At 32.2% G+C, this 60,948-nt stretch overlaps 2 protein-coding genes and 1 long non-coding RNA gene across 3 annotated transcripts; 1 reads left to right on the top strand and 2 right to left on the bottom strand.

Annotated features, from left to right (window-relative positions):
* Positions 1–29,146: 29,146 nt before the first annotated feature.
* LOC18447458 (disease resistance protein RPM1) lies at positions 29,147–31,450 on the bottom strand. The gene has a single exon (XM_006857555.4). It carries the CDS (start codon positions 31,309–31,311, stop codon positions 29,224–29,226), a length of 2,088 nt encoding a protein of 695 aa, XP_006857617.4. The 5' UTR covers positions 31,312–31,450; the 3' UTR covers positions 29,147–29,223.
* Positions 31,451–41,416: 9,966 nt separating this feature from the next.
* On the top strand, positions 41,417–46,327 carry LOC18447457 (putative disease resistance protein At1g50180). Its single transcript, XM_088850573.1, is given in 5 exon segments — positions 41,417–44,262; positions 44,690–44,910; positions 44,913–45,141; positions 45,391–45,522; positions 45,872–46,327. Coding segments are annotated over 5 exon segments (1,323 nt in total). The 5' UTR covers positions 41,417–43,753; the 3' UTR covers positions 46,104–46,327.
* Positions 46,328–49,727: 3,400 nt separating this feature from the next.
* On the bottom strand, positions 49,728–50,857 carry LOC105421679 (uncharacterized). The gene is made up of 2 exons (XR_016042314.1): positions 50,408–50,857; positions 49,728–50,296 (listed from the first exon to the last, which is right to left on the bottom strand). It is a non-coding gene; the product is annotated as an uncharacterized LOC105421679 (long non-coding RNA).
* Positions 50,858–60,948: the final 10,091 nt, after the last annotated feature.

The following is a 60,948-nucleotide window of genomic DNA, read 5'->3' on the forward strand; positions in this document are numbered from 1 at the left end:
AAAATCAAAAAGATTTTTTTGTTTCATATAAAGAAACAAATGAATGAAGAGTGTGGTGGAATTAGCTACTATCTTGGATCAAAATTTCTAAAAGGAGGGCACATTTAATACTGATAAATTTAACTAGAATTGGGGTTCCTATACACCAACCTATTTATGTGTTGTCCTCTTTTTTAAAACCCCAAGTTTTGTCTAATATACTTTTTAAATGTCAATGCTAAAACCTATGGTGAACTCTATTTTTTTGCTAGAATTTTTTTTCTTTTTGTTATTACATACTTTATACCCTTCATAAAAAATTTTTGATAAGGTTTGGCATTTTATTTTCATTTTTTAGAAGTTGTGATTAGATGGGCGTTAGGATTTATTTATGGAAAAGAATGTTCGGATCATGTAGACACGTGAAGGATGTACCAGCACCCTTCCAATATTTGAAATTGAATCTTTCCATTTCGATGGTCACAATTCATTTTTTTTTAAAATTTTTTTGTTCTACAAATTAAATTAAGTGAAATTAAGGCATACATTCATTAAAAATAAAAGATAATTCTAATAAAAAAATTGACCAAATACCCCTTAAACATTCAAGGATATTTTGATTAATTTTTTTATCTTTATTGGGTGTGCCCATGTTAGATTCATAAACATAGCAATCTTTATAGGCATATTATTTTATTAAAAAATAAAAATAAAAAATAAAAAATAAAATCAATTTGGGGCCATTAAAACAGCTTAAACTCAATCTGAATCGTTGAAGCGTGCTCTTGCACACTTCAAACGTCACATGATTTGGATGTTGTACCATCCCTTTACTGTTCCCCCTCATTCCCTTAAAAACATTTTGTATTGTTTGATCCGTAGATAGCTGAAACATTTAAAATACCAGTTCGTTTTTAAGTCGAGCATTCTCCTCCTTCAGTTCTGCAACAGAAATATCCAGCTGACAGGTATAGGCCTAGAAATAAAAGCAAAACAAAAGAAGCTTTATCAGTAGAGTGGTGGCATAGCAAGTAAGAATGTGAGTATTAATGTTCAATAATTCGGACAAGTAGGTTTAACTAGTGACGCACTGGTTATGAGTCTAAGTAGCCTCCATTTTTTTTTTTTTTTGAAAGAAAAACAAAAGGAATGCGAAAATCATTCATAGAATTTAGGATCCTGAAATCATTGTAAAGACTACATTTTTATTATATTATATTGCATATGATTTTTGGGGGGAACTGTTCCAAGCTTTGATTATGTGAGGGATTTGGACTAGTCACCCACCATCAGTTCTGAGTTGAATAGAGAAAACTGGAAGGTCCATCCCGATTCTCAAAACACTGATAAGTAGCAAGTGCATCTAGCATTTCAGGCTATGAAAATGATAGTACTCCGGTAATAAGATGAAAGGGCAGAGTGAGTGTCAACACACCTGGAATATAGAGAGGAAAACGTTATACAGAGGGGTACCTGCTTTCTTGCTCTCGAACGAGCAGCTGATTCACGATTCTTTATCTTTCTCTGTCGCTTCCTCTCTTCCAACTCCTCAAGGGCCTCCATTACATTCCTGCGCCTCCGAGGAACTTGGCCACCATTGCGGACCACATTCCCCAGCACACCATTCCCATTAACATTGTTGAAGTAGATCACATTAGAAATGTCCACTCCACCACCATGGCTATGGCTACCACCAATACCAGCCCCATAAGACCCTTGTTCGAAAGGCAACATGAGATTGTTTGAGGGGTTTGATTGCTGCCAAATTGACAGTGATGCGGCGGTTTGGACCCCGTTAGTAGTGGGTGAAGATCCATTAGTCTGGGTGTACTCCATTTGGGAACTTGATGAGAGCATTGTGTAAAGATTGTACTCGCACTGCATTGAGTGCCACAGAACAAATGGAATGAGAACATTCTAGTCACATAGTGATAGACAGAGAGTTAAGTGAGACCTATTGTGAATAATTATATCACACAAGGATTAGCTCGTAACATATTTATATATTTTTATACAAATTTATACAACAATTGGGATTGCTGCACAAACCCTGTAGCGAAAAAATAAATGAATAAGATTGTATTTTTACTTGAAAGATTTTAAAAATACTTAGCTACAACATGACTTAAGTCACCAGATTTGACAAACTAACTATGAATAATGTAGGAATCGGGCTTGAGCTTTAGTGGTTAGCAGTTGACTTTAACAACCGTATTTATCAAGTTTGATTCTTACCTCTAAATAACCAACATGTATGCTGTGTGTCACCCCTTCGCAACATTAAAGGCAACTAAGGCTTGACATTGCGCAAATATAACCTCACAGACACTCGGTTCTTTGACACGAATTATTGAAATATGAAAATAAATTTTATGAGTAAAAAAAATCAAGTGTACTAAAGAAACAATCTTAGTCAAATAGCATCATCTTCAAGATAGCTGGTGCTCTTAAATTGCTCCAAAACTGAAACTGAGTTTTGGTAACTCTTAACTTCGTGATCCACCTAAAACCAATATAAAGTTTATATAGTATCAAAGTTTAGATTTTTATTACGACTTTGTTATTAAAAAATAATTCATTATAATTTAAAATTCATTAATTTGAATTTTAATAATAATTTGTAAAAACATTTATACTATTTAACATTGTACCCATATCTTTTGCTTTAATTTCAAAAAGCCCATCAAAGTACACTTGATTATGAGTTTTAGTTGAAGATGAGTAAAATGTTAAATAGTTGATAATCTATTTGTATTTTGATAAATTTCACGATTTTTAATTGTTTAGATAAAATAGATAGTATTCTAAATCCCTGATTTATAATTATAAAAATTAATAAGTAACTAATTTTAATTTGGTAATTAAAAATTCCAAAAAAATTAGAAAAAGATTGATATTCTTAAATTTTATTTGAAAAATAGAAACCAAGCAAACTCATGAAATTTCAAAATTTATCTTATTCCTACATATGCATGCAAACCTTATTATAAGTACTTCAATGAGGACAATTAGATAATAGAAATTTGAAATCCAAAAAAAAAATTTCCAGTATTTTTTTTTTATTAAAAAAATGGACAAGCAAATTAAAAATATTATGAATTATCTTATTCCTACGAGTAATGATCTTATGAGACCCTCCTACACCCATGTGTATAGAATCCTAAAGGATCACCATTAAATTTGACACAGATCTTTAGAAAAGTCTAGTCCTACACCCATGTGATAACTTTTCTATAAATCTATGTCAAATTTAATGGTGATCTTTTGAGGTCCTACACACATGGGTGTGGGAGGGTCTCATATGATCATTATTCTATTCCTACATATACAAGGAACTGATGTTGGATATGTTGATATCTAAAATCACTCACATAAGGAAATCTCATACTATGTGGGATTGAGATTGGTATTGATAAATTTCCTAAAAAAAATAAACATTAAAAAAGATTAGGATTCTTGGATAAGAGCCCTATTTTGTGTGGACTCACAACCTTATATATGGGATAAAAGTACATAGAATTGGTGTGCCCTATTTAAGTCACCATATGGGAAAGGTGACTTAAAAAATAAAACTTAGCAATAAAAATTTTGAAATCACTGATTTAAAATGGTAGAAGTTATTATTAGGTTACATTAAATTGTAATTGAAAAAAAATTAGAAGGTCTAAAATTTTGAAAATTATATTTGGCAACAGAAATTTACACAAAAATACAAATTTTATGGATCTAATAAGGTTCTTGTATGTGCAAAAAAAATATTGTTTGTTTGGAATCATTGAGGAGATTTAATAATAAATATTTTTATTTTAAATTTCTAAAAAACACAATTGTTTTGAAAACATTTACATGTGTAAATTATGTTCCATACGTTGGGGAAATATTCCATGCGGTTTTATTTTCACATGCAGACCCACTATTCGTTATTCACTATTCACTATTTACAATAAAATATATTCATATATTAAACAATATATTCAGTATATAACTTATATTTCAATAATATTTAATATATAATGTATAAATATCGTTTTCTATAAATAATATATATTTATATTTATATTAGTAATTTATATTTACATTATATAGAATATATCTATTACGCATTATAATATATTTGTATAATATATATTTTATTTATGTAACAGATATTTTTAATATAATATATTTTTTATTTGATATAAAAATCATATTTAAATAATATTTATTGTATAATAGTTTAATAATATTTAAATACTATTTAAATAATTATAACTAAATATTTTTAGTTATGATAATTAAATTTGCATAGATAGATCTAACTAATAAACAAGTTACCAAATATATGTCATTCATTATAAACGTGGTGAAAAGAAAGTTTGGCAAAAAAATTTCCTACAAATTGTTTACATATGTAAATATATTTTTTTGCGAAATATTTACACATCAACCGTTTACATATGTAAATATATTTTTTTGCGAAATATTTACACATCAACCAAACGTGCCCTAATTTGTGCGTTAAAAAGCAAAAAATTATAAATGTGCAGTGTTATCAACTACTTCAAACTACTACATTCCATGTATTTTAAAGTTTGGATGCAACCTTCATTTGAATTGTAAAACATTTGAACTTTGTTAGGCCTGTACAACTTATCAGCTATGGACTAGTATTAAATTTCATAAGATATGTTATAATGTCATCATCGTGCAATAAGGTCCATTGAGTCCACTAAATTTAATTCAAGCTGTATATTTTGAGTGGCACAGGGCTTTAGAAATCTAACTTTTAAGGAAACATGGGATTTTTAAATATACTAGTCCATAGCCTGTGAGATGCATCATCTCTGATCAAATTTTGAATGATTGTTCTGACATCCTAATTTAAGTTGATACAACAAAATATTAAAAATAGTGAAAATTCATAGTTTAAACATAAAAAAGTTGTCTCATTTGAGAAATTTTTTTCATACCATAGATGCAATGAAACATTGTTTATCAGAACTATAGTATGACTATAAATTAATTTTTAAATCTCTAATTTTAAAATTTTAACTTTTTTTAAACAATGTAATTAGTAACCAAATATATCTCAATCTTATGTATGCATAAAAGCTTTATCTATGAGGAGCTAGGGCTTTATATGGAGAGACTCCTAATTTAAAATGATTAATAATATTTAAAAAATCCAAACTGACAATTAAAATACAAATTTTTCATTTAGGAATTTATTTTCATCCTATACATGCCAAGAAACTATATTTATTCGGAAGCAATTGTGAATGGATAAGTTAATTCTCGATTCCCGACTAGATTTATTAACATTTTAAATAATAAAATTTAGCAAAAAAGATGTATGCACCTTTTCTAAAATCATTATCTCAAATAACCCCTTGGTCCCATAAAAACGTTTGGAAAACCCCAAGTTAAGCAAAAAATGACATTTAACCCATTCCTTGTTGTTTTATTATCCAAATTATAGAATTTATCTTCTTTTGTTTTTTAATAATCTCATTGTCAAAATTGAGTTTGTGAGGTCTCTTTGAACTTATTTGTAAGGCTCATAAGATGTGTGTGAGTGTGTGTAAGAGAGAGAAAGAGGGAGAAAGGGGCATATTCAAGGAGGGTTGGTAGAGAGAGTGGGTTGAAGAGGTCCATTGGTAAGGAAGTAAGAGAATGGTAGGAGCTTTTCCATGATTTTGATAACACGGTGATTAGGAAAAGAAAAAAAGAAGGGTAAATTACATAATTTGGTCAACGAAAAAGATAAGGAAGGGTTAAACATTCTCTCTTTTGTTTAACTTGGGAGCTCTATAGAATACTTATAGAACCAAGGATTATAATTTTAAAGAAGGGGGTTTGTGTCTTTTTTCTAAAATTTATTATAACATTTCATAAATTTAAGAGAATACCATACTATTAAATGTTATATATAAATAATAACCAAAACGGAAAATAATATAAATTTCCATACTCTTATTTGTGTATTGAAACCATATTTATTAGGATCCTTACACATGTAAATCTCATAATTAGAATTCTATAGAAGAAATTCTCCTAAATACTTATTTAATCAAGTAAATATTTTAATGATTGAGATTCATCATCAAATAGAAAAAGGTGATTTATTTTGGGAAACTATCTCATTTTCCAAGAAGTAGCAATGTGAGTGAAAATTAGTTATCAAGTCCCTTAGATTTAAATAATTAAATTTCAAAATAATATTATTATATAAATTTTTGAAAAAGTTAAGACAATATTATATATTTTCCGTTTACAAATAAAAAATAGAAAAACTCATGATTTTAGAGGAATGTGTATATACATAAAATTATTTTCTATCATAATTCTATAATAACATATTCCTATTTTGTTGGGGAAATATACAATTCAAATCTCCATTCTTTTGCCAATTCTTAGACGGCAACATCTAAACTACTACTCCTTTTTATCCATTGTTGTGATTTCAACTAAAGAAATGAAATGATATGATTGCATGATGATTACACACAAATACACCCTAAGAAATTTAGTACGTGTAGACAAAACTTCGGTCCTGACATACAAAGAACTCCAAAGGTATCACTTCATACATACAATAAAAATAAATTTCTAACTTTTTTCTACCTCCTGAATTGTTCTATGTTCAAGTAAAAACAAGTTTTATGCTATTTTCATAATTTAATTCTGAGTTTATATTGCTTAAATAAATATGAAATAAATATTTTAAATAAATTTTCTTTACACAGTAAGATCTTAATAATTTAAAGTTTTCATGCATACACTGTCACAGATCATATGGAATATCTAACTCTACCTTCTTCTTTTTTTATAATTTGAAATTTTAATAATTTAATTTCATAATATTTCATAAATCCTTTAACCTCATGCAATAGTTTTCGAAAAATAGGGCTTCCTCAAATATATAAATTCTAAATTTGAGTACTCCTTCATTTAAGAATTAAATTTTTTACTTTTTCAAAAGGGAAAAGTTTATATAGAGCCTAGGCTCTAAACAATCAAATTAGAACCTACCTCAAAACTTTCACTAGAAGAGGTTGTTTTGATGCCCAACTATAATCAAATTGATCATCTCGGCATCAAGATGTCCCTGAGAAAAAACTGGAATTCAAGTTTTGAAAATAATGCATCTTATAACACATTTTGGAAGGTCAATTGTTAAGACTATTAAGTTTTCATATATCTGCTCGATCTACACTATTTTGGAAGCTTTAAATGTTATAACTAAAGATGAAAAGTATAATATAAGGCTGTCACAAAACGTTTCAATATTGAAACCATATGTCTCGACACTATTTGAAGTTGGGCTCTGATATGATTTTTTAGAGCCTCGGCTCTATACAATCCACACCCTTTTCAAATAACTTTTCTTTTAATTTAAAATAGAAGGTTAGGAAGAATCTCTCTTTATACATTCATAATAAATATGGCTTTCGTGCATATATAGGATTATAATAAGCCTCTTTAATTGATATTTTTATTTTCACATAAAAATTCTAAAATATATCTCATTAGATTTTATTTTTCTTAGGTTTGAATTTTATTTCAAAAAATAACAATTGAAAAATAAGGGATGTGAATGACAATTTACCAGCATCTACTATTCTATTGAATGATTTTTTTGTGCATTAATAGGATAAAAATAACTCCTCAATTTAAATTCTTTTAAATTTAAACAATGTAAATAAATTTTCAAATTATAAAACTTATCGTTTCTTGATTATAACTTTTCCTTCGTTTCAAATAAATTGTCAATTTGAAATGATTGAAAAACAATAAATAATTTGATTCGATCATATGCCTCACAAAGGATGTGGACTAATTTAATGCATAAATCTTTTTACCTATTGTTTTGCCTACTCAAAAACTTGATTGAGGTGGACAAAACTTTTGATCAGCGTGACCAATGATATGAAACTTGACTTAAATTTAGTTAATTGGTTCACTAAAAAGAAAAAACAACCTAATTGGCCTTTATAGTGTTTAGAAAACAAAAACTGCCAGCATGACCTTACTTATTCTTGCTCCAGGTTGAATCTTGAAAAATCCAATCTTTATAGTGATGGAATGCATTTTTTTAATGTTATGAAATAAATTAACTAAAATCAAGAAATCAAATAGTGAATTCTTTCCTTCCAAAGAAAATCTCCTCCATTCTAGAATACTTGTCTACCAACACACAAAGAAACATTGATACAGCTAAGATTGAAACAATAGATGATTTTATAGGAAATAAAGATACACAAAAGAGATTGACTGGTATTAGCAACAACAACAAGGTAGTTCTACTTCTTACCCCAATAAAAGAGAAACATAAATAGAGAGAGTATTACCAAGAGTTGCCTCAATCTACAGATCCACCAACTCAACCCAAACCCCAGCAAAAGAGAGACACAGAAAAGGAGAGTGTACAATACCTACTTAAACAGAGCTCTAGTATACTATTTATAATACTAGATAATTACTTAAATTAATAGACTAGCCCACCTAACCCCGGCTCAGGCGGGGTCTAGCTAATAACGGTGTAATTGCTAGTAGCAGCGGAGATGCTGCCATTAAGTGGCCCAAACCGTCATCGCCTATTATAGCGAAGGATTTCATGGCGTGCATAAATTCTGCAATGCTTTGCAAGGTTAGCCGAATCTATTGATTACATATTAAAAATAATTAATTTGATATTATCCATTAAAACATTGTCACCCGTTGGTTTTCATTATATGGTGTGTCTTTGAATGCTATGCAAATATCATTCGAGAAAGGGTAATCACCATTCACCTAAACATGAAAATCTCTAAATTGAGTATAAAAAACCAAACATATTTTCACTCTATGGCATACTATAGATGTTGTGCATAATCAAAATAAGGAAGGAAAGGAGCAGTTTAAATTGGCTTAGTATTATCATAAATTTTTACGATATAAACTCTTGAGTTTCCTCGTATAAAGTGCATTTCTAAAGAATGTCATAGCAGTGAACCAGACCTAATGCTTAATGGTAAGTCACATGGTTTGCTGTAAGAGAGGTCTTGAATCCCAGCCTTCTTGAGGAAATGATGCCAATTTAAAAAAAAAACATAAACTTTGTACAGGATAAATGAAGCTATGATAGTCATCCTTAAAACACATTTTAAAGCTATAAAAGTCATTTCTAAAATACATTGTGCCAAACATTAAAGGAATAGGCTTTGTACTATGAAATACTATCTTTCATGAAAAGATAAGCTAGTCAAATAATCTAGTGTTTCCCAAAGTAGTAGAATTAACTATCTTTAGTCACATAGAGACATCCTTACAAAATTATTTTACTCGTATAATTTTTAAATCATAGTAATCCCTTAATAAGTTAATTATATGTGCATTCATTCACTATTATAAAGAGAAAGTATAATGTATCTTCTAGATTATACTTTCGTATTTTATAAAGTATTTCTAATATACAAATAATAAAAAATTGAATTTTGATATTTACGTGCAATGTACTCCAAAAACAGAGTTGATATTTTAATATGGCTTCTCTTTTTTCTCTATCTTTATCGATATATGATATTGATCTTTTGAAGATAAATGGATTAAACACTATAAATAATGAATATATTGAGTATCTCTTAAATTCTTGAATTTCATTGAATTCCTAAAATTGTTAAGAAATATGCTTAACTTTCTCTTTTCATATACTTTTTCATCTAAAATCTTAGAAATATTTTTTTCTATTCTGTCATAAACTAAGATTAATTATGAGAATTTTATCATAAATTAAAAATCAACATAATAATTTATTTATAAACTAATCAGTTTCATTAATTATAGCTACAATAATCATATAACATATTGAAATTTAGACTAAATATTATTCGTCTATTACAAATATATAATGCCAATTTAACGGATTTGCATATAGTTGACAGAATTATTCTAACTAATATAATAGTATTTCACAATATGAATTAAATTTAGGAAACATATTTTGTGCATCAAGACTTGTACATGTTGTTTTACAGACCTTGACACATATGTCGAAGGAATTTGTTTTCGTCACCCATGTTTCCAAGTTCAAGATAAATCTACAGTATTCAAAATTAATTGGATGTTACGAAGTGTTATGCAAAAGCACCATATTTAGTGCATCTTGGCCTATATAAAAACCTAGTCCATAATATTATTGTAAATAATTGTTCTCACTGTATAATAATGTGTTCTTAATTATTATAATATTAAGAAACCAACGTAAATATTGTTTACAATATTGATAATATAGTTGAAATATTCTAAAATGGGTACTATAACAATTAAATAATTTGAAGTTATATACGTTTAGTAATTATATTGAAATTATATATTCATAATGTAACTACCACTATTATTTTTTTCATATATAATTACAGTAACAAAATTCATATAAAATTAGTTATTATTAAATATAGTTATAAATGACTCAATTATAATTGGACTAATATCATCTATACAGTGACCTATTTTATTGCTTCTCATTTTGAGAAATAGATGTCTATCATTCAAACATATAACATGAAGAAAGATACATTCTTCATATTTTCTCTTTGGCTATGTTGATTCTCATACTATTTATGTCAAGTCACAATATGTATATATATATATATATATATTTATTTATTTATTATTAAATATAGTTATAAATGACTCAATTATAATTGAACTAATATCATCTATACATTGATCTATTTTATTGCATCTCATTTTGAGAAATAGATGTCTACCATTTAAACATATAACATAAAGAAAGATACATTCTTCATATTTTCTCTTTGGCTATGTTATTTCTCATACTATTTATGTCAAGTCACAATATGTATATAAGTCAATATATATTGCCTTTTAGTTACATTATCATTTTTTAATAATTATTATTAGTTCAATATTATCAATTAATAACTAAAATTTTAATTATTTATTATTGAATTTATTCTGATTATTTAATGAAAATTTTGTAAATTTATACAAAAATAATGAATTTTTGAAAATAATATTACTTTATATTATTTATATGTTGCTACTCATAAAAAATAATTGTAATCAATATTATATTATTTATATAAATTATTTTCATCATACTAAATGTTATAAATATATAACAATATTAAGTAATTATGTTTTGTTAGCAGTAAAATTAGAATTTTATCTTTTAGGCATGTATTCATATTTTTGGTAGAGATAATTGGTCATTATTATAAATGTGGTGACCATGTGGTAGTATTAATTATTAAATATATATAAATATTATTCAGCATACTATTGTAATATTGTAATCAATATTATATTATTTATATAAATTATTTTCAGCATACTAAATGTTATAAATATATAACAGCATTACGTAATTATATTTTATTTATAGTAAAACTATAATTGTCTTTTAGGCATATATTCATAGTTTTGGTAGAGATAATTGTTCATTAGTATAAATGTGGTGACCATGTGCTTTAACATATAATTTATACTAGGGATTATGTATTAAGAGACCATTTATCTTTTGTACATGGAAGTTACAACTATTCTCATTCATTAGATGTCAAATTGGACGGCTTGGGGTGACTCACGAAGTAGGATATTTTTCTCTTTTTTTTGAACTTTGTCTCTATTCAATGATACTCTTACAACCACCCATTTTAAAATTTAAGGGGTAAGAATGATTGTGTCATCCATATACAAAAGATAAATGGTCTCTCTGTAGACAATCCCTTTATAATAATGCATAATAATTATAATTTTATAATTACTAATAATAAAATTCAAAATACTTTATTATCATTATTTGGGTAATTCAAATACTTTATTATTAATATATAATAATAATATAAGGAAAAAGTTTACATAGAGCCAAAGCTCTAAACCAATGATTTAAAAAACGGATCGGTGACCCAGATCGGGCTTCCAAAAAACCGATCCGGATCGACGAATCGGCGATCCGGATCGAGAATCGGGTGAATCGGTCATAATAAAGCTTAAAAAAAATCCGAAAAATTATTAAAATTCATTATAAATATTTTTTTTTAGGAATTCAATAAGAAATGAGGGTACTCCATTAAGAATTTTCATGTTTTTGAATGAATATGCGAATATTGATATGTTCTTTCCCTGCATGAACCGCCATTCAGCATTTAATTTACATCACACAAAAGGATAAACATATAATTATCATGGAATAAGTATATCAACATACATGGACTACAATAAAGCATAAAATTAGTAACATATGATCTAAAAATAAAATGATAGACGACGTTATTGTTCTTCTTGGTCACGCTGGTGCCATTGATTGAATTCGTTTAACAATTCATTAATTCGATCTAAAAAAGAATCATCGATATTAGCAGGCGTCTGACTATTCCCAAATCCCTGAGTGTTAGTGTTTTGTTGTGTTCCCAATCTAAAACCCCCAAAGATTGTCCATCCGTCATGCTCACCTACACTGTCGTGCTCATCCCTACACTGTTGCTGTTGGGACTCGATATGTGAATAATATGGCTGGGATAGGGTGGCCTCAGAATCATTATCTCTCTCATTTTCTTTTTGAATAATATGGATTAAAAAAAAAAAGAAACAAATTTTCAAAAAAATCGATCATGGATTAAAAACAAAATCACAAATTTTCAAAAAATACTATCATGGATTACAAGAAAAAATTCAATCATGGATTAAAAAAAAAAAATCACAAATTTTCAAAAAATTCTATCATGGATTACAAAAAAAAATTCGATCATGGATTACAAAAAAAAACAAAAAATTCAATCGTGGATTACAAAAAAAGAAAAAAACAATTCGATCATGGATTACAAAAAATTCAATCATGGATTACAAAAAACTCTATCATGGGTTACAAAAAAAGCAAAAAACAAAAAATTCGATCATGGATTACAAAAAAAAAAACAAACATTTCGATCATGGATTACAAAAAAAAAACAAACATTTCGATCATGTATTACAAAACATTCGATCATGGATTACAAAAAATTCTATCATGGGTTACAAAAAAAAAAAAAAAAACAAAAAATTCGATCATGGATTACAAGAAAAAAAAACAAACATTTCGATCATGGATTACAAAAAATTCGATCATGGATTACAAAAAATTCTATCATGGTTTACAAAAAAAAAAAAAATTCGATCATGGATTACAAAAAAAAAAAACAATTCGATCATGGATTACAAAAAATCGATCAAGTATTACAAAAAAATCTATCATGGATTACAAAAAAAAAAAAAAAAAAAAAAAAAAAAAAAAAAAAAAAAAAAAAAAAAAAACCGTACGGGACTCGCCGATTCACTGTTCGGACTCGCCGATTCCGTACAGTGAATCGGCGAGTCACTGTACAGAATCGTCCGGTTCTCTCTAGAACCGGATGATTCCCGTTTTTTTCGCCGATTCGATCCGTCCATGGCGATTCCCGAGTCGAACCGGGCGAGTCCGGTTCGACTCGGCGTTTTTTTAAACATTGCTCTAAACAATCAAATTTGAGCTCACCTCAACTCTTTCACTGGAAAAGGTGGTTTTGATACCCAAATATCCTCAAATTAATCATCTCGACATCCAGATGCATGGACATGAGAAAAAAATGGATTTCAAGTTTAAAAAAACCGTCAATTTTCAAGTTTACATAGATCTGCGTGATCTACATTATTTTTTAAGCTTTAAATTTTATCATTAACGATAAAAATATATTTTAAATCTATCACAAAGGTTTTCAGTATTGAAACGACATTTCTTGATACTATTTGAAAGTAGGCTCTAATTTGATTGTTTAGAGCCTAGGCTCTATACAAACCGCACTCATAATATTATTATATCAATTACTAAATAAATGGGTTCCTAATTCAAATATTGTATTTTATTTTAAACTATCGCTTAACAGTTTACTCACTTTCCTAATATTCTGTCACACAACATGGAGGAGAGAGTACTACATGTTTTCATTCACTAATTTTTTCTAAGAATATTTCTATCAAGGGTGAAGTTTGTATAAGGTGTCAACCTTAAACAAGAGGTGCACCTCAAAATCTTGTTAAAATATGTATTTTTGGTACCGAAACTCTTATCATGGCCTAATAATCTATAAAATTGAAAGCTCCAAAAATGGTGTAGATCTAGCAGATCTAAAAATACTTGAAAAACTTAAAAATAGACGATCCAAATAATATATTACAACATGTACTATTTCTAAGACTTAAAATTCATTTTTCTTTCATATCCATATATATCGAGGTCAACATGACCAATTGGAGACTTTTCTTTTGACGAGACAACATTCTTTGATCGCTTTTTGAGGTGCACCTTATTTCAATAATATAAGGTTGACTCCTTGTATAAACTTTTTCTCTCTATCAATATCGTACAATGTATGTCACATTTTAATGAGATATACAAAACTGGTACAGATTGCTAGTAAAACAAATCCAGGATTGAATATCTGATATGCTCCTTCGTAACATATGATCGAAGAATTTTATCAAATTACCCATTAGAGATGAAGAATTTAGTGCCCTTACCCATATCTTTTGATTTAATTTTAAACTAATAAGAAGAAAATACATGATCATGAGTTGAAATAAGTACAAATAGATAAAATAATTAATAGCTTATGTTTTACGCATTTTTTGATAAATCCCATCATATAATCTTTTGAAATAAAGTATTTGAAAAGGAAAAAGTTTATATAAGGTTGCAACTAGAACTATGGATGCACCTGAAAAATCCATCAGAAAATATTATTTTATTGTTTAAAAACTCTCTAATTGAGCATATATTATTTTAAAGTTTAAAAACCCTCTAATTGACATCAAGATATATGATTATGAAAGAAAAAATGATTTTGAGTCCAAGAAATAGTGTGTCTTACAACACATTATCTAGACCATCCATTTTTAAAATTTTCATATGTTTATAGATCTACTTGATTTTAACATTTTTTGGAGTTTAAAATTTTATAATTAGATAATAAAATAGATTTTATAAATAGATAATAAAATAATTATATGTTATGAACAAATTTGAAGGTGTGCCTTAATGGGATTGTTTAAGGTTGCAACCATGTGGAAACTACACCCATTTAAAAAAATACTACCTTTATTGTTGGCACTAGGTTTTCACTTCGATTGAAGTGGTCCAAGTCGTCCAGCACAAGGAGGGAGGTTTTGGGGGGTTGTTAAAGATGTGAGAGATTAATTTACAAATACAGCCAAAAAAATACGGATTGTATAGTATGAGACCATCTATTTTTTATATAAGGAGTTCACAAATGGCACTAACCATTAGATGTCAAATTTGATGGCTTGTGTGTGTCACAAAGTTTGAGAATTATTATTTTTAACTTAGAGTCTAGTCAATGATACAATGACAACTATCTGATTTAAAATCTAATAGACAAAAATAATTGTGACCACCTTGTGTTAAAAGTAAATAATATCTTTATATACTTTTCCAAAATAATATCATAATATGGAAGCCCACGAAACTTCCTATCTAGACTTAAAAACCATAACCCAACGATCATGTAAATTTTAAACACAAATAAACCAATGAAATTTATACATTAAACCTTTTAATCACAAGCATACCAATAATTATTTGGATACTAGTCCATAACATGACAATCCAATAAAGCTAGTTATTGGAACATATAAAGGCTACAAAAATAATAGGCATTCAAGAAGCAAGAATTTCTCCTCATACTTGCTAAAAAAAACCATCCACAGCAATGACGAACTCCTCAATAGAGTTTCAGGACAAAGGTAGGGCAACTTCCTTTCAAGGTATCTAGTTTTTAGTAGGTTTCTTATATTTTTCGTTGTGGTAATATCCATCTCCACAGTCATATTTTCATGTGCTGATGGTGTGAAAGTTGAAGATAAATGTGCGATGGGAAGGATGGTGTGGTCTGCAGTGGAACTGGTGGTGGAGGAGGTGGTTGTTGTGGTGGAGGGTTTTGGAGGTTAAGTAAATTAATTTGAGCTATATAGGGTTGCTAGGTTTATTTGTTTTTTTACTCTTTTTCTATTGGTCCGGGAAACTGGGGAGATATTTGGAAAATTTGTTTTTCAAATCTTGTTAAGAAAAAGAATTCTGGGGTCATGGTGGAAATTCATATTTTGAGCTCGATTTCACCTTGTAATCTTCTCAAATTAGTAAGTTAAGTTTCGTGTCATTCTCCCGTGGATGTAGGTCACAATTTGTGACCGAACCACAATAAATCTTTGTGCTCTGTGGATTGAATATTGCTGGATTTTTTGTTCCATGTTCTTGCTTTGATATTGTGTAGTTTTCATTGCTTGTTTATATTGATATGAATGTACAATAGATGTGAATGTTATAAACCCTTGTTGATTTTTCATCAATTGATTCTAACAACTGGTATCAGAGCCTAAGGTTTTTGTTTTTCATTGTGTCTATGAATAAATGAGTTTTTTTGCTATTGTGGTTATTTGCAGTATTTTTTTTAAAAAATAGAAAGGGCAATGAAATTTGAAAAATTAAATCAAAGTAATTGGCCAATATAGAAAATGATAATAAAAGATTATCTTGTCGGAAAAAAATTAGATCGGCCACTTCAAAGTAATCAGGTCATACCTATTGGAATGGAAGATTGGGAATGGGATGTTCTTAATCGAAAATGTTTGACAGCTATTGGACCATGTATTTAACCACAAATTAAAGGATTTTTCAACATTAAAACAATATTTCTGATGCATTTTCGATGTGCATCTTTAATTCTACATTTTAAGGTTGCAATCTTATATAAACTTTTTCCTTAACAAAATTAACATGAAAAAAAGTATTCCTGCACTTCAATGAGCTGCATCATTTAATTTAAATAAATCAAAAAGTTGATAATGTCCATGTCCATTGGAATGGATTGGTGGAATTTGTACTCATTTATTTATTCTTGCTTATAAAGTAAATAGCTATAATCTTCATTCGCAAAATTGGGAAGACGATCGTAATTCTTGTTCATCCTTTTTCCGAACCTTGACTCAAAACGGCGCTGACGTAGACCTCTTCAAGGTTTTACTGGGCTCCATGGGTGTTTCTGCGACGAGCTTTGAGAATAACTGGCCCAAAAATGCAAAATAAAGTAAATTTTGATGCAATAAAGAACAAAAATTTAAAACTATTTTTATCCCATATTCAATAATAATAATAACAACAACAATGTTATTGAACGAATTTATGTTACAATGATGATGATAATGGTTACTTAGAAATTAAAAAAGAAAAAAAAAAAACTAAGAACTTACTACTAAAAGAAAAGAAAGTTTTTCGTTTTACTAAGAAAAATCAGACAAAAAAACAACTGAATTAAGATTATTGGTGAAATAGGTAAGATCTAGGATCATAAATTCTCCAAAAAGAGGAGATACTAAATAAAAATAAATTGAACTAGAATTTGGGTTCCCATTGGTTTTTTTTTTTTGTACTCTTTTAAAGAACATGAAGTATTGTCAAAATACCATTTAAATGGTCCGACCCCTTACAAAATCATTAAGAACATCAATATATCCTAATTAACATTAAGTAAATTAGCATTATTTAAGGTTGGAAACCTAAATTAATATGCACATTTCGTAATTTGGCTGACATAAGACGCGCCAACGAACTCATTGGAGGACCCCGCTTGTTTAGGGCGGATCAAATTACTGATATTTCTCTATTTGTTCAGGTTCCAGGCTTTGAATAAGGGCCTTCTCATGTTATTTAATAAATTTAAAACCCCTAAATAATTTTGTAAGAGGTTCTGAGCCCTTGTCTAAAAGAAATCGACAATTCGAAGGCATAAAGATGAGAAGAATCCGCATGCTAGAGACTCTTTTTTTTTTGGGTATTAATTATCCTTCAAGAATATGTTTTTTTTTTTAAAAAAAAGCTGGCCATTTTATTTCATTTGCCAAATGGGACATTTAGGATTCATTTATTTCCACCCCCTTTGCCTTGGACTAAGGGGAACCTTTGTAAAAAAAAATTTTGTATTTTTCTATCCATAGCAGTGTTGTCAAATTCGCTTCGTTTCGGCCGAAGAGGTTGAAGCATATGGATTTAATCCTAAACCGACGGAAACGAAGCCTGGTGCTATCACTTCGGTCAGATTCAGATCGCTTCAGTCAAATTCGGGTCTACTTCATACCGATTTGGCCGATGCTTCAGCCTCTTTAGCTTAAGCAAAGAAATATCTATGTAAAAGCATTTTTTATTTTTTTGAGATTTATAGATATCTAATTTTTTTATTAATTTATTTTTACAAAAAAACCAAAGTATTCTCACGATCGGCCGTATCAAATTGCTTCATTTTTTTCACCAAACTAAAAAGGACTCTACCTTATAGTTTGTAAGCCGGGCATTGTCCTCCTTCAGTTGCTTGAAGGTAATATCCAAATGGTAGCAATTTTTTAAAAAATAAAAGCGAAAAAGAATGCAGACAAGGATACACAAATTTAAATATGGTTTAGGATCCTCTAACTCATACTAAAAAATAAATTTCTCTTTACTAAAACATTTTTAACATGATTTTAGGGTGATTTGTTTCGAGTCTCGATTAAAGCACTCGGACTGGCCAACCACTGGTTTTGAGCTGAACAGGAAAATTACACGTTCCACACCGATTTAATAAGAAAAGAGTAGCGGGGGTTTTAGTGTATAAAAATGACACTGTTCTAGTAGTAATATGAAAGTAATAAGGAAGAGTAGCCGGGGTTTTAGTGTATAAAAATGACATTGTTCTAGTAGTAATATGAAAAGAGAGGAAGGAATGTCAGTGCACTCGAAAATCAGAGAGTGGTACTTGTTTTCTTGCTCTCGAACGAGCGGCGGATTCACGATTCTCTGTCTTTCTTTTCTGCCTTCTCTCCGTTAAATCGTCGAATGCCCTTTCAATCCTACGCCTCTGTCGGACTGGACTCTCATTAGGGACCACATTCCCTAGCATACCATTTCCATTAACATTTACACAGTATCTCACATTAGCACTCTGTTGCAGCTTCAAGGTTATGACCACCACCAACACCGACACCGACACCGACGCCATGAGACCCATGCTCAGGTGACCTGACACTGGTTGAAGGGGTTGAATGGTGACAAATGGACGACAATGTGGCAATTTGGACCCCATTATTAAGTGCAGATCCATTCATCTGCTTGTCTTCTGTTTGGGACAACGGTGAGAACATTGCGTAAAGATTGTATTTTTCTGCATCGATTGAGAGAGACCAAATGCAGTGAGGACATTCTGCTTATAAATAAATAAAGAGGAACTCATAGTGAGGCTCATTGTGAATGTTATATAAGAGAAATACTAGCTCATTACTGATTTTAAAATTTATATGGAAATTACTATAGGAAAAGTAATTTGCTCATTTGGGAACCAACCCCAATTAATTGAAAAAAGGCTATGATGATGATGATGAATTCGTTCACTTAGGGACGCACTTCCGCCATAGAATCCCCTAACACACTAAACATTCGGCATACGGATGTTAAAGGGTGGTAGTCCCACCAAAACCTAATTTAAGATTGTTAAAATTATATTAAAAAAGCTCATTTTTTATTTATAATTTTTTTTTTTTTTTTTTTCTTCAAATTCATGCTCCTTATAGTTTAGATTTTCAATCTTTGGAATTTTAGATCCAAAATCCATCACTAAAATGAATTTTGGAGAAAGGACCCATCTAAATAGATGAGATAGAGAACTCATAAAACCTTATTCACAAATCCATGCTGGTGTGGCAAAGAAGAAATAAATGAATAACTAAAATTATATTTTTACTTGAAAGATTTCAAAGAAACTTAGCTACAAGAAGCCTTTGGTCACCATATAAACTAACAAAAAAGAATCTGATCTACTTTTATGTTATAATTGACATTAGTTATATATAGCAACAAAATAGACCATAAACTCAAAGTATAAGCAAAACTACTGCAAGAGTTTTGAAAGGGGATGGAATAATCACTGGTTATAGTATACTTAAAAATATTTCAAGATCTACAAAATAGGGTGATAATGAACATGTAAGGGGGGTGTCATCACTTCACAACATTAAAGGATAACTAACGCATGACACTCAGCAAAAATAACCAAACACTGAGGCTTTTTATCAGGAATTGTGTTTTTAAAATACTGATTTAAGAATATAAAATTGAAAATAATAATAAATTTTTTTTATAAACAAAAAATTAAATATAAGAAAGAAGCAATTTGAGTAATCTAAGAAGCACAATTAGCCCACATTCAAATAGTGTCGAGAAATATGGTTTCAATACTTGAAAGTTTTGTGATAGCCTTAAATTATATTTTCATCTTTAGTTATAAAATTTGAAGCTTCAAAAATAGTGTAGATCGAGGAGATCTATGAATACTTGAAAATCTTAAAAATTGACGATCCAAAAATGTGTTACAAGATGCACTATTTCCAAAACTTGAAATCTTTTTTTTTTCTCATGTCCATGCATCTTGATGTCAAGATTATCAATTTGATCATATTTGAGCATCAAAACATCTCTTTTAGTGAAAGTTTTGAGGTAGGCTCTAATTTGATTGTTTAGAATGTCGGCTCCGAATAAACTTTTCCCTATGAAAAATTATGCTTCCTATTGTTCCAAATATTGTAGGGAGAGTTCATCTCAACTTACTAAAATAAAATAATCAACTAATGCTTACAATCCTCTTGAAGAAGATCTTCTCTTCTTTCTTTCTTTCTTCTTCTTTTTTTATTTTTATTTTTTATTTTTTTTATTTGTTTTTTAAATATGTTAACAATGGGAATGGCACGTAGGACGTTATGCTGAGGTATCCACCCGCCCCAAACCCATTGCCCAAATAGGAACTCCACCTTGCCATAGTACTTGGCAAATACAACTAGATTGAAACAACATATGGCTTTATAAGTAATAAAGATTTGACAAATGATCGACTGATATTAGCAACTGAGTAGTTCTACTTCTTAAGAAAGGATACATAAAACATATGCCAAGGGGTTCAAGGGCAAGGAGGAAGGAGGGAGAAAACAAGTATAAAATGAAGACTATTGTCCAATGGTATTCATCACATTACTGAGAATTGCCTCATTGGTGAATTACCAAATCAACCTAAACCCCAGCAAAAGATAAATATGGAGAGACAGAGAGAACATTACCGAGATTTGCCTCAATCGAGAGATATACCAACTCAACCCGAACCCAGCAAAAGAGAGACAACGATAAGGATAGCGTCAATGCATACTTACATAGAGCCCCTGGTATGCTATTTATAACAGTAAAGGGTTACCTAAATTAAAAGACTGACCTACCTAACCCCGACTCAGACGTGGGTTGGCGAATAATAGTGTAACAGCTAGTAGCCCAGCGATGATTCTCGCATTAAGGGACCCGAACAACCATAGGGTATTATAGCGAAGGACTTAATGGCGTGCGGAGATTCTTGCAGTGCTTTCCGAGGTTATCTGAATCTATTTATTACGTCTTACAATTAATTAATTTGAGGTTATCGATTTAAAACATCCTCAGCTGTTTATTTTCATCATATCGGTTGAGTCTTTGAATGCTAAGCAGCCTCATTTAAGCAAGGGTAATCACTATTCACTCACACATGAGAATCTCAAAAATGAGCGCATAAAACTAAATCTATTGTCGCCACATCCACCCTGAGTGCCGCACTATTGAGGTTGTGCAGGAGCAAAATAAGAAAGAATACCATGTGATAGGACAAAAGGGTTTTTCTTGCGAAGGTAAATGACAGTCCAGTGTTTCTTCAAATCACTCAAATTACTGAACTCTTAGCTCTTAATTGATCTCATGAAAGATATTAAGAATGAAAAATGCATATTAATGTATTGTTATAATGTTTACTGCCATGATGATACTCTTATCTGAGGTTTCTTAAGCTGAGCAGAAGGCTGACATTTTCACCAAAGAAATGACTTGAGATTTCTCTTAGCGAGTTGCTGCTTAACTCATACCATCTCTCAAACATACAAAATTGTTCTATAACATTGTCATATAACAAAGCAGGAGAATTTTATCCATACAACTACAATACAAGTTGCATCTAAACCCTATGGGGGGTTTGTATTTTTAATAATAATCTAATCCTACCACTCTTATCATTTTTATTACTCTTTTAACTAATGTTTTGTCTCTCTAACATGAACATTTTATGAGAAAATTTAGGCTCCCCAATTCTGAATCTATTACAATATGTAATCAAATTCCCTTTGATTCAAACAAAAAAGGCTAAAATTTTAGGCTTCTATAGCCAGCAAAATACTTATATTTAAAAACATATTTAAAAACAATCTTCGCCCCTCTTTTGCTCATCAGCATGTTTATTATGTTGTAAGTTTTTTTGCCCTTCATTTACCTCTATTTTAGGGGTTTCTTCTTTCAATACTCCAACAGAATATTTATCGCATAGATATTGTATATAAGTTTGATTATTCAAATGATCATGTAAAAGAGAGCAAGACCTACGAGAAGGCCATTGTTGTTGAATATAGATATGAGTGTGGACAGCGTACCCCTGCGAGAGCACACGATATGCTATTACCAAAAGACCTACTTAGGATATTTCAAGATCCACCTTAAAATAACGAAATAAGTATTTTTGCAGGAAAAATGAGTATTTTTTAGTTTCTAAACACTCGGATATGACCATCCAATAATTGGATGGTCACCACTCAGTCTTACAAGGTTAGTTTTTCAGATCTGGATGCTAAAGACTTAGTCTCCGTTCACTCTTAAAGAAATTAACTTTTCAGGTACATGTATAACATTTGTGGTTTTTCTTTTAGAAAAGAAAAGAAAAACCACCTGGCAAGAGCAGCATCTTTGTTAAGTGCATGTATTCTTACAGGAAAAGTATTATCCCTTAATTCTTTTTTGGTCTCTGGGATTCTGTATTCATGGTTGATCCACAGGGATTTGCTTTGAATGGAACTCTATTTCTTGGTCTCTTTGTAAGCACTTACCGTGCGCTCTAATTCTTTTGAATAATATATATATATATATATATATATATATATATATATATATATATATATATATATATATATATATATATATATATATATATATATATATATATGTATAGAAAAGTCTTCCCAACGCCTATACTATCTTATTCACTGTTCAAATTTTATTGGGAGTCATAATTGTTTAGTAGTATTTTATTTTTCATTTTTTTCTACAAATCGAAATGACTTGAAATTTGGAGGGTATGTACTTCTTACTGAGGCGCATCTAATAAAAATATAAAACAAATTATCCGTAAAAAACTAATTGACCAAAATACCCCCAAAATTTTTTCGAAGGTATTTTGGTCAATTGTTTTTATGTAAAATATTTTTTTAATATTTTTTGAAGATTCATCTATTTTTGATGAATACACTCGCTAAATTTCAAGTCATTCTGATTTGTAAAAAAAAAAAATGAAAAATGAAACACTACCGGACAATTGTGACCACGTAATAAACTTTGGACGGTGATGGAAAAACACTACGCAACACCTATAGGCCAAAATGAACAGTAAGTTCACCTACCCCCATCACCTTCCAAAGTTCATCGTACGGTCATAATTATCCAATAGTATTTTATTTTTTATTTTTTTTCTACGAATCAAAATGATCTGAAATTTGAAGAGTGTATACATCTTAGTTGCACCTAATAAAAATATAAAAAAATAATAGTTCAAGAAATATTTTTTACTAAAATACTCCTGAAAGGTTTCGGGGGTATTTTGGTCAATTTATTTCATGTAAACTATTTTTTTGATATTTTTTTGTAGATTCGTCTAACTTTGATTAAAACAAGTTCTAAATTTTAGATTATTCCGATTTGTAGAAAAAAAAATAAAAAATAAAACACTACCGGACAATCGTGACCATGTGTTGAACTTTGGACGATAATAAGGGTAGGCGAAATCACTGTTCATTTTCGCCTATATGTGTTTTGTATTATATATATATATAGATATATATATATATATATATATATATATATATATATATATATATATATATATATATATATATATATATATATATATATATATATATATATATATATATATATATATATCCAGTGTTTAAAAAAACGCCGAGTCGAACTGGACTGGGCCGGTTCGACTCGGGAATCGCCATGGACGGATCGAATCGGCGAAAAAAACGGGAATCGTTCGGTTCTAGAGAGAACGGGACTATTCTGCACAGTGACTCGCCGATTCACTGTACGGAATCGGCGAGTCCCGTACGGAATTTTTTTTTTTTTTTTTTTTTTTGTAGTAATTCATGATAGATTTTTTTGTAATCCATGATCGAATTGTTTTTTTTTTTTTTGTAATTCATGATCGAATTTTTTGTTTTTTTTTTTTTTTTGTAACCCATGATAGAATTTTTTGTAATCCATGATCGAATTTTTTGTAATCCACGATTGAAATGTTTGTTTCTTTTTCTTGTAATCCATGATCGAATTTTTTGCTTCTTTTTTTTTTTTTGTAACCCGTGATAGAATTTTTTGTAATCCATGATCGAATGTTTTGTAATCCATGATCGAAATGTTTGTTTTTTTTTTGTAATCCATGATCGAAATGTTTGTTTTTTTTTTTGTAATCCATGATCGAATTTTTTGTTTTTTGTTTTTTGTTTTTTTTGTAACCCATGATAGAGTTTTTTGTAATCCATGATTGAATTTTTTATAATCCATGATCGAATTGTTTTTTTCTTTTTTTGTAATCCACGATTGAATTTTTTGTTTTTTTTTGTTTGTTTTTTTTGTAATCCATGATCTAATTTTATGTAATCCATGATCGAATTTTATGTAATCCATGATCAAATTTTTTGTAATCCATGATTGAATTTTTTGAAAATTTGTGATTTTTTTTTTTTAATCCATGATCGAATTTTATGTAATCCATGATCAAATTTTTTGTAATCCATGATTGAATTTTTTGAAAATTTGTGATTTTTTTTTTTTTAATCCATGATCGAATTTTTTTTTGTAATCCATGATAGAATTTTTTGAAAATTTGTGATTTTTTTTTTTTAATCCATGATCGATTTTTTTTTTGTAATTCATGATAGAATTTTTTGAAAATTTGTGATTTTTTTTTTTAATCCATGATCGATTTTTTTGAAAATTTATTTATTTATTTTTTAATCCATATTATTCAAAGAGAAAATGAGAGAGATGATGATCCTGAGGCTACCCTATCCCAGCCATATTATTCACATATCGAGTCCCAACAGCAAAAGTGTACGGATGAGCACGACAGTGCAGGTGAGCATGAAGGATGGACAATCTTCGGGGATTTTAGATTGGGAACACAACAAAACACTAACACTCAGGGATTTGGGAATAGTCAGACGCCTGCTAATATCGATGATTCGTTTTTAGATCGAATCAATGAATTGTTAAACGAATTCAATCAATGGCACCGGCGTGACCAAGAAAAACAATAACGTCGTCTATCATTTTATTTTTAGATCATATGTTACTAATTTTATGCTTTATTGTAGTCCATGTATGTTGATATACTTATTCCATGATAATTCTATGTTTATCCTTTTGTGCTGTAAATTAAATGCTGAATGGCGGTTCATGTAGGGAAAGAACATATCAATATTCGCATATTCATTCAAAAACATGAAAATTCTTAATGGAGTGCCCTCATTTCTTATTGAATTCCTAAAAAAAAATATTTATAATGAATTTTAATAATTTTTTCGGATTTTTTTTAAGCTTTATTCTGACCGATTCACCCGATTCCCGATCCGGATCGCCGATTCGCCGATCCGGATCGATTTTTTTGGAGCCCGATCCGAGTCACCGATCCGTTTTTTAAACCATTGTATATATCTATGGAAAAGTCTTTCCAACGCTTATAGGAAAAAATAAATAGTGGTTTTACATACTTTCATCACCGTCCAAATTTCATCGCACGGTCACGATTGTCTGGTAGTGTTTTATTTTTATATTTTTTTTACAAATCAGAATAACCTAAAATTTAAATTATATATACATCTTACTGAGATGCATCTAATAAAAATATAAAAACAATTATCCGTGAAAAAAAGATTGACTAAAATACCCCCGAAACATTTCGAGGGGTATTTTGGTCAATTGTTTTCATATAAAAAATTTTTTTTATACTTTTTTAATATTTATATATTTATTATGAATACACGCTCTAAATTTCAAGTCATTTTGATTTGTGAAAAAAAAATGAAAAATAAAACACTACCAAACAGTCGTGACCGCGTGATGAAATTTGGACGGTGATGAGGGTAGGCGACATCACTATTCATTTTTGCCTATAGGCGTTGCGTAATGTTTTCTATATATATATATATATATTTCCGATTTGTATCAAAAAATAAAAAATAAAACACTATCGGACAATCGTGACCATGCGTTGAACTTTGGACGGTGATGAGGGTAAGCGAATCACTGTTCATTTTTACCTATAAGCATTTTGACGAAGTACCATGAGAGTTGAATGTATAACTTTCTCCCCTTGGAGAATGTAGGGTTGGCAACGAGTCGGGCGGGTGCAAAATTTGGACCCATAACCGAGGTCAGGTTGCTCGTTAGGTCCATTGCCACCGTATAATTATGAGCTTCTTCTTTTTTATCATTTTTTAAAAAAAAAGCTTCCATACTTCTCATACAACATAAAAGATATATATACTTACCCCCCCCCCCCCTTCCCCCCCACCACCACCACCACCACCACCACCAAATCTAGCAGACCAATTTTGAATCAAGTGAGCCGGTCACCGTATCATTTAGATCCGATGCCTCAGAGTATTTTATTTTTTAAATTTTTTATCAACTAATCGTATGAATATGAAATTTGGTACGCGCCATCTTCTCAATGGTGCACACCTAAAACAAACACTAAAAGGAATTTTTTTTATAAAATGCAATTACCAAAATACCCCTTGAAACTTTTAGGGCTATTTTGGTCATTTTATTTTATTAAAAATATTATTATTATTTATTTACAAGTGCAAGTTTAAGAGATGAGTGGACATCCAAAATTTGGAGCCAAAATATTTTGTAGAAAAAAATTAAAAATAAAATAGCGTACATATGTGACTTTGTGATTCGGGCCATCTCAGTCGTCCATTCAAAATGGATGGTTGGACAAAGGGAACTATATAAGTTTTATCTTGTAGGGGAAGCATAGAAAGCTTGTCCTTTTTTTTTTTTTTTTACCTTCATATACGATATACCCATATTAGTGGTAAAATTTACAATATTACACAACATTTATGAATACGCACATATACCCACATTCCTTACTGTTTTCTGCAATAACGAAAAATTCCTAAGAAACAAACATATTGGCAACATTTATGAATACCCACATCTATGTCATGTTATTCGAGTTGGGACGTGGTCCGGTCCGGTCGGACCTGGACCCGACCCTTCCGATCCAAACTTTGGACCCATACCCGGACCCGAGGTTGGGTCTACCCATTGGGTCCTGGGTCTAGTCAGATCCATTGCCGCCACTTTGCATGCAATCTTTTGTGAAAAATATATCCTGGACATGGTTTTTATGAGTCCATGTAGAAATGAGTCACCTCTTAAAAATCTATTTTTGAGGTGGATTTTTTTTACTTAATTTTTAAGGACATATAATCTCTAACATGGAGATCATGAATATGAATAAATAATTTTTAAAATTAAAAATAATATTTTTATGAAAAACAAATTTAGACCATTAATTTCAATTGTTTTTAGATGGATCACCATAATTTATACCTCGGGGACCGCAAATGTAGAATGCGATCGCCGCGCATGAAACAATTTTCCATATATTCTCTCGGGTATTCATTCAGGACATTTTGACGGAACATCTCAAGTCATCTACAAAGAAAGACTTGGAAGAATAATTTACAAAGACGGGCAAAAGATTTAATAAAATAAATGGAATTCCCCAGGAACCTTCCCCCTGTTGACCCATATACCATAGAATTCCCCAGGAACATTCCCTCTTTTGACCCATAAACCATAAATCGACAATGAAATAAACTTTTATACACAATTAAACCAATGAGATTTAACCATTCCACGACTATAAATAAAGTTGCCATTCAAGAACTCCCCATGATTGCTAGAAACCCACCATCCATTGTAATGGCAAGGTCCTTAGTGGAGCTTGATGATAATAGTGGAGCAATTTTTGGTGTTTTCTTTAGCAAGGAAATTTCAGGTTATTTATTTCTTAATGGGTTTTTCATTATTTTTATGCTGGCAATATCCATCTCCATAATGTCTATGATCATATTCTCATGTGCTGATGGTGTAAAGGACGAAGATAAACGTGATGGGGGTGGTGATGGTGGCGTCCGCAGTGCTGCTTGCGGTGGAGGAGGTGGTTGTGGTGGTGGAGGTTGTGGTGGTGGAGGTTGTGGAGGTGGTTAAATAAATTAAGGATACCTAGTGTTATCTGTTCTTTTTACTGTCTGTATTAATAAGGGCAATTTATTTTGCTGTACATGTTTGTGATGTGTCCTATTTGTACATGGGTGGAGGTTTGTATGATATTTAAGTATGAGAAAAGTTAGTCATTGCAGTTTCCCTACTTGATGTGCCTATGGATATATAAGGCTCATTACAATATAGTTAAAAAGAAAGAAATGGGAAAATTACAAAGAGAACAAATATCAGGGGATAGAGGCCATGATTTGCCTTCTCTCTAAAAGAAACTAGTATGTCTGTTAACAGGGTTGGGTCGACCTTGTGACAAGTTTACTCAACCCCAGTCCGGATTAAAACCTGTGAATTGATCCGTCAGCGTTCCAATGGATCTGGACCCAGCTGGGATTGGGTCCAGGCTTGACATTTTCAAGTCAACGTTGACCCGGCCCAAATACATACACAGACATTAAGGCCTACGACTTAGCGCACACGAAACCTAGAGATCAAGTCCTGTTCAGGGTCAAACTAACATATTTATAGTTTTATACCCCTAGAAACTTGATGCCCAAACTAAAGGTCTTGAGTTCCACTCCCAGGTCCCAACTTAACATTTAGATAGACCTTAAAGGGGGGAAAAGAAAACATTATAGCCTGTGCTCACCTCGAAATCTACCTGTAATGCAACTTCCCTCTATATATTACATCATTTTGTGATAAAAATACCCAAGCAAGTTGCTAGAACAAAGCAATAGAGCATATTATATGATGCGTCTGTTACAAGGATTTCCTTCAGAAAAATAAAATAATCCTCAAGAGAAATTCAAAGAAGAAATGTTCTTGACTTTGTACCAATCTTGGCTTCTATTGTTTCTTACTTTGGCCTTAAATTTTTCAGGCATACCTATGAGATGCAACTCTCTCAATGTACTAACTTGTTGCAACCCTTCAGGAAGCATTTTGAAATTAGGGCAGTTGTAAATACTCACACTTGTGAGGCATGGAATGGCTCCCACCTCTAACTTCCAAACCTCTAACTTTGACAAGCCCCAGAGCTTCAAGGATTGAAGATTTGGGAACCCCCCATTTGAGCACTTAATTACTTTACCCACAAATGAACCTTGAAGCAATGAAAGAATTCGCAACTCCGGCAAGTGTTCAAGGGTAACAAAGGGATCGTCACTAAGCTTGGACTTAACCAGTGTGAGCTTGGTGAGATAATGAAGGGAATTGGACCACTCAGGTAGCTTTTCTAGGACACCCACTATGCTCAGCTTCGTGAGAAACCTAGGAGGTGAGAAGCCTTTCAATTGAAGCACCGTTTTGTCATTGGCTCCGTAGAGTGTCAAGGAGTAGAGATCATCTAATTTATTGAGAGAGCTGCATAGCTTCATTTCGTGATCTCTTCCGACTCCATTGAGTCCCAATTTTCTCAATTGGGTTAACATGCCCAACCTTTCACAGAGAGCAATGGAGCTGTATAGCCCTGTTAGGGTTAGAATGCTTGGTGTATTGCATATTTCATGGACCCCTTTCATTTGCTTATCCATATAAGGCAGTTGAAGATGCCTCAAACATTTCGCATTGAATAATGAACTAGGCATCAGTTCCAAGTATGTTTCCCTAAGATCAAGAGTTTGCAATGTAGAAAGTTTACTCAGTGAATCAGGGAACTTTTTGATCTTGGTCTTCCTTAGACCCAAGTACCTTAGATGAATAAGGTTTCCAAGTTCATTTGGCAAGCTCTGGATATGCAGACCTTCAAGATCCAAAACCCTCAAAAGTTTTGTACCTTGAGCCAAGAGGTCTGCAATTTTGGAAGAACCCTCGCACTTGCCAAACACTAGTAGGGACCGAATGTACAAGGAATTAATGTTTAAGGGGAAATTTTCACAACCTTGTTGCATCGAGATGCGACGAGTCTTTGGGGGAATATTCAATTCTCTTTGTTCACAAACACATGAGAAGTTCTCCTTCTCGGCAAAATGTACAGAGAGCTCACGCAGTAAATCATGGATTAGACATGTTTTTATGCGTCCAGTAGAGCTCAACCTTCCTACTTGTAACATGCTTCTGCTAACAAGATCCTCAAGGTAACCCTCAGCCAAATCCTCCATTGTTTCCCCATGTTTTGCCTCTATGAATCCTTCGGCTACCCATAGTCGAATTAACCGCGTCTTAGGAATCTCAAAATCTTCTGGGAAAATACCAGAGTGCTTGAAACAGGACTTGAGGTAAAATGGTAAATCTTGGTAGCTCAAAGACAAGGCCGGGAGTACTTGGCCACCAGCTTGTGTCTCCCAATTATGGTTCTCAAGAACCTTTTGCCATTCTCTCTCTGTAGGAGGCTTCCTTGACAAAAGAGCTCCCATGACAACAATGGCGAGCGGCAAGCCCCTGCATTTCTTCACAATACTGTCCCCAATACCTTGTAAATTTGGAGGACAACTTCTAAAACCAGTTGCTTGGAATGCCTTTTTACAAAAGAGCATCCAACTTTCTTCATCAGATAAGACTCGGAGGGCGTGAACCCGGTTCGTGATGCCACCTGGTGTGGCTACATCCATCTTGCGAGTCGTGAGGATTACTCGGCTTCCCTGGTGCCCTTCAGGTAATGCAATTCTCACCCTTTCCCATACTTCTGTGTCCCATACATCATCTAGAACAATGATGTATCTCTTATCTTCTAAGTGATCATACAATTTCCTTGCAAGTTCCCCTTCGTTCATATTCTCAAGCTCAATTGAAGACCCCATGATTCCTTTTACCATCTCCTGTAAGAGATCCCACACATGAAAGGATTGGGACACATGGACCCAACCTTGGCATTCAAAGGATCTCTTAATTTGCTCACTATTGTAAACTTTCTTAGCAAGAGTGGTCTTCCCTATACCACCCATTCCAGCAAAGGAAATCAAAGTGAGTCGAGAATCGACGTCTAAAATCCATCGCTCGATGGATTTTGCATCTTCGTCTAGACCCACAATACCATCAACATCAGGGACAAGAGGAAATGAAGGGCTAGCAGAATTACCATTTCTATTCCATGGACTTGAAGCTTCTTGTTGTGTGATTTGGAATTGGTAACGCAACCTTCGCTTCGAGATCTCTTCGATACGAGCTTTGATCTTACGTATCTCGATCGCAACCTCTTGGACTCCCTTGAATCTTTCGACATGACCACATAACCAATTTCTTGAGCTCCCTTGGAGTTGCTTCGCGCTTCGCAGGCTGAATTTGTCAAGAACATCTTCGACATCGTAGACCACATCTCTTACTTGTTTCATCCAGACCTTCACACTTTCTTCTCTCGCTGCCCTCTGGTCGGCATCTCTGAGAAATGCTTGTATACTCTCAAACTCACACTTGATCCAGTCAATTTCCTCATCCAACCCCAAATAGAGTTGTACTCTATCTGTGAGTAACTCCCCCAAATTGGAGAGCAAATAGGTGACCACAGCCTCAGCCATATCTCTCTCTCTCTCTCTCTCTCTCTCTCTCTCTCCTTTTGTCAGTCAACTTACAACCGCTGCTCTTGAGAACCAAAATTCAGAGGCACAGGGCTAAACCTCACCCTTTCTGAAGAGGGTGTGATTTCTATAAGACCGAGGCTCCAAACCATCCAAGTAAGGCGCGCCTTCAAATAGAGTCGAAATATGTCATTTCAATACTGTAAACTTTTGTGACAGCCTTGAAAATTTATTTTCATAGTTAATTATAAAATTTAAAGTTTAAAAAATTGTTTAGATCGAGCAGATCTATAAACATTTGAAAATCTTGAAAATTGATGGTCCAAAAATACATTACAAGATTCACTCTTTTCAGACTTGAAATCCTCATTTTTTTTCATGTCCATACATCTTGAGGTTGAGATGATCAATTTGAATAATTTTGAGTATTGAAACAACATCTTCTAATGAATTTTTTAGGTATGTCTTAATTTTATTGTTTAGAGCCTCACATTTATATATACTTTTTCCTTTTAAAAATTCAATCCCAACACTAAGGAGTATAAAAACGTTGGTGCCGCGATTGTAAGTTGGCTGCCAAAGGGTGAGGGTTGTATAAGGTGCCCACCGGATACTAGGCAATTAAGGCACCTCTAAATTTTGTCGGAAGATATAGTTTTTGTGTCTGATATTTTACAATGATTTAAAAAACTATATTTAACCTTAATTATAAACTTTAAAATTTAAAAATAATATACATCAAACATACCTATAAACACTTGAAAATCTTAAAAATAGACAATTCTCGTAACTTGTTACGAAATACACTACTTTTAGATCTTGCAATTCTTTTTTTTTTCTTAATATTCATATATTTCATAGCCAAGATGATCAATTGGAAGGTTTTACAATTTTGGAATACCCTTTTCTACTATAATTTTGAGGTGCACCTTATTTCTACATAAACTTTTTCCTTAAAAAAATAATAGACTTTGAGATTATAAACACTTAAACATGGATTTCCAAAGTTTGGGTACATATTCAATTTTGTGCTTTTTTTTTTAAAGCACGTAAAATGTGTATGACTTCGTTGATTTCATGTTTTTTTGTTTTCTCCTGACCACTTTGTTGAGGAGGTCATACCCAAAAATTTAGGACTCCGAAGTAGAAATGATCCCGCGGGAGCATACAATCTTTTAGATTTTGTAAATACTCATGTGCAGGCCTCATGGATGCGACTCTACATTAAACTAACGCTTTATTGCCCCAAAACTCATTATAAAATTGTATTGAACATTCGAATATAGTACTTTGAATATCTCTCCAGCTATAACAACTCTCATGTTAATTATAAAATAATAAATGGAAAATCAATAATCATGGAGCCGGCATTTTTTTTTACTTTTCAAATTGGCTTCCTTGCTTAATTTATGTTTAGATGTAGACTAAAACGCATTTTTCCAACCCACCAAGTTGATTTATTCAATAACTAAAAAAAATTCTTCATTTAATAAAAGATGAGGTTGGTAAGCCCATGGGTTTATACAACTGCACCTAAAAACCTAGCTGGAAAACTCATATCCAGCGTCAAAAAAACGCACCTGGCGCCCGAAAATAAATCGATTTTGCTTCAAAAATTCAGTGGGAAAATTCGGGTCAAAAATACATATCGCAAAAAAATAAGTTAAGTTATTTAATTGTGAATATTTCGGATTTAGTTAAAAAAAATACAGTGAAAAAATCGGATATGTAAATTTAACGCAATATAAGATTATGATTTACAACTATTGTATAGATATATTAAAGCCATTAAACAATAACTTTATAGCTTTACTAGTTTCATTAGAGTAATACTTGATAATTTTTTGTTGAAAGTTTCAATAACTCCTACAACAATACTTACTATGTTGTCACAACATAAAACATACTGTAGATTTATTAGTAGTATAAAATGAAACAACAACAATATTAAAAACAAGAACTGTGAACCAAAGTATGTATATGATCATTTTTTGTAAAATAGTGGTCCATCCAAAATGCTATGTTGTATAACCAATGAAATAAAAGATAAAAATAAGATATGAAATTAATCAAACTTCTCTATGCATAAAAAATAAATAAATAAAAATAAATGCTTAAGAAAATTTGAATCTAACTTCTAGCTACCTAAATCTTTAATATCATTGAATCTACCTCTTGCTCGATATAAAGATGCTATGGGTTTTAAAATAAAATAAAAAACATTCATTGGATTACTCTTCCTTTAATTCTACCTATTAGTTTGAGATATACAATTGGTTTGATTACATTTTTGTGGAATATAATGCTTGTATTTTTTTTGTGCACTTTTCTAAGTAAAGAAGTTTTTTAGAAAAAAAGATAAAAAATAGAATTAAATCGGTTCTATTAAGAAAAAACAATTTTTTTAAGATCTTTTGAAAAATTCGGAGCTCTAAACAGATTCCAAAAAGTCTGAGATATTTTTAAAAAAAATCATGTTCTATGGAGGCTTGAAATGGAGTGTTCAAAAAATATGTTGGAAGATTGAACATTTGTAAGGTTTAAAATTGATTTTCTTTTCTTTTCTTTAAGACTCATATTCGTCGTGGTGGAGATAATGGATTTGCATAATCTCCAGATCAAGACCGGTTTATGTGATGAAGTTTTGGTGACAGGTATAGCCGGGACAACTTTTTATGAGAGATTATGTAGCAGCCTTACCAAATACTTTCCCTCATCGGAAAGTTGTGCACATACAATTAGAATCCGTGAAAGAATTTGGAAAAGATCTTTTCCTATAGGAGAAATGTTTCCATGGAAACCCACCCTGACCCATGATCTCAGCCATCCAATCTAAATAGATGGCTGAGATGGCTTGGGTTACAATATCATAAGTTAGCTCTTAATCGTTAGATCATGATCGGAAGGCTTAGAGTTTTTTATTTTTAATTTTTATTCTGTAAATAGTTTTAAGCCAGAATTTGGGACATACATAGATCTGACAATGGAGCACATGTAAAAATAAAAAATAATTATTTCCCATTATGAAAAATTACCAGAATACCCCACAAAATTTCAGGGGTATTTGGTCATTTATTTTTATGGGGAATATTTATTTTTTATTTTTTCTAGGTTCGTCCTAATTTTATGATGGGACGCTCAAAATTTCATTAAAAAATGTTTTGTAGAAAAAAATAAAAAATAAAAAAGTGTTTGGTGTGACATTGTGGTATGAACAATCGTAGCCAATCGATTCAGATCGAACGGCTAAGAAGTGGAGTCCCATATAACTTATATGTTGTAGAGGTCACATAGAAAGTCCCCCTTTCTTAAAACCCTTTACTCAAAATAAGGCAAGCACAAACTGTGAAGAGAAATGCGTGCACCACAAAGGCCTACCCGATGGGTCTCATAGTTTGCTAGCACATCCCCAACCGTCCATCTTTTACATTGGCGGGTTGAGGAAGTACTAGCATGTTATAGGAAACCTTGCTGCAAGCATAGTACAAAAATATTGATTAAGACCGATAAAGATCTCTCACTTCTTGGAATAGGCTCAAACCTAAGTGGTTAGGGTGGTAGCTCGCTACAACATAAGATATTGAGTTCTATTCCACCACTGGTAGAGACCCCATTAGATGCATATCAAAATTTGAATGCTACACAAGTTTTATTTTATTTTTGTTAATTTTATTTTTAGAGGTTGGCTAGATTTTTGTTATTGTTTTTTATTATGGTTAAATATTATAAATAAGATTAATAGAGATTTATTTTTGGTTTAGTTGATAAAGTCTTTGTTTCAAGAAGTATTTTTTTTAGTAGAACCTTTTATTTTGGTATGACTGTTTTAGAAAAGTTTATGTTTTCCATATTAGGAAATAAGGACCGTTTTCTTAATGAGATAATTTAGGAAATTGCTTGTATTTCCTAGATGGGGATTTATTTAAGGAAAAGTAAATCTTTTTAGTAAGAGTTAGGTTTTTTTTGAAAGGCACTCCTATGAATAGTTATTATCATTAGTTGAGATAAGAAGTGCATCCGTCTTCTATGGATAATTATTATCTATCTTTTTAACTTGAAGAGGTGGTGCCTATGTTGTCGATAGGCACGTGGACTTGAATGTATCTCATGGGAAGGAAAAGAAATGAGACCGATTGAATAGGGTTATAAAAGGTGGAACGTTTATTATAAACAAAGGATGAATTTTACGAATGAAAATTTGATTTTTGAGATCGTGTAGGGTAAGAGAGAGAATCCTTGATGGGTGTTTATTCTTCTCTTTTGCTTGTAGGCCTACGTCGGAATACTCGTATCCGTGTTTTGTTTTTTTTTCATGCGATTTTCTTCACGATTTTTTTTTTCTCCCTCTTAAACATAGTTATCTTTTCCATTGTAATATACTGGTAAATTTTATAGTGTATCAGGTGGTATCAGAGCGTAGTCCACTCTTGTTGATCGTGGTGTTTGTTGATTGGCATCATGGCTCATGGAAAAGGCATCTAGACTTAACCCACTTGTTGATTGTGGTGTTTGTTGATTGGCATCATGGCTCATGGAAAATGTCTGTGGCCGGGCATCTGGACTTAACCCATCTAGCGAGAACGAAACCTACGAGCTCTCCTTGAGATAGATATCAAAAGTTTGAGAAGGCCTAACATCAACACACTATTAGAGCGTAGTCGATTCTTGTTGCTCATGGTGTTCGTCAACTAGCATCATGGCTCGTAGACAAGGTATATGGCCGGGCATCGGGACTCAACCAATCAAGCAAGAATGAAACCTCCGAGCTCTCCCTGAGATAGATATCAAAAGTTTGAAAAGGCCTAATGTCAACACACTATGATGACAATAATGAGTCGGATGCTATTTTCGAGAACCTGTTTCATACCAACGCTCTATATTGGGAACCTCAGGGTCGGGAGAATGATCTATTTCCTCATAGTCGGAAAATTGATCTACCTAATTTTGATGAAAAACCAGTTGAAAATGAATAACGTGTAGTTTTGGATCTTCAATTGCAATCATCATTCTTGGATGTCACAGGTACATCTTTGATGCAGTTCTTGTTTTTTATGAAGAACAAGATGACATGAAAGAAATTATCCTTGAGGCAGCAATGATATCTAATTTTCTTATCGATGGAGAGTTTTTTATGAAAAACAAGATGACAGGAAAGAAATTATCTTTGGGGCAGCAATGATATCTAATTTTCTTATCGATGGAGAGGTGGTGAATCAAGATGACTTGATCCTAGAAGAGATCGAGCCTATGGAGATGTATGATGAAGAAACTGATGAGATCGAGCCTATGGAGATATAGGGCGAAGAAACCAATGCATTTGTGGTGTAACCCAAGGCGAAGCTTGAGCGATTTCAGATATTGCATGTGGCTCCTCGAGGGTTTCTCATTTTCTAAGTACAATCATTATAGTTTGTTCAATGCAATAACACAAAGGTCGCAGGATCGTGTTTGCAAAATTCAAGTTGAAGAAGGTTGCGGTATAAATACAATGTTTATTTTAGCACATTTTAAAACTCGAGATCGAGTTTTTTCCAACCAGAGGAGAATGATGCAGATCAAAAATTCGGATTCTAAAATTTTTTTTGTTTAATTTTAGAGGTTGGGTAGACTTTTTTATTTTTATTTATTAAGGTTAAATATTAAAAATAGAATTAATAGAGATTTATTTTTGCTTTCGTTGATAAAGTCTATATTTGTTTGAAGCTTTTTTGTTTTTTTTTTCGTTTGATGTTTTGCCAAACTAACCTTAGACTAATTTTCACATGTTTGCCTTAGTAGCATTTTCGTCAGTCACCCAAAATTCACCCAGGGTTCAATACAAAGAAAAATAGCAAATAAAATATTGAGTGTACTATTAAAACTAAGGGTGTTTTTGTAGAAACTTTAACGCAATGAAGTTGATCTAATTTTTCCGCAATGTTGTTTGGTGGGAAAGAAGTTTTGCTAACGATTTTTGGCGTTATTTTTTTTTTTTTGAAGCTGGTGGTTTCCGTGGTTTCTAGGAAAGCACTATCCGAACATTTAACGTTAATTTGTGGAAGAGCGGTGCTCTATTTATTTAGGTATGAAAATATGAAAACACTAAACAAGTTACTTTTTTATGACAAAAATATGTCACCCTCTAAACCTGTGTTTCTCAAGCCAATCCGGCACATTGATCGGTTTTTTATTTCTATTGAAGCCGGTCCAGTGCACAGTATGTCTAACTGACTACTTGTTCCCAATCAAGTCAATCAGGTACATATTTTGCCTAACTAGCTTCATTATAAAGCAATCACTATTAAAGCCAGTCCGGCACACACATCTCTCTGTCCTTAGAGAGGAAAAAGGTCTAAAAATGTGGATTTAATATGGGGCATTTTTGTTATAAATTTTTTTTTTTCCTCAATGGGATGAATGGAAAAAAAACAATTATAGGGTAATTAGTGGTATCAAAAATATTGAGGAGAGGGTGGGGGGAGGATGATGTCTAGAAAGTTGGGTATGGGAGGTGTCCATGCTTTTTCCTTGCTACAAAAATATGGCCCATCGTGACCTCTTCGGAGGAAATCCTAATGAGCGCAAGAAAATCTATTATTGCCTTTGATTACGAAATTTGTAGTTCTAAATCACCGGAGCAAATTCGATGGATCTATAAATACTTGAAAATATATATTTCAAATAGCATATTATAAGATACATTATTTTTAAGGTTTGATATCCATTTTCTTTCTGATACTATTTTCATGAAGTCTAGGCATTATGGAAAAAAAAAAAAAAAAAAAAGTCTCTCCCCAAAATCTTATCCAAAAAAAACTTAAGATATAAGAAATCCGTAAGATAGTTTTAAAATCTATTTCTATTGTTGAATATTAAATTTGTAGCTTTAAAAAATGGTATAGATCTTATTGATGGATGAACACTTGAAAATGGACCGTCTAGATAATTTGTTCAAATATACACTAATTTTAGGGTGTAGAAACTTTTTTTTTTTTACAACTAATGATCAATGGTGACCGATCGATTTGAAGTTTTATGGGAACTATAATTTTAAACGAGTTTTGAGGTGAGGCTTTATTTCTTTTCGGACCTTATTTTATACTCTTCGTTTCTTGTTCATATCAATAGTCTATAAATTGTTAAAGTCGAACGTATGACTTTTCCCATGGAAGAAGGACTATTTCAGATAAGCTTTGCTTTCGTCCTTACCTTTCTATCAATCAAAACCCCACAGGAATAATGAATAGTTGACTTCTCTAAAACTTAGTCTCCAAGTCTAAGAAACCCTAATCGAGGGTTCGCAAAGAACAAGTTCATTTTGTACAACACCAAACCATGCTTCACCCAATAATAATGATTAAAAGAAAACACCAATTTTGGAGAATTCAAAGTGAAAATGGCAAACGAATACCATTACCAGAATGAGATTGGGAACATGAGTGGTGCTCTTTGGATAGGACTCGGTATTGAACCAGAGCGAGTTTTTGGTCTTGCTAAACTGGCTTGATTGTTACAGTAAAATTGTTCGGACCAAATTTTAAAAATAAAAATAATAATAATATAAAAAAATCTACAATGCTAGTTTATACGACAAAAAAAAAAAAAAAATTCCCCTCTATTTTACAAGTTCTTCCATCAAAGCTAGCCAAACGATCCAACCAAAATCGATCAAATGATAGTTTTAATCAATGGTTTAAAAACCGGATCAGTGACCAGGATCGGGCTTCCAAAAAATCGATCCGGATCGACAAATCGGCGATTCGGATCGTCGAATCGGCGATCCGGATCGGGAATCGGGTGAATCGGTCAGAATAAAGCTTAAAAAAAATCCGAAAAAATTATTAAAATTCATTATAAATTATGTTTTTTAGGAATTCAATAAGACATGAGGGTAGTTCATTAAGAATTTTCATGTTTTTGAATGAATATGCGAATATTGATATGTTCTTTTCCTGTATGAACCGTCATTCAGCATTTAATTTACATCACACAAAAGGATAAACATATAATTATCATGGAATAAGTATATCAACATACATGGACTACAATAAAACATAAAATTAGTAACATATGATCTAAAAATAAAATGATAGACGACGTTATTGTTCTTCTTGGTCGCGCTGATGCCATTGATTGAATTCGTTTAACAATTCATTGATTCGATCTAAAAACGAATCATCGATATTAGCAGGCGTCTGACTATTCCCAAATCCCTAAGTGTTAGTGTTTTGTTGTGTTCCCAATCTAAAATCCCCGAAGATTGTCCATCCTTCATGCTCACCTGCACTGTCGTGTTCATTCCTACACTGTTGCTGTTGGGACTCGATATGTGAATAATATAGCTGGGATAGGGTGGCCTCAGAATCATCATCTCTCTCATTTTCTCTTTGAATAATATGGATTAAAAAAAAAAAAAAACAAATTTTCAAAAAAATCGATCATGGATTAAAAAAAAAAATCACAAATTTTCAAAAAATTCTATCATGGATTACAAAAAAAAATTCGATCATGGATTAAAAAAAAAAAATCACAAATTTTCAAAAAATTCAATCATGGATTACAAAAAATTCGAGCATGGATTACATAAAATTCGATCATGGATTACATAAAATTCGATCATGGATTACAAAAAAAAACAAACAAAAAAAACAAAAAATTCAATCGTGGATTACAAAAAAAGAAAAAAACAATTCAATCATGGATTACAAAAAATTCAATCATGGATTACAAAAAACTCTATCGTGGGTTACAAAAAAAACAAAAAACAAAAAATTCGATCATGGATTACAAAAAAAAAAACAAACATTTCGATCATGGATTACAAAAAAAAAACAAACATTTCGATCATGTATTACAAAACATTCGATCATGGATTACAAAAAATTCTATCATGGGTTACAAAAAAAAAAAAAAAAAACAAAAAATTCGATCATGGATTACAAGAAAAAAAAACAAACATTTCGATCATGGATTACAAAAAATTCGATAATGGATTACAAAAAATTCTATCATGGGCTACAAAAAAAAAACAAAAAACAAAAAATTCGATCATGGATTACAAAAAAAAAAAAACAATTCGATCATGGATTACAAAAAAAAAAAACAATTCGATCATGGATTACAAAAAAATCGATCAAGTATTACAAAAAAATCTATCATGGATTACAAAAAAAAATAAAAAAAATAAAAAATAAAAATAAATAAATAAATAAATAAATAAATAAAATCTGTACGGGACTCGCCGATTCACTGTACGGACTCGCCGATTCCGTACAGTGAATCGACGAGTCACTGTACAGAATCGTCCGGTTCTCTTTAGAACCGGACGATTCCCATTTTTTTCGTCGATTCGATCCGTTCATGGCGATTCCCGAGTTGAACTGGGCGAGTCCGGTTCGACTCGATGTTTTTTTAAACACTGGTTTTAATCGATTTTTTACTAAACCTAATTTTCGCTTGACTTGACCGCATAAGGGACCAGTTTGTGATATGACCAAACAAGCCACACGATTTAATCCGGTCCTTATATATGTGCATTAAACTACAACATTCTTTAAGATCCTTCAATATCAAATGTAAAAAGTGGTAGAAAATAAAAGCTTTCCATTAGATGAATCTCATAAATAAATGATACAAGAAGCAATAAAACTTCACTTTGACAATCCAATATACAGTAAAGCAATACAAGAAGCATATATGATAATTACATTGTTTTTTGTGATGGAGGTTAATGCGAGGGACAAAGCCTCCCATCATAAGGGGCAAACATCCACCTTCATATTAGCTCTTTCACATTACAATGGCAGACCTTCATATTAGTGGTATTGAGCAATATAAGAAACATTAGTTATGTCTCCATTTCCTTAAGACGTACTAGTACTTCGTTGCGGCAAGGGGTAAACCATCACATTATCTCCATCTACCCCTCTCAAGCCCCCTAAAACATAGAAAAACCTTAATATCATACCCTTCAAACTTGTATTATATCAGTCAAGAAAATTTCAAATTGTGAGAAGAATTCAACCTCATAAATCTCTCTCATGTATATGATCTCACTTCCATGTTCAAGATGTTCCTTATTCTCAAGTTTTTTTTTGTCGAAATGCCGATCTGAGCACACAACCAAGAGATTCAGATGAGCCATATTCTATAACTGGTCGAGAAAGACTTGAACCCGCAAACAAAAGATGAGCAACGTGCATATAAGAATTAGAAAGCTAATATTTCATTTACAGGCATCCACACCCTGAAGAACTCATACTCTTTTGAAAAAACGCAACCCCACCCTCTCTCTCTCTTTCTCTCTCTCTCTCTCTAAATTGAGAGCATCAAATTTCACCTTACCGCAATGAAATCTCTCACACTCGTTGAAAAACTCAGCTTTTCTCTGTCTAAGAACTAGCAGCATCAGATTGCGCCCTACCCATTTCTTTCCTCTCTCTCTCTCTCTCTACCCCTCTCTCTGAAAAATAGGAGCATCAAACTTCACACTACCCTCTCTCCTCTCACAATTGGCTTGTTATCCCTGTATAAAAACATGGCGTGGCCTTCACGAAGTTGCTGAGAATTTACTCTTTATGTAGCTGTCCATCACTTTATTGAAATCATTGGCAAACTATTACTTTATTGAAAGCTGTTTCAAATTTAGTGGTCCTCAATTTAGCTCATCACTCATTTTTGCTAATTTAAATAAAGAAAAAGTTTATATAAGGGTGCGGCTCTAAACAATCAAACTAAAGCACACCGCAAAAATTTACAAGAATAAATTGTTTCGATGCTGCAAAACCCTCATTTTGATTATCTCGATCTTAATCTATATGGACATGAGAACAAATATATTTCAGGTCTTAAAAAAAAGTATATCTTGCAATGTATTATCTATACTATCAATTTTTTAATATTTTGAAGTGTTCATAGATATGCTCGTTATAGTATATTTAAATCTTTAAATTTATAATTAGATATGAAAAGATTCACGAAGATTTCTAATTCTGAAACAACATATTTCGCCACTATTTGTAAGTGTGCCTTACTTTGATTGTTTTGGGCTGGAGTAGTATGCAAACGACACCCTTATACGAGGTAGGGCCCAATAAATAAAGACATTTTTGGATTTTAATTTTTTAAATAAGCGGCCCAAATTCAAGGAATCGCAAAGGAGAGCCCACAAATCAGGAAAAGGCTTCATCTCTCCTTGCTTGGCCCAAAATTTTCCACAATATGTCCTTCGAATTTGATCCGCTTACACAAAAATAAAGATCCAAAAGGATCTTTATTTCTTGGACCCTACCTTGTATAATGCATTTGAATTTGGCCTTATATTCGCATCCATTAATGCAATGTTTCCACTGTTGTACACTGACGCCATCCACTAACGCATTGGCGTGTAAGGGACTGGTCTCTTTCTTTATCTCAATAATGCAATGGGTGCAGTTGGCATACGGATGCATCCCACCGTCAAATTTTATCATGGTATATGATTTTGATGTAAAATGTTCTTAAGATTATCTCAAAATCTATTTTTATATCTAATTATGAAATTTTAAATTTCAAATATCGTTAAAATCACGTAAATTTATAAACATATGAAAATGGACTGTTAATTCTACATTATAAGGTTGTATCCTCATATAAACTTTTTCCATAATTACAATTGTTAATAATTCCATGCACTAGGAATGCAACAGTCTAAATGAATGTCCATTTTCCCTTTCATAAGACTTTTGTAGAATGTAGTGTGCATAGCCACCTTCACATTCTTTGCTTCCCAAACAAAAAAAAAAAATGGGCCAATACAACCATATAGATCTCTCACAGTATAAATTCCTCTCATTGCAAACACGCAAAAGCTAGCCACTAGCACTTGAGAGTCTGGTTTCTGAGGAGCAAAGCAATGGCAGAGGCTGTTGCCACATTTCTCTTAGAGAGATTGAATAATTTTATCATAAACGAAAGTCAGTTGCTCTTCGGAGTGCCTAAAGATTCTGTTTGGATTGGAGATGTGCTCCAGAGAATGAAAGGGTTCCTGCAAAGTGCTGATAAAAGAAAAGTGACAGATGAGGAACTCAAAGATTGGGTGAGACGTGTCAGAGAGGTTTCCTACGATGCGGATGATATCCTTGATGAGTTCATCATTCAGATGAAGAATTTACAGCAACATGGCGGACAAAATCGTTGCTTGAATTTTGCTGAGAAATTGAAAGTCCGTCATAAGTTTGCAACTGAGATACAGAGCATTAGGAGGAGGGTTCAAGAAATTTCTGATGGGAGGTCAAGGTACCAATTGGAAGCCAAACAAGAGGAAGGGACGTCCTCAAATGATTCAATAGAACATTGGCAAGATCCACGTCTCACTTTTTCTTCTATGGAGGAAGATGACATCACGGCGATCGACAGCCGTAAGTGAATTAACTTCTTGGTTATTTAATCAAAACCCAAAGCGTCGAGTGCTTTCATTGGTAGGTATGGGTGGAGTTGGGAAAACCACTCTCGAAAAAGGAATTTATAATTCCATGAAGAGCAGTTTTCCTGTTGTGCATGGATCACTGTGTGTCGCAATCTTTTAGGATTGCGACATACTAGAATGTATTTTCAAATAATTTTGTGGGAAAAGAAGTGGGGAAGGGAGCTCAAATGAACTAAGAGAGAAGTTCAATCCCAACTACTGAACGACATCAACGATCATGTAAAGGAGAGAAGTTTTCTGGTAGTTTTCAATGATGTTTGGCATAGCGGAGTATGGAATCTCATCAATTCAGCTTTGCCAACAAAGTAGGATAATAATCTCAACACGTGATAACCGTGTTGCCACCATGGTAGACATGGAGTAACACATCCACTTTGTTGAGCCACTGAAGGAAATTGAAGCTTTTGATCTTTTCTATAAGAAGGCATTTCGAAATACGACAGGAGGAAGGTGTCCCAATGAGCTTGAAGATTTGGTAAAAAACCTTGCATCAAGATGCGATGGCCTCCCCCTGGCTATCGTCGTCATGGGAGGCATCATGTCAAAGAAGCCATTAACACCTACTGAATGGAAAAGGATTCAGGATGGGAAGTCCGTGAAGGTGGTGGTAAAGTCTCTCGTGTCGTTTCACTTAGTTACAATGATCTTCCTCTACATCTCATGTCATGTCTCTTGTATTGTTGTTTATTTCCAGAGGATCATTTAATTAAAAAGAACAAACTTTTAAGACTATGGGTTGCCCAAGGGTTCGTTGAAAACAAGGATGGGAAAGTCATAGAGGATGTCACTGCAGAGTACTTTAAAAGAGCTGATTGACAAAGCATGCTGCTAGTTGGTGACCAATTTAGAGTTAGACATATCTCTTCCTGCAGAGTTCATGATGTCGTACAGGAGTTTGCAATCCCCATTGCTAAGGAAGAGCTATCGGGTGAATTCTATGGTGGGGTGGGTGACTTCGACCCCTCCCAAGGAGCTCGTCTTTTTTTTATTGTCGGTAATCCTTGGAAAATTCTTCAGAACAGAGATTATCTAAGGGTTCGTTCTGTCTTGTGATTTTCATACAGTGAAGAAGAAACGCTCTCGTATCTGAAACCACTAACTTATCACTTGAGGAATTTGAGAGTATTGCATGTGGATGTTTTCCGGAGTGTTAGTCGGCAACAGATTGAATTGAGAGATGTATCAGTGCATTTGAGGTACATTGGCATACATAAGAGATTCGTATCTGTAGTAGCAGTAGAAATAAAGCTTCCTGAAAAGTTACCCAAGTTGCAAGAACTGCAGTACGCAAATGTAATTTGTGGCTATGGAGAGAATAGTGTGCAACCCAAAGCAATCAAAAGCCTGCAAAATTTACGCACTCTCGGTCTTATAAACTAAAGGATGTGCTTCTGGTTAAAGAAGTCGTTCACCTCAGCAGACTCCGCAAGTTAAAAATCAAATGGGAGATGGAACCCAAGTACTAAGAATTATTTAATGCCTCAATAAACAAGATGTCCCAACTCACAACTTTGTCCATTTTGGTTCCTATGAGTGGTTATGAAGCACCACGAATTTTGCAGCTTCCTCCATCTCTATTGTCGCTCGATCAGAAATGCGGCTGCAAAGTATTCCTGGTGATGTTTTATCCCACAGTCGCCTCACCAAGTTAACGTTGCTGAATAGTAGGTTAAGTGATGACCCCATTGTTGCTCTCCAATCCCTTCCTAACCTATCCTACCTCTACCTGCTTGCTTGCTGGTGCATACATAGGTCAAAGAATTGGAGCTTGTCATAGAGGATCGTTTCCCTCACTCACAGTACTCGTTATCCAAAGGTTTGATTACGGGGAGGAGATAGTTGGAAGGGATCCTTCCCTTGCCTTTCTTACCTACAAATTGAAGTATGCCTAAAACTCAATTCGCTTCCTCAAGCCTTTCAACACCTCCTTGCCCTCCGTCAAATTGTTATGTCATTGGGACACCGTTTCCAATAAAAACAGACATTACCATGCGATTCAAACAACCGCTAACAATGGGAAACCGGAGAGACAGGGCTATAATGGTGCAATGCTATTCTTACTGCAAAAGGTGGATATAGTACTAACCAATGTTTTCAAACACGGATTGATGAGGTGGATACTCCACCCATGAACCTCATTCTGATCAGCAAGATCAGTGATCCGGATCATTCTCAGATCGTCTCGATCGATGATCGAAATAAAATAAAATAAATATAAATATAAAGATATTTATGGGGTGGGAATTTAGCGGGGATCAAATATAACATTTGATAAGCTTAAAGAAAAAAGAGAAAAAAAAATGAAAAAGGGGATTTCAAAGAGAATCTGGATTGGGACCTACCAACCCAGAACAGGTTAAATCCTGATCATTTACACATCCGAATCGATGATTTGGATCAAGAATAGCACTGGTACTAACACAAGAAGTATGACTACTCTCTGTAGCACATGACCATATTGTTAGGCTCTTAGATAAGCTTAAAACCATGTTTGTCTTCATGGAGGACACAAACAAGAAAGTGCAGATAGCTTTGGGGAGCAAGGAAGATAGATGGCATATGATGCTGAGAATCTTCTTGATGCATTCATGATTAAAATGGAGAGCCAACATTGTTTCTTCTACAAGAAGATCATAATTCGCCACCAAATTGGAACCTAAGATGCATGCCACTCAGGCCCTTATCCGTTCTACAGCAGAAAGGCAAACCACCTAAACCGAAGGGACAAGTTCAAACTCGGCACTTTTAGAAAAATGAAAAAAATGGGAATAGTGTTTCAAGAATATAAAAATATTAAAAAAATAAATGCCTACCTTCATTAACTGATCTGACCGTTCAAAGACAGTTGATTCTACTCGTTAAAAACCAGTCAAACATTAATTTTGATTATTTTTCAATCAAACTCGATTTTTACCCCTCGTTAAAAACCAATCAAACATTAATTTTGATCATTTTTCAATCAAACTCGATTTTACTGCGGACTAGAATGGCCAAAACACTAGTTGACGGTCCGACAAACCGGCCCATCAAAGTTTTGGAGCGCTTTGTTTAGAGAGATCTCTAAAAAAGGGGCCGTTCTTAAAACATGAATCGGAGTGGATCAAAGGTTTTGCCCCACATTGAGAAATACTCTCAATGAACTTTAGGACCGCTTGCTCAAATGAAGGTGCATTTAGCTCACAATCATAGGGAAGGATAGTGAGCAGATTCCTTGGCTAGGGAACGAGTCCTCGAAGAACTTCTTGTTGCTTACTAAACTCTAGTTTGATGACCATTTTTTTACTTTCCAATTTTGTTTTATTTTCCAATTTTGTTTTATTTTTCTTCGGTTGATCTATTCTCTGTTTTTCTTATAGAATCCGAATAAGAGAAGTGTAAAATTTTGTATATGTTGAGTTCATCAGTTCTCTACATTTTTGTGTACTAAAATAACAATGATCAATTAAATAAAAATAAAGACACCAATACCTAAGGTTCTTGCTTAAAAGCGAAAATTAAGGATGTCGAAAAAATTGAGAATTCATATTTGTCCTATATGTCTTATGCCAAAGATTTCATACTCCCGCGAGAGTATACTATCCATCTACTCCCTTGGTCAAAACTAATCCTAGCAATATCTTTTAGTTACCAATTTTTTGGGGATGCAATCTTTTAGAACCTAAGGAACAAATAAGAAAAAACAAGAAAAAAATAAAAAGATCCCAATCTCTAGATGTCTACAAAAAAATGACATCTCAAGATTGTAGAGGAACTATCCAATATTTGGAGTGAAAGATCAAGATCTACTAGAAGTAAAATTCCAAATAATTTTATTTGATAATAATCATCTAGTGCTCAGATGAATCCCAAACATGGACTCAAAAAAAAATTCACTAGTAGCTATTTTGCTAGAGGGCGTGACTGCATAGTATTGCCACTGCAGGAGCATACTATAAGCACTCACATATTGTGAGAGTAAGGAAACCTCATTCAATAGGACTATATTTTAAGGTATGAGATCCTAATTTTTTTCACAACTATAATTGATCAATGAGGACTATATTTTATGGTATGAAATCTTAATTTTTTTCACAACTATAATTGATCAATAAGGACTACATTTTAAGGGATGAAATCCTAATTTTTTTCACAACTATAGTTGATCAATAGCGAGACGATGACTTGAAGTTTTCCAACCTGGAACCATGGGGCTTTCAGGTGAGGTTTTACCTTTTTTTTTTTTTTTAATGCAGTTAGCATGCGGCCAAGCCTGTACATGGAGAAATACAGGTATCTTAATAAATCTAATTTTGAGATGGATTTTTAGACTTAATTTTTAAAAATACATTATCTCTAACATTGAAACCATGAATATGAAAAAATGAATAAATTTTACAAACTAAAAATAATAATTTTATTAAAAAAAAATTGGAGAGCCCGCATAAAACAATTCTCCTTACGTTTTTCCATAAAACTTTTGTGTTATCATTTTTCCTTTCTTTTTGGTATCTATAATCAATAATTGTTAAAGTTGAAACGTGTTGCCTTTTCCATGGAGGAACAACTTTTTCAAAAGAGCCTTGCTTTTGTCCTCGTCTTTTCGCTCGAATTCTCTCTCTTGTCAAAGCAACTGCAACGGAAACCCCACATGAAAAAGGAATAATTGAGTTGGAGTTTCCGCTCTAAAACAGGGACGGTGAATTCTTAGTTTCCAATTGGGATTTAACAAAACAAAAGGTTTAATCTTCATCTTATTTCAAAAACCCCAATTCTTTAAAAAGCCTAAGAAACCCTAATCGACGGTTCACAAAGATTAAGCTCATTTCGTAAAACACCTAGCCATACATCACCAAATAATAATAATTAGAAGAAAACAAAAATTTGGAGAATTCAAACTCCGGTAGCGTCGATGAAAATGCCAAACATTGAATTGCTTGGAGTAAATTTTTAAAAGAAAATAAAATACAAAAATTTAAAGATAGAATGTATTAAAAAAAATACCTTTTTAGGACCCTTTTTCGTCCATGTGTATCATTAAATTTAACATGTCACACCCGTGATAATTTTTTTATAAATCCGTACCAATTTTAATAATGATCATTTGAGATCCTACACACATACATGGAAGAGGGTCTTATAAAATTATTACTCTTAAAAAAAAATACTGCTCTGTTTAACAATTTTTCAATCAAAACTAATTAAACAATCCAACCAAAATTAATAGTTTATTTTCGATTAAAACCAATTTTCGCTTGACTTACCATTTAAGGGACCAATTTGTGATCTTACTGGTCAAGCCTAAGTGATTTAGTCCGATGCTGATATATGTGCACTAATGTACAACATTTTTCAGTACATTTCATTATCAAATGTGAAAAAAAAAAAAACTTTTACATGAATCACATAAATAAAGCATACAAGAAGCAATAAATTTTATCTTTCATAGTTTTTAGACAATAGAGCACTACAAGAAGCAATACATCAAATTATATATTTTCATACGTTTGAAGGTCGTTGCAAAGGCAAAGCCTCGTATTGCAAGGGGCAAACCTATCGCAAAGGGCAAACCTTCGTGTCGCAAGGGGCATACGTTCGCATTAGCTCACCTTATCAACCACATATTTTATCTTTTAAAGGTATAGAGCAATACAAGAAGCATGAGTTATATCTCCATACCCTCATAAAGAATCAGTATTTCATGATCGCAAGGGGTAAACCACCATATTATCTCTATCCACCACTATCCTGTCCTCTAAAACATAAAGGAACTTTATCATCGGCCTCCTCAAGACTGTATTGCATCAATCAAGAAGATGCCCAATTGTGAGAAGAATTCAGCCCCATAATTCTCTCCCACGTATATGATCTCACTTCCATGTTCAAGTTGTTCCTTTTTCTCTAATTCATTTCTGCCGATAGGCACATCTGAGCACACAACCGAGAGATTATGACGAGCCATCCTCTATAACTACGGTTGAGAAAGACTGGAACCTGCAAAAAAAACATGAACAACGTGAATATAAGAGTTAGAAAGCTAATCCTTCTTTCACAGAATCATCGACACCCTTTCGCTCTATCTAAAGTGACAGCATTAAATTTCACCTTACCCCAATGAAATCTCTCACACTCGTTCAAAAACTCAGCTTCTCTCTCTGTCTAAGGACCAGCAGCATCAGATAGCACCCTACCCATTTCTTTCCTATCTCTCTCTCCCTCTCCCTCTCTCTGAGAAATAGAAGCATCAAATTTCACACTACCCCATCTGGCCTAACAGTTGGCTTCTTGTTATCCCTATATAAAAACATGGCGTGGCCTTCACGAAATTAACCTTTTACTTTTAGCCGTCCTTCATTTTATTGAAAGTTGTTATCAAATTATTACTTTATTGAAAGTTATTTTCAAATTTAGTGGTTATCAATTCAATTCATCCCTCATTCTTGCTAATTTAAATGAAAAAAGTATGGATGGAGATGATTTATCTTTGTACAAAGTGGTCACATTTAATCTTGACTATTAGATATTGACTATTAGATATGGAATTGTGTGGCTCCATTTATTTTAGTAGTTTCAACTTCATTTTAAACTTTGTGACACATCTAAGCTTTTATATTTTACTTAGAATGGTTGTATGTAATTGTGGTCATATTGTACGAAAAGATAAATATTATCATTATATTCAATATTTAAAAAGCATATTTACTATACTATGCAAGAGCATGTTGTCTATTTATTCTCTAACTATTGGAATTTTTTTTTTTTTTGGTTTGAAATTTTGATAACTACTTAAAAACAAAAAATGATTATTTTATAAAAATTAAATTTTGATTTTTTTCACACTTAGATCTCACTTTTAAGAAATATAATGATTTTTTAATCCTCGGATATTATTTTTTTAATACATAGAAAGCTCAATTTGAAAACAAAAAAAAATACTTCTATAATTGAAGAGTTATACTCGCAAAATTTAAGATCCTAAAATGATTCATATACTAATACATAAATAAAAAAAAGGCAAAAATTTTATATAGAGTCGAGACTCCAAACAATCAAATTTGAACCTACCTCAAATATTTTATTAGAAGATGTTGTTTTGATGCTCAAATGTCTTCAAATTGATCATTTCAACATTAAGGTGCATGAACATAAGAAAAAAATGGATCGTAAGTTTTAAAAATAGTGTATTTTGTAACGTACAATTTTTAAGATATCATAGATACTACGATCTATACTATTTTTGAAGCTTTGAACTTCATAAATAAATATGAAAATATATTTTAAAGTTATCACAAAGATTTCCAATATTGAAACCACATTTCCAGATGCTATTTGGAGGTAGGCTTTAATTTGATTGTTTAGAGCCTAGGCTTGATACAAACCGCACCCATTAAAAAATCTAAGTGCTTGAATTTATTTATGGGATTGCACGATGTTTGGGAATTGCTCAATGGACGATTTTGTCGGCACACCATTATTGTCCTTTACTTGAATCTTGGTGCTATTTTCAAAGTTCCCAATTATTAGTTTTTGGCTTCTTTTAGCTCTAATTTATTATAGCTTTCGTAGATACTACGTAGTGGTTGCTTTCTTCTATAATGTGGCATCTTTATTTATATTAATTTAGAAAAAAAAGACAAGAAAGTCGTGGATGCCAGCTATTAAAGCTTCTGTCAAAGCGGAGCACCAAGACAAGGCCACGTTGCCATTACTCAAATATTGTGGACCATGGTTACTTCAAAAAAAAACGTACCCCCGATTTCTTTTACTCCCGAATAAATAAGGCATAAAACTCTCTCTCTCTCGTTCTAAAATTCAAACTCCATCTTTCTCTCTCTATAACTTAAAACTTCTATTTTTTTTTCTAAAACTTCATTTTTTTCATACACATAAGAAAGTGTGCTCATGTTCGAGCCCAAGCTAAACCCCTTAACTAATAAACTCAACGAGAAGCGAAGAGAGAGAGATAGAGTTTTAGAGAGAAATAGAGTTTGAATAGAATGTCATTTTAATATTTGTTTTGATCAAAAACTTATGGTAATAAACTCAACGAGAAGCGAAGAGAGAGAGATAGAGTTTTAGAGAGAAATAGAGTTTGAATAGAATGTCCTTTTAATGTTTGTTTCGATCAAAAGCTTATGGTCAAAAGAATCCCAGAGAGTTGTAAGATAGAAAAGATGGAGACATTTTGCTTACCGGTAATATTTTCAATTCTTGAACCTCATGAGATATAGAAGTTCAAAATAGAGGTTAATGAGATATTTTTCCAAAAATCAAAAGCTCGAGATGATCCAAGGAAAAGTTTTCAAATCTTGTATATTTTGAAGGGAAAGCTTTCTATATTCCTCCTATACCATAGAAGTTCTATGCTCCCCTTATCCAACCGTCAATTTTTTGAATGGAGGGCTAAGATTGCCCCAATCACAATATCACGTCTCTATACTGTTTTATTTTTAAATTTTTTTTTATAAGTTGTTTTGATACCAACTTTTGGACGTCCATTCCTCTATTAAACTCACACTAACGAAAAATATAAAAAAAATATTTTCAATAAAATAAAATGATCAATATCCTTGAAAGTTTCAAGGGGTATTTTGATCATTATTTTTTATCGAAAAATTATTGTTAATATTTTTTATAGGTGCGCCCAAATAAGAAGATGACATGTGCCAAATTTCATATTCAAAAAATTTGTATTAAAAAATTAAAAATAAAATACTTTGGGACGTCGGATCTAAGATCAAACGATGAGTGGCTCTCTTGATAAAAAAATGGGCGGTTGGATGGTAGGGGGAATATAGAACTTTTATGGTGCAGGGGAAACATAGAAAGCTTTCCCTATTTTGAATACGGGAGCCGACCCATTGTTATCAAGATTCGGCCAATCAGCTAGATATGGGAAAAAAAAAATTAAAATAAATTTATCATCACTATAATCATCATATCTTTTTTATTAGGTGATGATCCATCTTATGCCCAGGTAAAAAGGCATGGTTATATTAGCGGAAAATGTTGTTTTTTTAAAGATGCTACTTTATAATGTAGAACTACGGGTGCCCTAAAAACTCCATGAGAAAAGGTAGTTTTTATGTTGAAAAACCATTTGATTGATCATCTCAACATCGAGATGTATGACCATAAAAAATAAAAAGATTTTAAGTCTCGGAAATAGTGCATTTTACAACATATTATCTACACCATCCATTTTCAAGGTTTTCATATGTTTATATATCTACTTGATTTGAACTATTTTTTAAATTTAAAATTTTATAATTAGATATAACAATAGATTTTGAGGTAATCTGAAGAACATTTTACATCAAAATTATATACCATGATAAAATGTGAAGGTGCACCTTACCTCTACACCTACAGATGCATCCGTATGCAAACTGCACCTTATATATTAGATAGGCAGCCAATGTAAAATTTTGTCAAAATTCATTATGAATCATAATAAATCTATAGTATCTGTTTATGCTAAGGTGTTCCCAGAAGCTACGTGTTTTGAGCAAATGGTTGACCCAAAATGAAATTGTTGGCAGTAATCTGAAAAGATATGAGAATTTTTTACCTCACTGAGGATATGATTTTTAATAGAACAATGGATAACCAGGATTCATATAGCCAACACCAATTAATTGGAAAAAGGCTAAAATGATGATGATGATGATCATCATCAAATCAACACTTGAAGATAGATAATTCAATATAATGTTCTAAGATGTATTTTATTTACATAAAGACCATTTACTTTTAATACAATAGGGTCACAATTACTTTTGTCAATCATAATTCAAATAAGGTACTCAAAGTTCAAATAATTTTTTTGTAAACTTCATCCTCCACCCTAAGCTATCAAATTTGACATCTAATAATCAATAGCAATTGTAACCTCTTCGAAACAAAGTTAAATAGTCTAAGGCTTTTGAAAATTTTTATTTTTGATTTATAATTGTTGATATGATTCATTTGAGGGTTTTTCAATACCAAATAGTAATTTCAAATTACTATTTCGGATAGGATTTGAGGTGTGAATTTGCTCTTTTTATAAGGGCCAATGCTCCACTGCTCTCCCTTTTCAATAGTAAATCCTCCTCCAGGGTGCTTATGGGTGTAGTGTGGAGGCCTGTCTATCATCTATTCTATTTGCGTTCTATACACTTTGTTACGAGATACCCGTATTCTATATTATTCACAGATTACCTTCTATATAAGAACAAAGTTTATATAAGGTGTGCAATCCTACACTGTAGAAAGAAAGGCGAGCCTCAAAAATCCATCGCAAAAACTTATTTTGATGGTAAAATACCCTCCAATTCATCATCGAGTTGTATGTATATGAAGAAAGAAAAATGTTAAAGTACTAAAGATAATACATATTGTCATACATTTTCTAGATTATACATTCTCAATATTTTCTTGTGTTCATAGATATGCTCCATTTGTATATTGAGCAATGATTTCATGCAACCGTTGTATAGTAATATGATGCAATAATTTTAAAAAATTATTTTATGACCATTTGTTTGATCCAAAATTTGAAATATACAATTTTTTCATTCTAATGAACAATCACAAAAAAAAAAGGAAAAAATGGAAAACACAACCTAAAAAGTATTTTTTAGCCCAATTAACATCGACCGTTCATTTTGGTGAGATGCTTAGATCTAGGCCTTAGAAGGATTTTTTCATTTTTAATTTTTTTGAATGGCTTTATTATCAAGAATAATGTTAAAAAATAAAAAAATAATTTTGAATTTATAAAGGCTAAGATCTTGAAATTCACAAAATGAATGGCCTAGATTCGTTTTTGGAGTGAGACTCATTTTTTTACCATATCTAGGGCTCAAATTGAAATTTTTTTTAGGGGGATTGATTATTGAGATGAAGAGAGTGTGTGTGCAGAATTTGAGGTCATACAAATACCACAAACATGGTTTCTAGAAGCGTCGTTGTATTATACTATTATACAACTGCTGTGTTGGATCATTGCTCTTGTATATTTTTTTAGTTTGAAATTTCATAATTAGATGTGAAGTAGTTTTTCAGGTCATCTTTGAATTTTCAACACCAAAATTACATGTTTCGATGAGCTTTGGTGGTGCACCTTAATTAAATTTTTTTAGGTCGAAACTTACACAAATCACACCCTCTATATGAACTTTTTGTTTTTTTTGAAACAAGTGTGGACGGCGGGAAGGGTGCACCTGTACCCTTCCAATGGTTGAAATTTCATAAGGCCATATCTAACAGCTAAAAAATTGGTTTCATATTTTTATTTTTATTTAATAAAATATTTATCCAAATTTTAAGATGTAAGTTTATTTTTATAAAGAGAACTAAAATTAAAAATATTTTAAATAAAAATTACCAAAATACCCTTAAATTTATTTTGATTAGTACTTTTTATTCAAATTTTTTTTTATTAAATCTACTATGAAACTGAAATTTCATATTAATATCATTTTTAAATAGAAAATAAATTTTATTTTTGGCCTTGGAAAAGGCTAGTCTATAATGAATGTTATGTCCCAAATAAATAAAGAAAGGTTTATACAGGGTGATAATATTTTTTTATGGGTTTAAGGCACGCCTATTCTAGAGTATATTGTATGTAGATATGCTCGATCTGTAATATATTTGGAGTTTTAAATTTCACAATTAGAAATGGAAATAGCCTTCGAGGCTATCCAAAGAATTTTGGACGCCAAAATTACATCTTCCAATAAAATTTAGAGATTAGCCTTAATTGAATTGTTTAAGGTTGAATGAGCCTTAATGTAAATGTTTAAGGTTGACATCTTATACAAACCCCACCCTCTATTTAGAAACATGTAAAAATTCGTTCTTCATATTTGTAGAGTTCGGGGGCTTTTATCTGCATTTTCTTTATGGAAAAGTACAGCATCCAGATAATAAGGACGTTGCAACGGTGCACAAACACCATTCCAACAACCGGGACAATGAAGAAATGAATGGTCTTAATGTTATTTTTAAAAGAATATGAAAAAATTAGTGAAAGGAAATTTACCAAAATCACTTCAGTCTTCTAGTTTCTTATTATTTTTAAATTTTTTTTGTTAGAAATAGCTTGGGCAGACTTGGAATTGCCCAAATTGGACGGGGAAATGAACTCGGGTCTAATCTTATTCCAATTTTTGAAACCTCTTTACATTATAGAAAAAATGTGGATCATGTTAATAAATTTCGCCATGGTTCCAAAACTCTCACTATTGGGTTCTTAAACGTATATAATACTTGAATTAATGCTAATGTACAATTGACATTAATTAAGAAGTGGTTTGAGCTATATTATCTACTATGAAACTATTTACTATTGGTACAAGGAAGTCACAATTATCTATAACTATCTGATGTGAAATGTGACAGTTTGAAAATTTTACAGAGTTCAAAAAAATTTCTTTTGAACTTTGATTCTAATCAATAGAATAAATTTTGCCGCTTAATTTCACATATGTTAAGGTTAATTGTGACCTCCATATACAAAAACTGAACGGTCTCGTTGTATACTTTTCGGTAAATTATCCTCAAAAGACTTCAGGACCTTATCATTATGTAAGATAGATTCGTAATATGAAGGCATTTGTATTTCTTTTTTTGGATGGACTTATTTGTTTCTAAGGGCCTAGTATGGTTTGTGACATTCATGATGGAGCCCTATTTTTAAGCCACTTAGAAAAAAGTGTTTTTATATAAAGCACCCACCTTAAGCAATTAAAGTAAGGCTCACCTCTAAACCAGTTATCGCGTCGGAAATTCTTTGATGACTTGAAAATCTGTTTCCACCTCTTAATTATGAAATTTAAAGCTTTGATTCAGATTGAGCAGGTCCATAAATATTCGAAAATCTTGAAAATAAATAATCTAGATAGTTACAAGATGTACTATTTATAAGATATGAAATCTTTCTTTTTGTTATCATGTTCATACATCTGGAACTTGTGATAATCAATTGGAATGTTTACCAAGATTAGAAACAATGTAGAACATTCCAACCTTGTTTTTATGAAGGAGTATGACAACTAGTTCTATAAATTGGGTTTCAAGTACATCAGGACCTGCATCATATTCAGGTCAAGTAGACCAAGACTTGACCCATTGGGTCCATTCTCTAGATCCTCACCCGGATCCAGTATGAGCCGGCCCCTCGGGTCTACTGATCCACCCGTTAGCAACAAAGTTAGTATAGTCTAAATGGTTCGGAGATGGGCTCAGATGGCCTCACATCAATGTTTCTCTCTAATCAAAAGGAAAGAGGACAAGGCAAGCTACTTACAAAGCATGAGACACCTTCTTTATTGGCTACGAAGCTGTTGCAATAAATTAAGGTTTGAAAATATGGAAATCAGACTATGCCGAGTTCCGTCTTAATTGCTTGAACCCTAGGTTAGTGTTTTCAAGTATTTGAGAACTTAGTAAACAACGATTTGGATGGGAATTATGAGTCTAGGTACTGATTCTCCAAAAACCCATATTTATATATTTTTTTAAAGTACACTTGTTTTTAAGCCCCTCCAAATCTCCACCCGAAAAACCATATTTTAATTTTTTTATTTTATTTTTTTCATGTTGTTTTGGAATTCAAACCATTTTAGACCTGATTCGGATCAGCGATCCACAATCTGTCATGAACCTGTAGGTGAATGATCATTGCCCAAACAATACTTGTTTTAAAACACTAGTCACAAGTATTCATAGTTGAATTTTTAGTGTTTTGACTCATTATATATGAAATCTAAGATTCAAACCTTACCCAACACAACTCGAATTTGTGAAATAAGGACTCCAGCAAGACAAACAAAAAGAACATGCTTTACATCAATGAATCGTTTCTAAGATTGAATTACCAATCGCGATTGGTAATTCAAGATTGTGTTGTCTCTAAGATTGAAATTGATTGCTAATTTAAGATATAGTCGCAGCTCGGATTATTTTACATTATAAAATCACCAAATAAAAATCTGTTGAATAACCCTTGGAAATAAAAGTATCAAAGAATTCTCTGACTCCATTCTCACCAAAGGGTAGGGCGCAAATCCCCAATGACCTACCCTTTTTTAATTACAAAAAAAAAAGGGTCTTTGCAATAGACCTCCACAATCTTTTTATTCATAAAAAGGTGTTTTTTAAAAAAAAATAGAGCAATACAAGAAGCAATTGTCGATGTAGCAACAATACAAGAAACAATCTAACTATGACAAAATTAGTATGAGATGCGGCGAACAGGTTGTTGCGAGGGGTAGACCCCTATGTAGCAACAATACAAGAAACAATCTAACTATGACAAAATTAGTATGAGATGCGGCGAACAGGTTGTTGCGAGGGGTAGACCCCTATATCGCAAGGGACAAACCTTCATAACAACTTGATGCATCACGTGCACTTGGTAGCCGTCAAACGAAACAAAAAATCCTTTGATGTGGTTGCTAGGGGTAAGCCTCCACAACCTCTCTTTGCATCTCGCTACTCTTTCCTTCGTTAATGGAAGGATTTTGCCTGTTAGCTTCATCTTGTAAATATGATCCCACTCCCATGTTCACCATGGTCAACTGTCTTAACTCCTCCATTTGTAGAAGGGTACATTTGGCGATCCACAAACATAGATCCATACCCAACCCTGAGAGATTGAGATTGAGATGAGGCATCATCTCTGAAAACTGGTAAAAGGAAAAAGGCTTCAACATGTAATCAAAAAGGATTTCTCTAGCAGGGCTATTCTTTACATTCACAATCTAAAAACCCCTCACTCTCAATCTCCATCTAACTTTCTCTTCCCCGTGGTCTCCATCTCTCTGTTTCAGTCACTGGGCCTTTTCTTAACCTTTTATAGGAACTTGGCGTGCCTTTCACGAAATCGATGAGAAATTTCTTCTTTACTTTAATCCCTTTACTCGTTTACTTTATTGAAAATTGCTATCAGGTTCCTTTTCTTTAATAAAGAACAAAGTGAAATTTGTCTTGACATGGATTGGATCTCTGTATATGGATTAGAACTTCTACCTCACAGATTTAGATAATTTAACTCAGCTTTATATTGTTATGAAAGTAAACACATTATGTTGACTACCTATTTTCGGGTGTTTATAATTACATTTGATTGAAGCTTCAAATTTTATAATTAGAGAGTTAATTTTAAGACCATCACAATGGTTTTTGGCATTGAAATTTTTCGAGCTGCGTTATGTGGTGCGGTTTTGCTATTTATCATAGTGTCTAGAGTCAGTCATAGTGTCTAGAGTCCAGACTGACTCTAGACTCTGGATCTCATTCTTAGGGGTGGTAATGGACCAGACCCAACCCAGGACTTGAGAAGTAGACCTGATCCATGTCCGGGTATGGGTCCCAAAATTGAACCCAATGGGTCAAGTCTAGAACCTAGTTTAGGTCCAGATCCAGAACTAAATCTTGGACCTAAACGTTATTCAAGTATGGGTCTATGATTGGGTCTAATTGGGCATTGGTCCAAGTCCAATAGTATTTTTCAGATCCCAATATATAAAATATATCTAAACATAGTTAAATACCGACCCGACCTGTTGCCACTCCCACTCATGCTCAAGGTTGAAAATTAGTCAAGCAGCCGGCTATACTCTAAAAACTAAAGCTAGGGCCACAAAATAGCTCCAAAGTAGCCGGGCTAAGCTTATGTTTTCCTAAATGGTGCGGTTTCTATAAGGTTGCAACCTTAAACAATCCAATTAAAGTGCACCTCCAAATATTTTTGTAACATGTAATTTTGGTGTAAAAAATTATTAAGATTATCTAAAAATCTATTTTTATATTTAATTATAAAATTTTAAACTTAAAAATGATCAAAATCAAGTAGATCTATAAATATATGAAAATCTTGAAAATGGACGGTCTAGATAATGTGTTGCAAGATGCATTATTTTTTAAGCTCAATTTTTTTTTTTTTTTCATATTCATTCATCTCGGTGACGAGATGTTCAATTAGATGGTTTTTCAATATTAAAACAACATTTTTTGATGGATTTTTGAGATGCATATGTAACTCTACATTTTAAAGTTGCAACCGTATATAAACTTTTTACCTTTTATAAAAAAAAAAGGGACAATATTTAGACATTTTTTTTATTTAAAACTAATTCATTTTAATTAAAACTATTTTATTATTTTATCATATTATTTTCTTATTTTGGCCTTTTTCTTTATTTATGCTCAGTAGTTAGGGTTGCTGGTTGATGACTTTATTCGAGAATGTGGGCCCTCGTATTCTTTATTTTTGTTCATTTTAATTAAAGTTATTTTATTTTCTTATTTTGATCTTTTTCTTTATTTATGATCACGTTCAGTGGTTAGGGATGCGGGTTGATGACTTTATTCCAGAATGTGGGCCCTCGTATTCTTTATTTTTGTTCTGTATAGAAAAGAAAGTAGTGCTATCCAGCTGTAAAGTAGCATTCAAACCTTGAGCTAAGTCAATTAAGGAGTGTATCGAAGGCATAAGTTTTCCGGATTTTAAAGTTTCAACCTAGATTTCGAGTATTCAAATATCTTTTGGTTTGGAACCTTACACAATCCAATCAAAGCTCACTTCCAAATTTTTTTAGAACAGCTAATTTTAGTGTACAAAATTTTTAAGATTATCTAAAAATTTATTTTTT

The sequence above is a fragment of the Amborella trichopoda genome, chromosome 10, assembly GCF_054954075.1.
Source record: "Amborella trichopoda isolate Santa Cruz 75 chromosome 10, AtrichopodaSantaCruz75HAP2 v2.0, whole genome shotgun sequence".
Classification (NCBI taxonomy): domain Eukaryota; kingdom Viridiplantae; phylum Streptophyta; class Magnoliopsida; order Amborellales; family Amborellaceae; genus Amborella; species Amborella trichopoda.

Bases quoted from the DNA above. Each gene is read 5' to 3' on its own strand.
- LOC18447458 (XM_006857555.4), bottom strand. From the start codon at position 31,311: ATGGGTGGTATAGGGAAGACCACTCTTGCTAAGAAAGTTTACAATAGT.